Raw genomic sequence first — 72,089 nt, 5'->3', positions numbered from 1 at the left:
CCATGAAGAGTCAGATATATGGGGTCAGAGAGCATTGTCTCCCAACTGCTGTAACTGCTCTTTCTATCACTCGATGACCCCATAGCTGAGCTAGGATCTGGTGCCAACAATCATCCACCTAGGAAATGGTTATGATGACCCCAAGAAATACATCAATCCCCCTTAAGGCATATGCACATGCACACACATCCACAACTGGATTAGGGCCATCTACATTGTCTTAGTGGGAAAAACATTTTACAAGGGGCTACTTGGTACGTTTCCAACCACCAGTCTTCAGGAACTGCTCTTTAAGGTCCTGGGCAGAGAAATATAAAATTTAAGTGTTCAAAAAATTAATCTTAAAAGGTTAAGGAGAAAGCAGTGCAGGAGAGAGAGAAAGAAAAAGAGAGACAGAAAGTGGGGATGAATCGGAAGAAATAAGAGGAGGATGGAGAAGGTAAGAGGTAAGAGAGACTGAAGAGACAGAGACTTAGAGGAGCAAGACTGAGAGGGGAGACAGAAGATGGAAGGGAGGCAGGCTGGCAGGAGAGAGGGAGAGAGGGAAAAGCCCTTTCCACCCGAGCCCAGCAGAGGCAGCCAGCACTACTCCCCAGGAAGCCTGCATAGGTTTGGGGCCGAGGGCTACAACACCCCCCAGGCCGGCAGGCACTTTCCTTCCAATGGGACCATCTAGGGCAGGCTCACAGATAATTGCTCAAAGTGCTCATAACTTACCAGCCTGGAAGTCAGTGGGCTGCAGAATGATGGGACACAGCTCCTGAGGACCCGAGCTGAGGGGCCTGGTGTCCAGGTCCTGGGCACTCACAGGTTAGTGCTGTAAGACGACAGGTTTTCCATTCAGTCAGGCTCCCACCCAAAGGTAGGGAGAGCCAGACCAAAAGGCAAAGGAGAGGAGGGGAACCTGCTTGTGTTTTTGTATTTAAATTGTTTTTGAGCCCACGTAGTCCTGAGAGTCACATGCTGCCTACAACATCACCGGAGCCATCACATGATACAGGTCCCCCATCATGTGATGAGACAAATATGCCTAACTTCAGCCCCTCTCACCCCCACCTCCAGCTCCCAGACTGACAGATAAAGTGTTTCTGGAGGAATCCTCCTTCCCCACCTCCCCACCCCCCAAATCAGTGATAGAAGGAGGGATGCAGATGGAGAACCCTCAGAGCCCAGGCAATGCTCAGATCCTGATGAATAGTTAATTTGCATTTCTCCCTCCTCCCAAACCACTGCGATTTGGAGCAGTGCCAGCCTCATTTGAATTCCAGCCTTTGTGAATAACTCAAGTGTCGCCAGCAATTGCAGGCGTTTGAGCTCACACCATTCTGCTTCTGGAAAGCCCAACTTGGCTGCCTCCCCTCCCCACTGCTTCCAAGCTTCCTCACAGAACAGTGTGAGTAAGGTGGAGGGGGGGCAACTGTGTAGCGGCAAAGGGGACGCTGGTCCTGCTGAACCTTCTACTCTTTTTTTTCCAGCTGCAGTAAGAGTCAGGTGGGGCCCCGTCTGGCTCTCCAATTAGGTTGTCTGCTCTTCACCCAGTGATCGTGGCTCTGCTCCATCTGCAGTTCTCTCTCTCACACAATCTCTCTCTCCCTGTCTCTCTCCAAGTCTTTCTCTCTGACTCCGTCTGTCTCTCTGTCTGTCTGTCTGTCTCTCTCTCTCTCTCTCTGAATACAGTCAAATAGATTTGGTTTAAAAATGTTACGCTTGTTTCTTCCCAATGTAGTCACCTCCATTTCTCATTTATTCATTTACTAAAAGAAAAAAATCTTTAAACAAATGTTTTGGTACAGTACCTACTGTGTTGCATGTCCTGTGCTAGGCAGAGAGGAAGGAGAAAGGGAGGGATTCGATGTTAATGAAACACATACAAGATGTCTGACCTTGAGGTGCACATTGTCTGTTAGAAACATAAATGGATGTAGCAGATGCAAATTTGAGAAACTGAGGTAGGCAGACATGGAAATCCTCTATTTGTCTATACCCAGAGTTTCCATCTCCAGCCCTCCTGCCCCCATTCTGTCCAATGTAATCCAGTCACTTCCAAATAAACTAATCTGGATGATTTTTCTCTGCTTCAGATTTAAAGTCAAAGTAAAAATTATTCTCTTATCACTCTATAGCCTAGGTAGGGTTGATACTAAACTCTGATACTCAAACTAATAAACAAACTGCATGACCCACTTTCCTTAGGAGACAGTATGATCATTACTTTACAACCCACAGGTCTGTTGGAGCAAAGGCTGATTATGTTTTAAGACATCTGAGCAGCACTGTAAATTGCCTCTGTTCCAAAACAGAAGCCTTGTTCTATACTCTCCTCTACAACAAGAGCAGATACCTACAGAGATGTAGACACAGCTTGCCTACTCCTGGGTCTGGTGGGCACAGGTAACCAGGTTCTTGGTGATCGGGACAAAGAATTGAACCAAATACCCGGAGTCTATAGAAGAAAACATGGGAGCAGGCCAACTCCAAGCAGAGATTGACCTCATGGGCTGGAGGGATTCTATTCTTATAGGGCAGATCCTTCCTGGCTAGTTTTGATGGTTTTTTACTGCGCATGTACAAGTAGTTGTATTACTTTAAAGCTACTGCACATGTGGTCTTCCATGATCCTCCCCAATTGGCCACCAGGGAAGAGGGTCCCACAATGCTACCCAATTGACCCCTGTTTCTCCTGGGGTCCCCCTGTAGTAGGTTCACCTTTCCCTTCGCCAGAGAATTATAGCTCTCCATGTTAGAGATTGGTGAAAAGGAAAGGAGTTATTTATTCAAGTTATACAGACTTAAGAGTAATGACTTAATGCCTTCATCAAAATCCCAAAGTCCCTTAAAACACCCACAAACACACAGAGTCCTTCCTTCCCTCCTTTGCCCAGTCTGGGGTACCGTATCTCAGGAAAAGAAATAGAAGTCCATGGCTCAGGCAGCCCCCGGTTCTTCCCAGTAATCCGTGCTCGGCTGGTAGGCCTTCCTCGGTTCCCAGCACCATCAGCTGTGTTGCCGGGATCTCCAGCTAAAGCCGAGTGGGGATTCTTCTCATGGCTGCAGCCGGGGGGGTGGGCGTGTCCCCCCACCCTGGCCAAAGCCACATGGTTCTCCTCACTGCCACAGCCACATGTTCCTCTCCTTACATGGCTGCAGGAGTCTCCACTCAGACAAAACTGCATGGTTCTCTCTCCAATGGCCACCAAGTCTGGGTTTAAATATTCTTCCAGCTTTACTGGGCTCCATCATGAGTCTGCGCAGGGGTGGCCCCATGTAGTGGAGGCAATCATCTCCAAGCTCCCATGCAGGCGCTGTAACTAGGGGGAGTTGCCTCCCAGTTACATCTTGGGGGGAAGTTCCTTCCGTCCCCCTGGCTCAGAGCATGACCACAGCTATTTAACATATCTATGCAACCAGTTAAAGGTTATAGATATGTTAAATGACCACACTGAGAGGTTAGCTGCAAAGGTTAGTTGCTATGCAAAACAGCTCTCAATGGCCCTGCTCCATGTGTCCCTTCCCCCAACTCACACCTATGGTAGAGAGTGAGGACATCCTATATATATCTTTCTAATATTTCCTGGACACCTTGAGTTCTGAACCCCATTACAAATCCTTCTTTTGGGGACCCTCTGGCTGTACCCTCCTACAGGTCCACCTATCTCAGAAAACTGAAGCACCTTTATGGTTTAGGCCATGTGTAGTCAGGTATTTTATCGCTTGGGTTGCCTCCTTGTCATTGACAGCCTTTGGAACAGCATCAGTGAAGCTATAGAGGTGGAGGTCTTGTGATGGTGGATTGAGAAGTAAATTGGAAAGTTCTGATTCTGACAATATAGAGGAACCAAATAATCATGGATAAATTCTGAGTAAAATATGTCAGAATTCTTCAAGTGTATAGCTGAGTCCTCTAAAAGAAAGAGGAAACAGGAAACCAAAGAGCTGAGCACTTGAGTAAAGACAGTGTCAACCTTGAAGAACTGGTGCTTGTTGGGGACACAGGAGCTATAGGACTGTAACTTCAAGCAGGTATAGGAAACAAAGTCTTGTGCCTGGGGAGCTGAAATCGAAGTGTCTATATGAACTCAGGGCCCTTAAAGTATATCCCCAGTGCAAATGTGGAACAAAAAAAGTTTACCTTTACATGTAAGAAAACATAGTAGCTTGTGTGATTTGACTTAAATTCTGGGTCAAGGGAAAAATGACTTTCCTAATAATTAATAACCAAGGCCTGCCCTCATGGGCCTTTGATATTTGAATATATACTATAATCATTTAGGAATACCCAAAATAAGAAATAACATGTTAAGAGAACATTGGAAAGGCAACATAAAGCTGATCTACAGGCAAGTTCCCTAAATCCAGGCCTCATTGGATCCCCACAGATTAAGTTCCTGACTTTGAATACTTCTTGCCAGTCCCTTTTAGCCTGCAAAGTTTCTTTGGAGAAATCAGGTGAAAGTCTCATAGGAACTCCTTTGTAGGTAATTATCTGCTTTTCTATTGGTGCTTTTAAGATTCCCTCTTTATCTTTTACCTTTGGCATTCTAATTATGATGTGTCTTGGAGTGGGCCTCTTTGCATCCATCTTGTTTGGTACTCTCCGTGCTTCTTGGACTTGATGCCTATTTCCTTCACCAAGTTAGGCAAATTTTCTGTCATTATCTTTTCAAATAGATTTCCAGTTTCTTGCTATTTCTCTTTTCCTTCTGGTACTCCTATGATGTGGATGTTGGACTTCTTGAAATTGTCGCAGAGTCTGCTTACCCTATCCTCATTTTTTTAATCCTTTTTTCTTCTTGTTCTCATTGGTTGTTTGTTGCTTCTTATGTTCCAAATTATTGATTTGGTTCTCAATTTTATTTACTCTACTGTTGTTTCCCTCTAAACTGTTCTTTATTTCAATTAGTGTATCCTTCGTTTCTGACTGGATCTTTTTTATGCTGCTGAGGTCCTCACTAAGGTCCTTGAGAATCCTTATAACCACTGTTTTGAACTCTACCTCTGATAGATTGCTTATCTCTATTTTGTTTAGTTCTTTTTCTGGAGTTTTGATCTATTCTTTCATTTGGGCCATGTTTCTTTGTCTCGTTATTTTGGCAGCCTCCCTGTTTTTGTCTCTATGTATTAGGTAAGGCTGCTTTGACTTCCTGTCTTGATAGCATGGCCTAATGTAGTAGGTGTCCTGTAGGGTCCAGTGGTACATCCTTCCCTATCACCCAAGCTGGGTACTTCAGGTGTGTCCTTCATGTGAGCTGAGTATACCCTCCTTTTGTAGTTGAGCCTTTATTGCTGTTGGTAGGTCAATGGGAGAGATTTACCTAGGCCAGTCAGCTGCAAGGATTGGCTATGACCACTGACCACCAATATCCAGCCTCCACGGAGGATCAGCTGTGCAGGGGCAGGGCGAGGGTGCACTGACATGGTCTGTAGCTGTCTGCTGGAAGCACAGGTCCTGGGGTTTCCCAGGTGGTACAGGCCAAGGTCAGCCACCACCTGTGCTTTACCTGGGGACACCCTACCTGAGCTATAGAGCAATCTGAGATGGCTGCTACTTATGCTGGGCTTGGAGATTCCCAGGTGAAGCAAAGCTATGAATCTAGTCTAGCTGCTGCTAGTCCCAGGCCTGGGGCCACTTAACAAGAGGTATGGGGGCTGGGGGCTCACTGAGGCCAGCTGTTGCTTGTTTGAAAGGATCAGAAAGTTGTGAAGCTTGAGCCAAGACAATCCATTCATATGGAAAAGCTACTGTTAACGGGTGTAAGTGGGGTAGGATAGAATCTCAGGGGGTCTTCAGGGTGGGACAGTGTTAGATAGGTTGATGGAGTCTCAGATATAGCATCTACCTGCTGGTCTGTGGCTCTGCCTGCCTTTCTGTTTGGGAGAAAGCTGTCCCCCATCTCGCACCTTGATGCCAGCCATTTCAATTCTTCCCTATATGCCACTGGTGCCTTTCAGGCTGCTACCCCAGTGCTGGAGCTCAGAGGGAGTCTGAGTACGTTTGTGTATGGGTTCTTTAAGAGGAACTGCTTGGTACTCCAGAAGTTTCTTCCACCAACTCAATCCTTGCTGATTTTGCAGCTAGAAGTTATGGGGACTTACCTTTCTGGCACTGGAACCCTGGGCTGTGGGGCCTAGTACGGGACTGGGACTCCTCACTCCTAAGATATCCCTACAGAATTTTTATCTACTGCACATGTATGTGGGACCAGCCCATTCTGTGTCTCTACCCCTCCTACCAGTGTGGATGGATGTGGTTTCTTTAATTCCATAGTTGTCAGACTCCCATTCAACTCGATTTCTGCCAGTTCTGAGTGATAGTTGTTCTATAATTCAGTTGTAATTTTGATGTGGTTGTGTGAGGATGTGATCTGTATTTAACTATGCCACCATCTTTTTTTATGTATTTTTTATTGATTATGCTATTATAGTTTTTTTCAATTTTCCTCCCCTTTATTCCCCCTCCACCCTGCCCCACCAACCCTCCAGCATTCCCTGCCCCTTAGTTCATGTCTATGGGTTGTACATATTAGTTCTTTCAGTCCTCTGTTTCCTGTACCATTTTTTCTCTCCCCATATTTTATGTCTACTAATTATGCTTCTTCTTCCCTGTACATTTTGCCCCCTATTTCTCCTTTCCCCCTCCCCACTGAACTCCCTCCATGTGATGTCCATTTCTCTGATTCTGTTTCTGTTCTGGTTGTTTGATTAGTTTTTGTTTTCATTGTTTTTCTTTTCTTTTAGGTTCATTTGTTGATGGTTGTGAGTTTGTTGTCATTTTACTGTTCATATTTTTGATCTTCTTTTTCTTAGATAAGTCCCTTTAACTTTTCATAATGGCTTGGTGATGATAAACCCCTTTAACCTGACCTTATCTGGGAAGCACTTTATCTGTCCTTCCATTTAATTTTTTAATTTTTAATATATTTTATTGATTATGCTATTACAGTTGTCTCATTTCCCCCCCTTCACTCTCCTCTACCCTGCACACCCCCTCCCACCCACATTCCCCACTCCTTAGTTCATGTCCATGTGTCATACTTATGAGTTCTTTGGCTTCTACATTTCCCGTACTATTCTTGCCCTCCTCCTGTCTATTTTCTACCTACAATCTATGCTACTTATTCTCTGTACCTTTTCCCCCTCTCTCTTCCTCCCACTCCCCTGTTGATAACCCTCCATGTAATCTCCATTTCTGTGGTTCTGTTCCTGTTCTAGTTGTTTGCTTAGTTTGCTTTTGTTTTTGTTTTAGGTGTGGTTGTTAATAATTATGAGTTTGCTGTCATTTTAGTGTACATGTTTTTTATCTTCTTTTTCTTAGATAAGTCCCTTTAACATTTCATACAATAAGGGCTTGGTGATGATGAACTCTAAGTCTTTAACTTGACCTTATCTGAGAAGCACTTTATCTGCCCTTTCATTCTAAATGAAAGCTTTGCTGGATAGAGCAATCTTGGATGTAGGTCCTTGCCTTTCATGACTTGGAATACTTCTTTCCAGCCCCTTCTTGCCTGTAAGGTCTCTTTTGAGAAATCAGCTGACACTCTGATGGGAACTCCTTTGTAGGTTACTGTCTCCTTATTTCTTGCTGCTTCTAAGGTTCTCTCCTTCATTTTAATCTTCAGTAATATAATTATGATGTGCCTTGGTGTGTTCCTTCTTGGGTCCAAAATCTTTGGGACTCTCTGAGCTTCCTGGACTTTCTGGAAGTCTATTTCCTTTGCCAGAATGGGGAAGTTCTCCTTTATTATTTGTTCAAATAACTTTTCCACTTGTTATTTTTCCTCTTCTCCTTCTGGTACCCCTATAATTCAGATGTTGAAATGTTTAATGTCCTGGAGGTTCTTAAGTCTCTCCTCATTTTTTTTGAATTCTTGTTTCTTCATTCTTTTCTGATTGGATGTTTCTTTCTTCCTTCTGGTCCGTTCCATTGATTTGAATGCCAGTTTTCTTCCCATTACTATTGGTTTCCTGTACATTTCCCTTTATTTCACTTAGCGTACCCTTCATTTTTTCATCTAATTTGTGACCAAATTCAAGAAATTCTGTGAGCATCCTGATTACTGGTGTTTTGAACTGTGCATCTGATAGGTTGTCTACCTTTTCGTCCCTTAGTTGTATTTTTTCTAGAGCTTTGATCTGTTCTTTTGCTTGGGCCATTTTTTTTTGTCTTGACATGCCTGTTATGGTGTTCATAACATATGGTGTTCATAACATCCTCAGGTGTTCACCCAGGTGGAGCAACCCAGTAGCTGGGTTGTGATGCTGCATGTGGGGGCAGGGTCTGAGAGGGAACAATGGCACTTTCTCCACTCTGCCGGATTTCAGTCACTTCCCCCGCTTCCCACAAGCAAATTGGGCCCTTCTGGTGCTGATTCCCATGTGGGTGGGTTTGTGTACCTTCTAGGACCCTGTGGGTCTCTCCAACCAACTCTCCTGTGAGGCTGGGAGTTTCTTGCAGCACCTCAACCTCCACAGGTGTTTTCAATTGGTGTTTTGAGGCTTTATTTCCCCACCCTGGGAGTTTGGGTCACATGGTCTGTCTAGCTCCCCAGTTTCCCCTGGTTTATCTGTGCATGGGACTGGGACATCCTGGTCCACCAGCCACCTTGCACACCATGCCCCTCCATAATCCACGGTGGCCTTGCTGGGTCCGCCAGCCACCACTTTGCTGCAACTGCTCTCCCTCCTGGCTGCCTAACTCCACCCCTCCCACCAGTCTGAATGAATGTGTCTGCTTTAACTCTTTGGTTGTTGGACTTCCATACAGTTCAATTTTCTGTCAGTACTGGTTGTTTTTTGTTTTTAAGTTGTTGTTGTCCTTATTTTGGTTGTGCAAGTAGGCACAGTGTGTCTATCTATGCCTCCATCTTGGCCAGCAGTCCAAGGCTAGCCCTCTTAGAGAGGTTCACCCATAGTGGTTCCCAACCTTGGCTGCATACTTGAGTTACCTGGGCAGAGTCTAATGTTGAAGCCTGGTGTTCAGGTCACAACTAGATGTAGTAAATCAGAAACTTGGGGTGGCATCCACCCAGGTATCAGCACTTTAAAAAGCTTCCCAAGCAATTCAGAGAGAACTTCTGAAGAGAAAGTCTCTGGATATGGGGACATCTGGCATAGCTATAAGCTAGTGCTGTGCTGAAGATGGGGTGATGTAATCTATATACTGAATAAAGCCTACTTGGTCCCCCAAAAGTATTTGGTAGCTGGGTTTGTTATACTGCATCTTCTGTCTCATTCTAAACAGTGGAGGGCTCCTCTCTGGGGACACTAACCCAAGGAAAATCCCTAGAAGGTATCAGCAGCTAGGGATCCCCAATGAAATGAACCAGTCAGATCACCCTACAAGAGAACCCACTTGACAACAGTTAAGAAAATTGGAAGATGAGCCAAGAAAATCTAACATTTAAATAATAAGTTGCAGGGAAAAAATGAAATGGAAAATGTTATCCAACAATAAAAGAAAGCTTTCTAGAACTGAAAGAGATGAATTTCCAGATTGAAGGGGCTCATAGAGCACTTAGCAAAATAAATTTGAAAAGACTCATATCAATGCACATCGTTGGCTTTTTAAATACACTCAAGATAAAGGAAGTTCCCAAAAATTTCCTGGGAGAGAAAAATAAAATCACATACTGATGGATTACGAGTCAGAATGGTTTTGAACTCCTCATCAGCAATGCCAGAAGCTATATCACAAGAAATGTCTCTGGTGATTTCCAACCTGGAATTCCATGCCTAGCCACACCATAAGTCAAGTGTGGAGGGGGTGGAAATAAGAACACTTTTGATATTATAGGCTCTCAAAAACTTTTCCTTTTATATAGCTTTCTCAAGAATTTACTAGAGCATGCATCCTCCACCCAAAATGAGGAAACAAAACTAGAAGGAGAAACAAAGACATAGGATGGAAGTCACAAAGATCCAGTGCAGGAGAAAGAATGAGGAAAATCCCTAGGTGAAAGAAAAAGCAGTTTGTAAGATTGTACCTGTTCAGCAGGCTGAAGAAGACAAAAACTTTTTATAGAAATAGGTAGAGGGAGGAAGATGGCGGCCTTACTGTAGGCAGCGTTTTTCTCGGCTTCTGTGAAGAGGGGGGAAACTCGCGGATCGGTGGAGAGGCAGAGCAAGTGGGCTGGGTTGCCGAATCACTTTTGAAAGCAGGACATCAGAAATTATTGGAAAACCAGACGGTAAGAAGGCGGATACAGGACAAAAGGGGGCCCAAGAATCAGCGCGGGCTCTGGGGCGCGCAGACCCCAGGCCCGCCCGGTGCTCCGGGCTCTGCCCCAGGGATCCCGGGAGAGGGAAGTTGCTGCTCCCTCCCTCCCCCGAATACGGGGGGTGAGCAACTCCAGGGGAGAACGGGTTGCTAGAAGGAACAGATTGGCCAGTTGGACTGAGAAAAAATCGCCCAGGGAATATGAAATCCCGCCCAGAGGCCGAGAAGTGAGAGCCTCTAGCCAACAGGACCAGGGGCATCTTTAGCCCGGTGGAAGTGCAGAGCGGTAGTGAGCACAAGCCGGCTGCGCTCGGCTCGTGCCCCACAGGGAGGCAGGAATCGAGCTCTGCGATCCCAGGAGGGACGAGGGGCTGGGCGCATTCCTTCAGTGGTGGCTCAGAGATTTCCAGCCAGCCCGACCGGAGAGCCGGGAAAGGCGCCAACATTCCGTCAGAGAGCCGTTTGGCAGGGAACACTGAGCTGGAAATGGCTGGGCTCCCGCACCTTCATCGGGAAGACACCCTCTCGCACCAGTGTGTCTTGGAGCGCCCCGGGTACCTGACAGACTTGCTGAGTTCTGGTTGTGAGAGAGAGAAGCATTTCAAAGGCCCCTCAGCCAGCTGAAGCTAGCAAGATCAGAAAAACTGGTCTGGCCAGTTAGAAACCAACAAGAGGTTTTTTTGTTTGTTTGTTTGTTTGTTTTTTTGGTTTTGTTTGGTTTTTATTGGTTTCTCTGGCTGTTGTTGGTTGACTGATTTTATCTTGTGTTTTATGTGACTTTTTTTTCAATTCTCATTATTTTTATATCACAATCCTGGGAAAGAAATTACGTTTCTCTTCCATTCAACCTAATATTATTCTTTCCACTCCAAATTTATCTCTCCTGCACCACATCTTCTGCTTTTCTTTCCATTTTTTTAATCTTGCAAGTTTCTGTAAATTTGTATTATCTTTTTCTCACTTTTACGACATTTTTTATTTTAATAATATTTTGGTACTCTTTCTCTTTCTGTATAATCTTCTTTGCTTGGCTGGTTATACTGTCATTTGATAGGTTCCCCCCTGGTATCTCAGTCACAAGATATTGATAAGTTACTATCCTTCATCTGCGTTCCATTAATACACTTCTCAAGGTTCTATACTCTTTATTCTTGTTATCTAGACCTCATCGATTCTGCCACAAGACTGTCACTTTACTATTACTGCTAGTAAGACCTAGTCTATACAATTGTAAATGCTTCTCAATACCCCTACCTGATCTCAGCCCACTTTGCAATTTTCTGAACTATACTATTGTGGGGGTTGTCTCTATTCTGTTACTCACTACTCCTATATACTAATCTTTAGTCCAACCCTACCTTAGAAGCTGACCTCCCACAGCCTCACAGCTTTCTAGATCCAACTAACAATCCTCTCGTCCCCAGTAAGAGTCTTACCTTCTTTCCATCCTTTCTAAAACGTGGATAGGGGGGGTGGAGGATCACGGCTACACTATAAGGAGCCAAAGGATAACCCATCTCTTCTCTACTGGCTGCTAAAGTAAATATCATAGTATACTATCTTGCTGTTTTAAACCATTTTTCCTTACTCCTCCAACTGATCCCAAAAAAGAGTAGGGGGAAGCTGTGACCACCAGGATACACGAAGGAGATTACACCACTGAAACACACAAAAATTCTACCACAGAAGTTCACACCATAAATACAGGGAACCAGAACAGTTCAAATTAACAAACAAAAAAGAACAAAGAAGAAACCCACGAACAATGAGAAAACAAAGAAACAACCCCCCAACTGAAGGGAAACGAGGAAGCCTCAGGAAAAAATGCTAAATGAAATAGAGGCAAACCAACTATCAGATAGTGAGTTCAAAACAATGATTACCAGGAAGTTCAATGAACTCACAATGAGCTTTCAGAAATTAGAGGGAAACTACATCAATCTCACTGCAAACTATATAAACATGAAAAAGGAAATAGAAACTCTCAACAAAGGTCAAGAGGAAATGAAGAATACAATTTCTGAACTGAAGAACACAGTAGAAGGAATGAAAAGCAGGATCGATGAAGCAGAAGATCGGATTAGCGAGCTGGAGGACAAAGTAGAAAACAGCATCCAGAAAGAGCAAGAAAAGGAAAAGAGGCTCAGAAAGAATGAGGAGGGATTAAGAGAAATGCAAGACAATATGAAACGCAATAATATCCGTATAATAGGGATACCAGAAGGTGAAGAAGAAGAGCAAGGGATCAAAAACCTAGTTGAACAAGTAATGAAGGAGAACTTCCCTAATTTGACGAGAGAAAAAAGTCACACAAATCCAGGAAACACAGAGAGTCCCAATCAAGAGGAACCCAAAGAGACCCACCCCAAGGCACATCATAATTAAAATGACAAAATTTCAAGACAAAGAGAGAATCTTAAAGGCAGCAAGGGAGAAGAAGGAAATAACATGCAAGGGAGCCCCAATAAGGCTAACAGCTGACTTCTCAATGGAAACACTTAAAGCCAGAAGAGAATGGCAAGAAATACTTCAGGTAATGAGAACCAGAGGTCTGCAACCAAGGCTACTATATCCAGCAAGGCTCTCGATCAAGATTGAAGGCCAAATAAGAAGCTTCCCAGACAAAAAAAGTCTAAAAGAATGCACCTCGACCAAACCAGCTCTGCAAGAGATTCTAAAAGGACTGCTTTAAGGAGGAGAGAAGAAAGAGAGAGAGAGAGAGAGGAACACACATACATAAAAGACAATGAATAAGTACCTATCAATAATAACCTTAAACGTAAATGGATTAAATGCTCCAATCAAAAGACATAGAATAGCTGATTGGATAAGAAAAAATGACCCACATATCTGCTGTCTACAAGAGACCCACCTCAGGATAAAAGACCTACACAGGCTGAAAGTGAAGGGCTGGAAACAAATCTTCCAAGCAAATGGTCAAGAAAAAAAAGCTGGGGGTAGCAATACTCATATCAGACAAAATAGACTTCCAAAAAAGGTCCATAAAGAGAGACCCAGAAGGTCACTTCATAATACTCAAGGGAAGAATCCATCAAGAAGACATAAATACTGTAAATATATATGCACCCAACATAGGAGCACCGAAATACATAAAGAAAATCTTAGAGGACTTCAAGAAAGATATGGACAGCAACACAATTATAGTGGGAGATTTTAACACCCCACTATCAAAAATGGACAGATCTTCTAAACAAAATATCAACAAAGATATTGTGGCATTGAACAATACCCTTGATGAAATGGATTTTACTGATATATACCGAGCCCTCCATCCAAAAGAAGCTAAATATACATTCTTTTCAAATGTGCATGGAACATTCTCAAAGATAGACCACATGATAGGACACAAAACAAGCCTCAAGAATTTCAAGAAAATTGAAATCATACCAAGCATTTTCTCAGACCACAAGGGACTGAAGCTAGAAACCAACCCGAAGGAAAAAAAAACAAAAACACTCAAAATCATGGAGATTAAATAGCATGCTATTAAACAATGAATGGGTCAAGAATGATATTAGGGAAGAAATCAAAAGGTTTCGGGAAGCAAATGAAAACGAACTCACTACAACCCAAAACTTATGGGACACAGCCAAGGCAGTCCTGAGAGGGAAGTTCATAGCGATACAGGCCCACCTAAAAAGGTTAGAAACTTTCCAAACAAACAACCTAACCCTACGTCTACAAGAACTCGAGGAACAACAACAAAGACAGCCCAGAGCAAGCAGAAGGAAGGAAATAACCAAGATCAGAGCAGAATTAAATGATATAGAGACTAAAAGCACAATTCTAAGGATCAATGAATCCAAGAGCTGGTTCTTTGAAAAGATAAACAAAATAGACAAGCCTTTAAGCAGACTCATCAAGTAAAAAAGAGAGAAGATCCAAATAAACACAATCAGAAATGAAAGAGGAGAGATTACAACAAATACCACAGAAATACAAAGGATTGTAAGAAATTACTACGAAGAACTGTATGACAAAAAATTTGAAAACCTAGATGAAATGGACAACTTTCTAGAAAAATATAATCTTCCAAAACTCAATGAAAAAGAAGCAGAAAGTCTGAACAGACCAATAACAACAAAAGAAATTGAAGCAGTAATCAAAAAAACTCCCAACACACAAAAGCCCGGGACCAGATGGTTTCACAGGAGAATTCCACAAAGCATTTAAGGAAGAGCTAACCCCTATCCTTCACAGACTATTCCAAAAAAATCCAAAAAGATGGGAGTCTCCCAAACTCTTTTTATGAGGCCAACATCATCCTAATTCCAAAACCAAATAAAGACACAACAAAGAAAGAAAACTTCAGGCCAATATCACTGATGAACATTGACGCTAAAATCCTCAACAAAATACTGGCAAACCGCATCCAACAATACATTAAAAAGATTATACACCATGACCAAGTGCGATTCATTCCAGGGATGCAAGGATGGTTCAATATTCGCAAGTCAGTAAATGTAATACATCACATAAACAAAAGCAAAGACAAAAACCACATGATCATATCAATTGATGCAGAAAAAAGCATTTGATAAGGTACAGCACCCATTCATGATAAAAACACTCGGCAAAGTGGGAATAGAGGGAGCATTCCTCAACATAATAAAGGCCATATATGAGAGACCCTCAGCCAACATCATTCTCAATGGGCAAAAATTAAAACCTTTTCCATTAAGATCAGGAACAAGACAAGGCTGTCCACTTTCACCACTTCTATTCAATATAGTACTGGAAGTTTTAGCCACAGCAATCAGACAAGAAAAAGAAATAAAAGGCATCCAAATCGGAAAGGAGGAAACAAAACTATCACTGTTTGCAGACGACATGATAGTATACATAGAAAATCCTATTGACTCTACCCAAAACTGCTTGACCTAATAAATGAATTTGGCAAAACAGCGGGATACAAAGTCAATATCCAGAAATCAAAGGCATTTCTGTACACCAACAATGAAACAGCAGAAGCAGAGATCAAGGAAAAACATCCCATTTGAAATAGCAAAAAGAAAAAATAAAATATCTAGGAATAAACCTAACCAAAGAGGTAAAAGACCTGTATTCAGAAAACTATATAACACTCACGAAAGAAATGAAGGAAGACACAAACAAATGGAAACATATACCGTGTTCATGGATTGGAATAATTAATATCATCAAAATGTCCATACTACCCAAAGCAATTTACACATTCAATGCAATTCCTATTAAAGTACCATTGGCATATTTCACAGACATAGAACAAACACTTCAAAAATTTATATGGAATTATAAACGACCCCGAATAGCTGCTGCAATATTGAGAAAGAAGAGTAAAGTAGGAGGGATCACAATACCCGACACTAAACTATATTACAAGGCTACTGTAATCAAAACAGCCTGGTACTGGCATAAAAACAGGCACATAGACCAATGGAACAGAACAGAGAGCCCAGAAATAAGCCCAAGTCTCTATGGTCAATTAATATTTGACAAAGGAGGCAGCAATATAAAATGGAATAAAAATAGCCTCTTCAACAAATGGTGTTGGGAGAACTGGACAGCCACGTGCAAAAAAAATGAAACTTGAGCACCAACTTACACCATATACAAAAAATTAATTCAAGGTGGATAAAAGACTTAAATATAAAACATGACACCATTAAAGTCCTAGAGGAGAACGTAGGTAGGAAAATCTCAGATATTTCACGAAGAGACTTTTTTAATGACGTGTCCCCTAGAGCAAGGGACATAAAGGAAAGAATAAACAAATGGGGCCTCATCAAAATTAAAAGCTTCTGCACAGCTAAAGAAAACAGTATCAAAATTAAAAGAGAACCAACTGTATGGGAAAACATATTTGCCAATGACACCTCAGACAAGGGTCTAATCTCCAAAATATATAGAGAACTTACACGACTGTACTCTAAGAAGACAAGGAATCCAATTAAAAAAGTGGGCAAAGGACTTGAATAGACACTTCTCCAAGGAGGACATACAGAGGATCCAAAGACACATGAAACGATGTTCAATATCGCTAGCTGTGAGAGAGATGCAAATTAAAACCACAATGAGATACCACTTCACACCAGACAGAATGGCCATCATAAACAAAGCAACAAACAACAAGTGTTGGAGAGGTTGTGGAGAAAAGGGGTCCCTAGTGCACTGTTGGTGGGACTGCAGACTGGTGCAACCACTATGGAAAGCAGTATGGAACTTCCTCAGAAAACTAAAAATGGATCTGCCTTTTGACCCTGCGATTCCACTGCTGGGACTCTATCCTAAGAATACTAAAACACCAATTCAAAAGAACCTATGCATCCCAATGTTCATAGCAGCACAATTTACAATAGCTAGATGCTGGAAGCAACCTAGATGCCCATCAGTAAATGAATGGATCAAAAAACTATGGTACATTTACACGATGGAATTCTATGCAGCAGAAAGAAAGAAGGAGCTCCTACCCTATGCAACAGCGTGGATGGAGCTGGAAAACATTATGCTAAACGAAACAAGCCAGGCAGTGAAAGACAAATACCATATGATCTCACCTTTAACAGGAACCTAAATAACAAAACAAAGAAACAAGCAAAATGTAACCAAAGACACTGAAATAGAGGACAGGCTGATGGTGACCGGAGGGGAGAGAAGAGGGAATTTAAGGGGACAGTGGGAAGGGTTCACAGGAATAAACTTAAAGGACACATGGTCATAGACTAAGGGGAGGGTGGTAATGGGAGGGAAGGGGGGTGGGTGGGAGGGGGAACTGGATTGGGAGTAAAAAGGAGAAAACTGTATATGAACAATGATTAATAAAAAGAAAAAAGAAAAAAAAAAGAAATAGGTAGAAAAAAGATCCTAGGAGGATTATGGCAACAAAAAACAAAACAAAACTGAAGAAACACTGATTTATTTTAATATATTGAGAGGAGCTTTGCATTTTTAGTAATCTATAGGAATAAAACACTTTTTAAAAATAAGCCACTTATTAATTCCAGGAAAAACAAAGTTTTAAAAGAAATCCTAATATGTAAAATGACTTGATTCTGAACAATATATATTGACATAACAATGTGCACACCATTTCAATTTAGCCCAAATGATAAAACTTATTTGGAGGATGGGAAAGGATACATATGTATGTGGGGGCAGGGAGAAGGAGGTGCTAAAGTCAGTAATAACTAATACTTGAAGCTGAAAAATCAAGAAACAAGAGTATACTCTTTATATATAAGAAGTTTTTTAAAAGAAAGAACTAGCAGAGTTGAAATTGATTGTCTCCAAAGAATTGATGTCAAGGTATAATGGGTAGAGCAGGAGACTGAAGTTTTTTGTTGTCTTAAAGAAATTTATGAGTTTTTAAACTATGTACAGCTTTGTTAGAAATAAAAACAAAAAAATTTAAAGCTTGAATTTGAGACTTGGTATTATGATCTGGGCAAACTTAATAAAGAAACTATCATAGACAAATCCTGCTGGAGATGTCAAGGTGGTGGGAGGATGGAGAATTAGGTTGATGTTGAACTTACAGGTAATTTTAAATGCCTGAATGCAATGGGACTTTGTTTTATTGGCATTTTCATTACCAGTGGCATTTAACTTTCTGAAATGTTAGTTGGACATTTGTATTTCTGTGTAATAGTTGAGTTTGTAATTTTAAAAAACAAGGGAATAAAGTTGCTTTTTAAAAGAACTAACTGCAGTTTCTTCTGCCCTCTAATGGCATAATTCATCAAAGAGGAAGTGTCTCTTGGTTCAGAAAAACAACCTAATGATGAATTTCAATTTAAAGATAAAGAAGCTATGATATAAGACAGAAAAGAAGGGGTAATGTTGTATACAGAGAATGAGAGGATTATGTTATGTGCTCTCGGGAAAATGTCATAAAATTAAAAGAAGATTGAGACTCACTACTATAGTGAGATCTGAAGAGAAAAATCAGCACCAGGAGGAAACATCAGAAAACCAAAAAGGAACAAACCAAGATAAACCAGGTCTCCAGGTCTCACAATATCATCAGAAATATTAGGGAAGATCTTGGCTTCAAGTTTATTGGCCAGTTTGAAAACTAAAGACCTAAACTATTAAAGAGAAAGTGATCCTAGAACTTCAGCAAACTGATCAATACTTGGGCTATACAATAAAATAAAATTTTGAATTTGGTGACTATGACATCTAAAATACAAGCAACAAAATTAAAAATAAACAAGGAGACTACATCAAGCTAAAAGGCTTCCCTGCACAACAAAAGAAACTGTCAACAAAATGAAAAAGAAAACCTAAAAGTGGGAAAAATATTTGCACCATCTATTGGAGAAGGTGTTAATATCCAAAATATACCAAAAATTCATATGGTTCAATAGCAAACAAAAAAATAACTCAAAAATAGGCAAAATTTTAGAAATTTCTTTGATTATCCAGCTCTCTCAAAACTGCTAAAAAATTGTTTTCACATTTATTTCTGCTGAAACTGTTGTTGAATACTTTTATATTTGAGCCAATTTTGGGGGTGTTATTCAAGTCTACTGATTTGTCTGCCTAGTCCAGTACCAATACCATAATGATTCAAAAATTGTACACTGGAGATTTGATGGTGTAATGATGAGAACTCTGGACTCTGAAAACTCTGTTTCTCCCCACCTATGACATCCAGGGGACTGAGGCCAGTATGGCCCCTGGCCTCCTTCCTAGCAATGAGACCAGGTGTATCGAATCTATTTTTGAATAGTCTTCCCCTATCCCCAACAATGTTGTAGCCCATGCCTTAGGTTTCCTTCAGGCGATTTCCATCATATGAAAAGTGACCTTCAAGGGAATGATCCTATATTCCAAAACATCCTCTGTCCTTCTAGGTTGTGAGGTGCTCACAATGCTCAAGGCCTTCTTTTTATACTTTCCAGGAGGTATCTTCCTTCTCAAAAAAGACAATTCTGTGTATCTCTTTTAAAAACAAACTTTAAAGTGTGGTATTTTGGCAAAATTTCACATTTCTGGCTATGCCTGTCCTGCTGTTTCAGACAATTGTTCCTTTACTGAGCCTTCCTCTGTGGGTACAGGAAGGTGCCATATATAGGTATCCATCAACCTGGCTGACACTGTTCTGCTGATTTCCTGAGGTCTCTCCCCACCCAATTTGTGCACCTCACTCCAACTGCTTCCAGTAACTTTTCCATACAAATGGCCTGTATTGGTTTATATTGCAAACTTTCCTAAAATCTCTCTGAGACTTACAAATCCCAAACAAGCAGCATCTGAGCTAAGGGTGCCTCATACCTCTTGCTAAGTGATCCAAGGCCAGACATAGTAGCAGCCAACCTTGGTTTACAGCTTGGTCTCACCTGGGTACCTCCAAGCCTAGCACAAGTAGCAGTCATCTGCAAATTGCTTTGTAGCTCATACTGGGTGGCTTGGGCAGGGCTCCAGCAGTGGCTGACTTTGGTCTGCACCTTCCAGGGGGCCCCAGAGCCAACACACCCAGTGGACAGCTTCAGACTATGCCAGAGCACTGCACCACCCAACCACCTTCACAAGCAATACACTCAAGGGGCAAACTCATCAGGCAACAGAACTCACTGAAGCAAGTCCTGCTCAGTGGGGTTGGCCCCTGCACAGCTGATCCTTCTCTGTAGTTGTGGCCAGTCCTCACAGATGATCAGTCTGGGGGTCAGTCCCTCCCACTGATGTGCCAATAGCAATCAAGCCTCAACTATAACAGGAGGTTGCACACAGCCCACATGGGAGGCACACTTGGAACACCCAGCTCAAGTGAATGGGGAGGGTGTGCCACTGGGCCCTACAGGACACCTAGTATATAAGGCCACCCTACCAAGCCTGGGAGACATAGATCTATCTAATACATAGAAACAAATACAGAAAGGCAGCTAAAATGGGAAGACAAATGACTAAATGAAATGGAGGCATGCAAACTAATAGTTATAGAGTTAGAAACAATGATTACAAGGAAGTTCAAAAAACTTTGAAAGGTCTTCAATGGTATAAAATGACAAATCATAAAAAGGACAGAAATGAAGAATACAATAAATGAAAAAAGGAATACACTAGAAGGAATCAATAGGAGCTTAGATGAGGCAGAGAATCAAGTCAGTGATTTGGAAGAACAAAGTAGAATATCCAATCAGAGCAGCAAAAAGAAAAAAGGATAGTTTAAGGGAGCCCTGGGGCAATGTTAAACATAACATGAGCATCATAGGGGTACCAGAAGGAGAAGTGATTGAGAAACTATTTGAAGAAATACACCGGGTTCAGGAAGCATACAGAGTCGAAAACAAGATAAATCCAAAGAGGCCCACATCAAGACACATCATAATTAAAAGGCAAAAGATAAAAGACAGAGAGAGAGAGAGAGAATCTTAAAAACAGCAAGAGAAAAGCAGTTAGTTACCTACAAGGGCCTCCCATAACACTGTCAGATGATTTCTGAACAGAAACTTTGCAGGTCAGAAGGGACTGGCACAAAATATTCAAGATAATGTAAAGCAAGGACCTACAACCAAGATTACTCTACCCAGCAAAGCTATTGTATAGACTCAAAAGGCAGATAAAGAGCTTCCCAGACAACAAAAAGCTAAAGGAGTTCATTCACCAAACCAGTATTACAAGAAATGTTAAAGGATCTTCTTTAAGAACAAAAAAGATTAAAATATGAATAAAATGACAATACTTTATCCATCAATAATTACTTTAAATGCAAATGGATTAAATGCTCCAATAAAAAGATATAGGATGGCTGAATGAATAAGAAAACAAGACCCTTAAATACGCTGTCTACAGGAGACCCACTTCAGTTAGAAAGGCACACACAGATTGAAAGTAAAGGGATGGAAAAGATATTTCATGACAATGGAAACAAACAAACAAACAAACAAAAAGCTGGGATAGCAACACCAGATAAAATAGACTTTAAAACACAGGATATAAAAGGAGATAAAGAAAGACCCAGGAATTCCACTTCTGGGTATTTATTTGAAGAAACACTACACACTAACTTGAAAAGACATTTACATCCATATGTTCATTGCAGCATTATTTACATAGTCAAAATATAGAAGCAATTTAAGTACCCATCAGAAGAATGGATAAAGAAGTGGTACATATATACAGTGGAATATGACTCCACCATAAAAAAAGAATGAAGTTCTGCCATTTGTCAACAACATAGACAGACTTAGAGGGTATTGTGCTAAGTGAAATAAGTCAAACAGAAAAAGACATGACAGATGATTTCATTTATACATGAAATCTAGAAATAAGCAGAATGGAAACTGAATAGAGACCACTTTGATGGTTGCCAGATGGGAGGGGATTTAGGAGTGGGTGGAACAGAGAAAGGGATTAAGTACAAGTAGATAGTTACAAAATAGTCATGGGGATGTGAAGTATAGAATAAGGAATAGAGTCAATATTGTAATAACAATATATGGTGTCAGATGGGTACTATTAGATTTATTGGGCGTGATCACTTCATAAGTTAAGTGTCTAATCATTGGGTAGTATAGCTGAAACTAATGTAATCTTGTTCATCAACTGTAATTGAAAAATTAAAAAAAATGTAAGTTGTGCTAAGGTGCCAATGTTTCAACAAAAGTTTTATTTTGAATCCTAAATTCATGCCCATTATTTTTTAGTATCTTTAGTACTAAAAAAGGAAAACTAAATAGAAAAATATTTAGTGGCCAAGCCTACTTCACACCAAATTACCGATAGCCACATTTCCAAGTGGAAAAGCAAGATTCATGCTGGTGTTGGCTTCACTGTGAAATCACAGTTCACCTTTCACTAGGTTTTATTTTTTAAGTACATTAGGAAATTAGCAGTAACTTTTTAAGTCATTTTAACATGATCTTTATAATAATCTTGAGACTTAAAACAAAAAGAAGCCTCAATAAACTGTTTAGATGATATTACTGATTCACACAAAATCTGAATATTTCCCTAACTCCATCTCTTTTCCACATGGATGTGCCAAACTGTTATCCACATACAGTAGCCCCACAGTACCCTTTTATCAAGGGTTGAAGTGGCTTAGGTTATTCTCTACTTTTATGACCATTTGCAATTCTTAAAATTCAGTGTTTACACGAAAAGAAAAAGTAGGGTGCACTATATACATTAACTATTTACTAGTGAGTCTTGTTTAAATTGAGACCTGCTCAAGCCAGATTGGGTGAATGGCAGATGTACAAAAGGACTGAGAAAAGAGCATGTTCTCAATCAGGGCTCTTGTTCCACATAGTTTTGTACAATAATAGCATTCGTTAGGGTTAAAACCCTGGCTGGTATAGCTCAGTGGACTGAGTGCCTGCCTGCAAACCAAAGGGTCACTGGTTTGATTCTCAGTCAGGGCACATGCCCGGGTTGCTGGCCAGGTGCCTGGTAGGGGGTGTGTGGGAGGCAATCACACATTGATGTTTTTCTCCTCTCTCTCCCTTTCCCTCTCTAAAAATAAATTAAACCTTTAAAAAATGATTAACTTAAATGATGGGGACACTTGCACATATTGGGATCAATAAACCATTAACTAGCCTTCTACTTCTCTGAAATTCTGGCTTAACCATTTTGGAGGGGACTTACGTCCCTTCATTTGGCATGCAGAGACTAGCAAAGGAGTTTTTAGACCTGAGTGCAAGGCTTTACAACTCCCTTGGCACATTGAAGCAGCTGGGTATTGGGAGGATACTATTTTCCTAATTTACAGTAGCACACAAATTTTCCAGGATATTTGCAAACTAACTTAAAAGCTGAAAAATGTTTTCATTTTTATCAAACATTATAATGTGCAAGGTATATTTTGGCTTCTGGAATTAGATCAGACACATTCCTTTTGAGGAGCTCACACTTAAGTCAAATCAGGGAGATGACCAGGGAGAGCCCACAGAGAACAACTTGGAGCGTTACTACATCTGCAGCGAAGCTATTGTGTATGGGTGTAGGCAGGCAGGCACTGTAAGGGAGTAATTCAAAAAGGAAGGCTGACTCATGAACAGTGAATAGGAAACCATAAAACAGGTGAAGGATGGAGGAAATTCCAGTCAGAGAAACAGCTAAGATTAGAAGATATGGAGATAAAACGTGGCCTTTCAGTGGATCAGCAAAACTAGGTTGGTCTTATATGTTGTCCAGTCCCTCCACATGGCAAGAATGAGTGGGACTGGTTACGCACCAGGCAAAGTATCCAAGGCTGGACTGCACCTTCATAGGCAGTGTCCTGCTCAAAGTAGCATTAGACATCACGAACCACTACAATTTCTAAGGACCAAGTACAAGCACCTAGCACAGTGCCTGGCAAAGTTACTTCTTACATTTTCTTTCAAGTCTCTAATTTCATTAGGCAGTGCTCAGCACCCTTACCTAAACTAGGGTGTTGTTAAGCTGTTTAGGTACAGCAAGCTAAGGGGAAGCACGTTTGGGGGAGTGCTATGTTGACTGAAATGCTGTGGTACAGGCAAACATAGTAGAAGGAAGAGTAAGATGAATTGACACCTCAGGACTGAACAAGGCCAAGAGAAGACAAAGCTGAAGCACCAGGTTGTAGATGAAATGTTGAGTTTAAATTTAGGAGGAATGATCACAGGCAATGACTAACTCCAGAAAACTGTCACAGGAGTGGACTGTAGTTAGAGTGAAGGTCAAGGTGAGCTTAAAAATGAGAGGACAATGACACTAGGTAATGAAACTGACCCCACACAATGGAATTGAGCAAGTTCTGGGTGCTAAAATTCTCAGTAACTGTGGTATATATAATCTGGATTTGGGTCCAGATTACTAAGAATTAAGAGTGTAGTCTGGATGAAGTATTTAAAGTAGAAAGCTAGTGTTTTGGGGGTGGGGGGATACTGGGAGTGGGCAGGACAGACATCCCATCCCTAGTGACAGATGTCTGGGGGTAAACAAATGTGATTGAGAAATCATAACAAAAGCAGAGTCCTTTAAAGGAAAGTGGGTTTCATTGAAAGGCATTTCCTAAACTTAACTCAGTCCTGAACAGCTTTCATGATGTTAACAGCATTCATGTATTGCCTATTTCTTTAGATTACATAAGTTTTCTTTAAATATTAAATGTTGCATTAAAAAACATTTAACAAAATGTTTGTATCACAGAAATCAGGTTATCAACAGCTGTATACAGCACTGTAGTCATGCACACTCTGCAGAGCCTGAAAAAGGAAGGCGGTTAAGCCAACTGCTTTCCTCTCCCACCACCAGGCTAGAATCAGTCTCTTTACTGTCTTTTTTTTCTCCCTTAAAAAATAAATGTTTTCAAATTGATTCTAGAGAGGGAAAGGTAGAGAGGGAACCACTGATGTAAGAAACATCGACCAGTTACCTCTAGCACGTGCTGACTAGAGACCAAACCTACAACCCAGGCATGTGCCCTGACCAGGAATCAAAACCTGTAACCTGTTTGTGGGATGATGCTCAACTGACCCACACGGGCCAGGGCCTAGCCACTGTCTTCTTCATCCCTCTTTATATGTCCATATTTCCAAAATGGGCTGACTCCCAAATCTTAATATCTTCTCACTGCCTACCCTACACTTCCTGAACTGCAGCCATTAAGGAAATCCACCAGTTGTACCTAGTGCTTCTGGACCTACTGCTGCTTGCTTTTGTCAACTGGGCACAGATGCTCACTGGTTTGTCCTCTGGCTGAAATTTTATCAAGGAATTTAATACCCATTCATCCAGGTTTGAAAAGCACATGACCATAAACAACTCACAATTCATCTCTAAAATTCAAGTTCAAATATCTGACTATTCAAGACTCTTCTAGATTTATTCACCCAAATCTCCAATTAATCCTGGTTTATTATTTCAGGTCACCTACTACCAGTCCCAATAACGAGTGCCTATTATATTTATCTTAGAATTTTGCATATTCAGCCCACCTTAGCTCTTTGAATTTTATAGTAAAGCTCAAAGGATATTTTAAGTGGGAAAATGGAAGGACAGAGACATGACACTACTTTCTCTGAATAATATTCCACATTTGAAAAGTTTACTGAAAACTTTTATTGTAATCAAAGTGACATAACGGGGTTGTAATGAATTCAGCAAATCATTCTGCTGATATTTTAGAACTGATACCAGCTTTTGCCAGGCAATTAAAAAATTCAAATGTGAAAATTTCACAGTACAGTAAACTCCACCCCAACTAATTAATGGTGGTTAAAAATAATAGATCCTAGCAAAACCTCTCATGTTACATGGTCACAACTCACAATTCTGTACAAAAGTTCGTGTTATAAAGCTCTGATGTAAAAATCAAATAATCAAGCAGCAATATTTTAAGTGCAGCACAGGGTCTTCCATATCATTATTTACAAGGCTTGAATCTCTTTACATTATAACAAAATTTAATACAGATGACTTAGTAATTAAGTCAATTTTTAAAATCTGTCCTACACAGTGACAGATTTCACTTTTTGGTCATCTTTCTCCTTCTCCTTTTCTTTATCCTTGCTCTTCTTTGATTTCTTTTTCTTGTGTTTGTGTTTCTGGCTTTTTTCCAATTCTGCTTCAGGACCTGCATGTTTCTTATGCTTCTTATGCTTTTTATGTTTCTTGTGCTTTTTCTTTTCCTTCTTTTTCTTCTTCTTCTTGCTGTCCTGACTTTCTGCAGAGCTGGCACTGCTACTGTGGCTTCGAGTTTGGCTTCCAGAAGGGCTGTGACTTCTACTTGGACTAACACTAGGACTGCTCTGACTCTGGCTCCTGTTGATGCCTACCTGGTTGGCTGCGGCTGTGTCTGGGCTCTCTTTTACTTTCTCCATGACTTTATCTTTCAGTTCCTTAGAAACTTTTCCTGAGGATTCTTCCTCTTTTACTGATGCATTGCTTTCACTGTCACTTTCATTATAGTCTGGTTCAAAAGCAGCTTCATCAGTTTCTCTAGTTAAGTCGGAGGAAAGGCGAGAGGAGTGACTTAACTGGGTTTTTGGCTTGGTAGCATTCTTGTCAATTTGCCCAGTAACCTGCTCTTTTTCAATTGTTGGGTCTGGCGGGTTAAGTATATAAAGTAATTTACTACCACTTGACTCTTTATTGTTCCTCATTTCTAACACATGCTTCTCACGATCTTTACAAGGATTTTTATCTATGCATTTTGTCTCTTCGCTTAAGCGTTTAGCATCGTAAGGGGGTTTATGGTCATGAGGTTTTTTGTCTTTTGAGGGACTAGAATTACTTTTTTTTGAATCTCCTGTTCCTTTTTTAGGCAAATCTCTCTCCTCCCTTGGCTTAGTTTTCTGTCCAGATGCAGAATCTTTACTCCGAGGAGGAGAGTCTTTTCTTCTTGTTAATTCATTCCTTTCATCTCTACGTTTGGAACCTGAGTGTTCTCTACTCTCATAGTCCATTTTTTTGTCTCTATTAGGAGTGAAGTCTTTATTTGAGGAACCTCGAGTGGAATCATGCTTATCTGAAATTCTAGTCTCTTTGGAAGATTGAGGCAAACTTTTAAAATTTCCTTGTTCATTCAGACGGTCCAAATTACTATCTTTCTCTGGCTGAGTATTACTTTTCCTCTTTTCAGGGTTTTCCTTTTCCAATACTAAATGATCTCTATCTTTGGTTTTCCCCTTTTCACTAGATGCAGTGTTTTTTGAACTTTTGACTTCATGCTGTATAATTTCATGGCTCACTTCCTTGGTGACTTTCTGAACTTTCTCTGATGTCTCACTTTCTTTTTCAGTATATTTGACTGTATTTGATGGTTTAGTGCTAACATTTTTTATAACACTGGTAGGTTTTCCTACAGTTGATATAGGCTGTGTGGCTTTAACATCTTCTTCTTCAGATTCAAAGTCATCTTTATCCCATTTGGACTGAGGGACCTGAATCATAATAATAACATCTTCAGCAGGAGCTGTATTGTCATTATTATATTCTTCCATAGTTTTGATGACAGTTCTCTTTGTATCTGTTTTTTCTTCAGATTTTCTCACAGGACTGCCTCCAGTTGAACTTGTACTAAAAAGAAATTAAAATATTAAAAAATAACATTATTAAACACTAACATAAAAAAGCTAATTTACACATGATGTTTAACTTTCAAAAGCAATTATTTTGCTTTATTTAAGAGAGATAAATGATTTAAGTAAATGACTCCACAAAAACAATGTGACTCACCCTCAAAATCTACTTATATTAACAGTCCCTTTCTTAAAGGTAAGAGTACACCAGCCTAATTCCCAACATCAATGCACATTGTTAATGAACATACTCCACTTTAACAAAAGTACCAGCATGGATAAAACTGAAGAAAATTCTCTCCCCAAGCCACCACCCCCACCCTCCTACCACCCATATCAGATACCTTGTATAGTCCACAAGAGTGGAGCTGGATCCTTCAGTTCCAGTTACTTTTCGTTTGACCTTTCCTTTGACTTTTTCTTGTTTGACTTTGCCAGATGTTGACTCCAATTTTTCAGAGGGTTCTTTTGTATTAGATACACTTTCTGTACTTCCAATTTTTTTACCAGTTTCTCTGTTGAGCTTGATTTTTTTGGTTGGGGCTGTTGATAATGAAGCTTTGTCTTTTTCTGGGGTCCTGTCCAACTTTTCGATATCAAGTTCCATTTTGCGTTTTGGTGATGGTTTCACTACTTCAGTAGCCTCTAGTTTAGAGATTTTCATTGAAGATGACTCAAAATCTTTATCTACACCCCTTTCTTCAGTTTTTCTCTTTCTTTTTTCTCCCTTGCTGTCAAGTGACTTACTTTTCTCATTAGGCTTCTTGGTTTTGTCTTCCTTACTAGTTAGCTTTTCTGATTTGACATCTTTGGGGTAGTCCTTTTTCAGTTTTTCCTCTTTGATGGCTTTTGTTTCTTGGTGCTCTTTTGCTGACTTAGAGTGAGCTTTCCTGGGGGTACCAATGGTCTTTTCTTCTTTCTGAGAGGAAGATGATGACTTAGCACTGTCAGCCTTTGGAGTCTCCTCTTTGGCTTTTTTAAGTGGAGGCTCAGATCGAGGAGACTTTTCACGCTCCCCCTCAAGCTTTTCTTGGGGTCCCCTAGCAGGTCTTACAACAGTTTCTTTTTTGGATGCACCAGAGCCATCATTTTTTCGTTTGGTCTTATCACCTTTTGCTTTTGGTTTATCTTTTTCTCTTTTGTCTTTTTCCGACACTGACTTGAAAGTGATGGATTCTGCATCCATTGGTTCATCTCTAACTGGTGTAGCATCATCTCTACTCGGGAGAACAAATAATGAGTCTGTTTTATTCTCTTCACCACCTGTAGGTTCTCTGGATTTCCTAGAAGTTTCTAATAACTCTGGGTTTAAAAAGCCTTCACTCTCTTCCCCCTTTCTTCTCCTCCTATGTTTCTTATGTTTACTTCCTTTAGCATCTCCTGGAACATTGTCACTGTCCTTCTCTTTTGACTTTGTACTGTCCTTCTGATTATGACTATCCCTTGTTGAAAGCTTTTCTGGGTAGTTGCCACCTATCGTCCGACTTCTATGAGTCTGTCCACCAGAATAATCTTCTCTGCGGCCTCTTGTAAAGGGAGAATTCCTGATATTAAGTGGTAAAAATCTCTCTGGAGAAAAGTTCTCTCTATTTGCTGATGGTCTAGGCTGTGCTCCAGCAGCATAACCTTTGTAATATTTTTCATACCACTCTCTGTATTTTCTCTCCCATTCTCGGTAACGTTCTTTTTCAAATGGGTCTCTAAAGTCAACACTCCTTCCATAATAAGCTTTTATGTCATAAGGTGGTGGAACTTCTCTGTATCGATTAAAATATTCACGTTCTGTTTCCCCTTGAGGTACAGTACGTTTATTAGGAGACTGTCCCCTAAATGCTTGAGGAGATCTTGATCGTGAATGATATCGCCTATATGGGGGTGACCGCGACCTAGATCGATGATATCCATGAGATCTAGACCGTGAACGGTAATTTCGACTCTTGCCTCTGCCTCTTCTGGGGTATGGAGGTGATCGTGAATAGGAACGCGAGTGTGAGCGGCTAAATGATCGAGAATAAGAACGGGACCGTGTTGAACCAGATCTTGATTTAGAGTAAGTATAAGAACTTCTTGAATATGAGGAACCACTATACGGAGATTTAGACCTAAAAACAAAAACAAAACAATAGTTGATAGTTGAGAAATACATACAAAAGAAAATATAGACCTCAAATTCTAGCATGCTTCTCCTCACAGTTCCATTTTTCTTTATATTAAGTTTTATCTTGGATGATTGAAGAGGCACAGGGGCCTCTACTGAAATGCAATAAAGTACACAAAGGTCAGATCACTCATTACAAAACAAAACTGAAATCTTAACAATTAGAGTGAAGTGCATTAATGTGCCGTGAGTTATACGAGCTAATTAACTTTTTAAAAAAATGCCAATTAAATTAAAATTTTACTTCCTATCTGCTTATTTGAGTAATTTTCTTGGTCTTATCTTGGCTAATAGTCTAGCTTTGAAAGAAATCACATTTTAACTGTAGGCTTAAAAAAAGTATTTTAAACAAACTTTCAGGGAATTTTTTTAATTTACTTTTTCTATTAATGAAGGAACTTATATTCTACCACACATCATTATTACACAGGTTAATGTTCCAGCAAGAAGCTGTAGCCTTAAGTAACAGGTTCCTCAGAAATGTACTTTAGCTATACCCTTATTTCTTTCCTTCCACAAACATTTCCCAGTATCTTCACACTATAAATAACTTTGAGGGACAAGGGCACTTTAATCCCCATAACTGCTACTTCTACACAATAGAATTGACACTGAGACATTATTTAAAAAAAAAAAAGGATATTGGGAAATAAGCTGCATCTCCATCTCTATATATCTAGACCGAATCAGAAAAACTCCATTAAGTGCAGTATTATTTATATCCATAGCTAATCCCTGGATATGCAAAGTCCCATTTGTAATTCTGTTGTGAAGGCTTGCAAAACACTAACCTGGAAAATGAGCGCCTACGCTCCTTTTGAATCTTTTTGTATTCCATCAATTCCTTAGCAAAATCATTTGTAAACTCATCTAGCTTGGACTTTTTCTTTTCCCTAGTAAAATAAAGTTAAAGAGTGAAAGTTAACAAAAACCATTTAAGAAAACTAACAAGACAAATGTAATTAGATCATGAATGAAATGAATGAAATTGCCATTAGTCTTCCACTTTAAAACTGTAAGTAACTAGGAATCCCTGAGGAAGTTGCTTTTATGGCTTTGGTTCAATTTCTAGGTGATTTTTCTTGTACTAATTGGAAACACTGGAAAATGCTTCCAAAGATACCTGCATCAGAAAATGAAAGTATATAATAATTTCAAATTAAAACACTTACTCTTCTTTTAGCCGTCTTTGCTCTCTATAGAATTCTTCCCTGGACAGAGGTGGTGCTTGTGTTGTTGGGATGGTATTTGAATGAGCAGTCTGCACTCCTGATGATACCCAAGGTGTTGATAAATTGGCTGGCGCTGGAGGGAACCCTGGGGGAGGGACACTATATCCAGCAGGTGGTGGCTGGCCGGGAGGAAACTGAGGAGAAAACTGTGGTGGAGGAACACCTGGAGGGAGAGGCAGTGTATGTGGAGGAGGTGGATACAAAGGAGGGGGTGGCACAGGCACAAAAACTGGAGTTGCTGGTAGAGATGGGCCTTGAGTTCTCTGTGATCTTTCGCTGTGGTGTCGTCCACGGTTTATACTTCTGGAGAAATAAATTCCAAGATATTATTCCTTCAAACCACAATCATCTGAGACAAGTAAGCTTTTCTTTTCTATCCATACTTATGTACAAACTTACAAACAATGGGATAGAGTAAAAACTAGTATAAGAACACTGATATTATTTATACGTACCATAATTTATATGTAAAAATAATTATAAAGGCCACCCAGGGACTGAGATGATATGCTACAAGTTTACCGGCCTTTTCTATTTGGCAAGGCTATATTGAAAATTTATCTTTTGTGAAGTTCAGATTTATTATCACTCTGTAATAATCTCATTACTTCCTTATCTGTCATTTAAAGGAACTAACTAGCAGATAGGCTACTGTCTCTGTAAAGTAGTTCTCCCCAAAAATGCCTTCCAAGACCAAAAGTTTAAAAGGAGAAAAAACTTCCTGTAATCTTTTTGAGGTAAGAAATGGGTAAAGACCCTTCAAAGTAGAATAAATATTAGCTTTTTAAATGAACATTTTAATGAACATTTTTAATGAACAATTAAAAACTTCACTGTCTTCTTTCAAAAAGTGTTAGGTAAAAATAACAGCATGGACCAAAGTTTCTGATTTGTGCCTCATCAAAAAAACAGTGGTTTCCAACTCTTTTAAAGTGGGCTTTTTTCCTGTTAAACTGAAGATTTTTTAAATGATAGGTAACTGGTATATAGCAACAGCAGCAAGGCTGTTTAAGATTTTAAGTCTCTTTTCAGAGTGTGATTTAGTAAACATCATCTTTCATTAACATGATCTATAATGAAGTCTTAATTAACTTTCAAAGGTTAGTAATTCTCAATGGAATACTACAAAATACCTGTACTAATCCTGTTATAAAGTTAATTTGGAAGACTGTTTACCCTGGAGATGAGTATGACCAAAAGACTAAGACTTACAGCTTACTCTTTTTTTTTTTAAGTTCATACTGATATCTCCAATTTAAAAAAAAAAAAAAAATTTATTTATTTTTAGAGAGGGGAGGGAGGGAGAAAGACAGAGAGAGAAACATCAATGTGCGGTTGCTGGGGGCTGTGGCCTGCAACCCAGGCATGTGCCCTAACTGGGAATTGGTTCACAGTCCGCGCTCAATCCACTGAGCTATGCCAGCCAGGGGCTTACTCTTTAGATTAACATTGCTTGTGCCTGTGGAGCCCCTAACAATATCCTTGTCTCTTCTTTTAGAAAAGAAAAAGGAGAAGACTGGGACAATTGAGTCTGGATGGAAAAGAAATAAATGCAATTCTTTCTTCACACTTGGGAGCTGAGCTGGTTAACTTAAATATTATCTGGGCCTTAGTGACTTCCCCTGCCCTCAAAAAGAGTAAATGTAAGTCAATATTCTGCCATGTGCTGACAGAGAGAAAGTAGACATTGTGAAGGAGCCTTAAAAACCATCATTAAAATAGTAAGTGTAATCTATTTTTTTTCCTAGGGCTCTTAAGGGCAATTATTGAAGACTTAAGTGAAATACGAGGGGAGACCCCCTCAAAACCGGAATTTATAAAAAATTGTATTTCTTTTTACATGTTTAAACTTCAATCACCTTCCAAGTATTCTATTGAGGTGTTTTTTCCACTGATCAAAACAGTTTCTGAACTTTTCAATTTAGATGCCCTTTCGTGCTTGTTATTTTTTTGTTTCATCTCTTCAACATCAATAAAATGTTCCCCTATGAGGACTTTTTTCTTCCAGGGACAAAAAAATGTTGCCTGAGGTGAGATCAGATGAATAGGAAGGGTGGGGTATGGTGGTCATGCCATTTCTGGTCAAAAACTACTGAACACTTAGTGTGGTGTGAGCAGGTACACTTATATTTCATCCACTATGCAATGGGAAAATGTGTGTAAAGAGTCTAAAAAAAAAAAAAAATTCACTGAAGCCAAACTCAGGCTCTCATACCACCACCAGCTGGTATACTGATACAGATGGGTCCCTGGAACACTTACCTAGTAGAGGAGGCCTGTACTACAAGAGGCCAAATGTCCAGAAGATAATTTCGGTTTTTTATGGGTCCCCCCTTTACAAGTATAAACCATTATTGTGCTTTAATTTCTGCATGTTATATTTTTCATTGTGCATTAGATTAGTGTTTTTCAAGATTTTTAGCAAGCTTACCTGTAGCAGCTCCTCTCCCCTCTTCTAATTTGCTGTGGTGGAGAAACCAGATATCCAAGCTTGTTGGAACTGTGTGGAAAGAGAAAATAGGTTTGATTATAACACACTACTTTTTAGTGTGTATACTTACTTATTTTGACTACTCTAAAAACTTTTTCCTCTGATCCCAACTCTTAAAATGGTTCCAGATATCAGCAAATATTACATTTACTTAACTATTTTTTCTGATTAACAATAATTATACCTCAATATATTATTTTCTGCAATATTTTATATTAATTAGCATTCTATAAGTTACATTGTGGACTGATTGTTACAGAAAAGGAAGAAAGCCCTTTATCTGCTGGGCACTGTGTAGGCACTTTCCATGTTGAAGTGGGCAGTACCAGTCTAATTCTACAGATGAGGAAAGAGGCTGAGAGGTGAAACCACATGCCCACCCTCATGCTGTTAATAAATGGAGGGAGCTTGGATTCAAACCCAGGTTTACCTATTTCCAAATCTCACTCTTCCTACTGATATATTCTGCTAGTCTCTCATTTAACAAACATTTTCTATAAGAAATTTGCTTTATCTTTCAAACTAAAAAACCAAAGTTTTAGAATATATATACACAAATATATAAGCCAGTTTATATGGATAGCATAAGCAGAAATCATGGTATAAATAGATTTATTAAACAGATTTATTAATGTACTGAGATTTTTAATGCCATAGACAATCTTATAGGAAGATCAAAATTCTTTGTAGTTCAGGGCAAAAAACCGTATCACACAGATTTTAATGCAACAAAATTCCATGAACACATATCATTTAATATGAGAAATTTTGTGTTTGGTAGGCTTTAATCTTAATTTGTATTTACTAATTCAAATTTTGAACATCCAAATGAAGAACAGGAAAAAATTCAACGAATTAGGATGAGTCAGTATTTAAACTAGCCTTTCAAGTAATTCTCATTTATCCAATAACCACAACCCTGTCAAAAATCACCATTTGTTAAGACAAAAGTAAAAAAAATTTATGATACTATATTTTAGAAAATTACTCATTTTAAGAAAATAATTCTTCGTATAATTTTGAATGTGATATTTTACATAAAAACTATGTTAACAAGACATATAAAAAGAGTTTACAACAAAAGCCATTCAGAAATACACTACTCCTAGACTATAGCTTTTATTGTATTATCTAAGTCAAGGCAATCAGCTGAAAATTATTTTAAACATATACTTACTGTTCCCAACCTGGTCGACCACCACCTGGACGAGCAGTATTTATTCTTACTGGACCTTGGATGCAAAAAACCAAAAACAGTAAATAAATATGAAATTGTGTTTAAATAAAGTTAAGAAAAAAGACCAAACCAGAATGATTTTACTCACCAGTTGTAGGAATCAGTTGTCCATGCAATAATGACTGTCCGAGCAAAGATGGGGTTCCAAGTACAGGTACCTGGTAACCCTATAGGAAAAAATAAAAAAATAGTTAAAAAGAAAGGTTAAAAATGCTATTAAAAAAAAAGTCTCCAAGTTTCAAAGCCAGTAAAACTTACCTTCTCTTCCATTAGAGCAGTAATTGCAATTGAAGAGGTTCCCTTTGAATGCTCTGATGCAAGGGCTGCAGCTGGCAATAATTTATTATCAGAATCCCTGGAAAACGATGTAATTTACAATATGTTAAAGTCATCACAAACAGAGGACTAAAAATCACAATTGTTTATTCATCACCTGCATTAAGATGAGTTAAATCAAAGATGATGAAACCTTTTGAGGAAAGTGAGAGACTGGGCTGTTCAAAAGCCCTCCATATACAAGTGAACAGTAGAAAGAGGAAACCTCCTCCCTAAGTAGCACCATCTATAATTTGCAATAGATTATGTTAGAAATTAGTTCAGTTGTAATAATAAAGCTGGAAAAACAGAAGCTCAAAGTGTGGGACAAAAAAATACAGGGTTAAGATTAAATTCTACTTCCAGCTCTGTCATTTAATCAAAGGAGCAATTCTCATAAGCCAATGAACTCTGGGCCTTATTCCCACAGTTAAATCAAATAAAAAGCTAAACTATCTAGGTCAGTGGGATTTCTTAAGTATACATGCAAAGGTCTCAATGCCTGAAGACTTCGCTTCAGCATGTCTGGAATTGGCCCCTGGCATCTATTTTTAAAAAACTGGTTGATTTTTTAAGAATTTATGAGGCAGTGGACTACATGGTCAAAGGTCTCTTTCATTTTTCAAGTGGAAGGTTTTAAGTTTTCAATACTTTTCTACATAATTATGCTACAAAGCAATGATTATTTCTGACCTCTCTAGCTCTACCAATGTTTTATGCCTCCCTTCTCCACCTATTCAAAATTGCTCTCAGTTCTGCTCACAACTGTTCTGTTCTAATACCATCAATAAGACCACAAGTGAATTCTTTCTACTATGAACTGCAGAGTTATTATGGGATATGATTCAACATTTACTAGGGGGTGTTGGCAACCTGTATAGATTTTTGTCCTTGGGATGCTTAATCATTTGCCAATCATCTCCTTCATCTGCCTCTTCCTCCAGTAAGACTAAACCATTTCTTACAAGTCACCCACCTTACTGAGCACAGTGATCCACAAAGATGTATATACTGCATGTCACTAAAAACAACCATTAATGCAATATATAACCATGAAAACCACACTACCATTCTTACTTGTTTCCTAACACTAAGAAACCCTCAGACCTACCTGAAAGGTCCGTCTGATTTTTCTGAGTGGACCGATATGGAGACTGTTGCAGTTATATCAGGTACAGGCGCTGGGGTAGAAGATGAATTTCCAGGCACAGCAGGGGCCAAGGAAGGCTGATTAGCAGTTAATGAAGATATAGAGGGAGCTGGGTGAGCTGATGAAGATGTCACCGGAATCATCAGAGGGTCTTGTTGTCTTGATATTGGAGATCTCATCAGAGGCTGTAGGTTCCGCTGAATGAGTGGTCTTGGAGGTGGTATTGGTGGTGGTGGTGGGGGTAGCTGTTTTCGTAGTCTTTTTGTATAACCAGTTTCATTTTTGAAGTTATTAACAGCCTACAGACATCATATATAAAAATGGACAAAATGCAGTGCTTAGTCAAGTATAATTAAGTCAAATTTAAAAACACTTTTTCATAAAAGGGTTATTATAAAAGAAATAGAAAGGTAAGCTACCTGTCGTAAGAATTTATTGGCAATTAAAGCATCAGGGGAGACATCATTCTGATGACACGTTGGACATGTATGGTCATCTGATTCCAAGAGTGCTGTTCTTATACCTATGTATCAGATTTTAAATATTAATCATTTAAAAGCATAGTACTATTCAGTTACATTACTGTTTCCCAAGCATACATCACTAATCATTTCTATCCTTAGATTAGGAAACTTAAAAGTAAAACCCCTCACCTCATAACACTCTGCTCTAACTTCTACCTTAAAAATAGAAATCATGCAAATAATTTAAACAAACATTTAAACTGAGAGGAAAAAAAGGGCACTCTTTCCCAAATACTTTTTTCTTTGTTGAGCTAGAAATTGGAATATTACAGGAAAAAAGTAGCCTAGAAAAAGAAAAACTTTACATGGCTTACATTGGGTTTAAAAAAACATCAACAAGAAAGAGCATTATAAGAAACTGAAGCATTATTCAGTCAATGCAATCAGAGACATCTATACCATGCTTTAAGTAGAAATAACATTAAATTACAGATTCACTCATTATGTTCCAATGTAGTAAAAAATCTAGTAATAAGTGGTTGGTTAAATCCAAGAAACACTCTGAAAGAAGTCTTAAGTGACTTCCTCTCTTGACTTTGGTATTCAATAAAGAAGCCCTCAAAAAACAGACTTATATTTCACAATTATCTTTAGAACAGTAATATTTTCAGATGATACCATTTTCGCGTTGGTAAGGAATGAGCTTGGGATTAAGTGGCAGACAAAACGTGCTAACATAAGTGATCATAAAAAAAAGTCACAAGTAACCACATGGCAATTTTTTTGGTCTCTGTTTACAGAGAGCAGTTCTAAATTACACTTAGAAATGTTACAATATGATAGTCATTCTCATCGATGGTAGGGTGGGAAGGAATACATTCCAAGAATTCAAGTGGATAACTGAAACCTCACATAGTACTGAACCCTATATATATTATATATTTTTTCCTATACGTATATACCTTTTCACTTAAGTACTTTCTGGCTTCTCTTTGGCATATATGAATTGCCAACATCATTACTCCTGTGCTATGTCAACATTACTAAGTAAGATATGAACACTTGAATATGAACACTGCGACTCCATGACAGTAGATGTAATAACCAAGGTGACTATTAAGTGGCTAATGGGTAGGGAGTGTAAGTGGGGTAGAGACATTGAACAAAGGGATGATTCATTTGCTAGGTGGGGAAAAATTGCTCGGTGTGAGATTTCATCATGCTACACAGAATGGTGCACAATTTAAAGCTTATGAATTGTTTATTTCTGTAATTTTCCACTTAATATTTTCAGACTGTGGTTGACAGGGATTAGTTGAAACCACAGAAAGCAAAACCTCAGAGAAGAGTGGAGCTACAGTAAGATATTTTTCACAATCCAGGAAAAGGAATTAGTTAACATTTCAAAATATTTCCAGATTACCTAAAGTGCAAACGCCTTCAAAGTTCTGGATACCTTCTGAAATGTACAGGAAACAAAAATCTTACGTTGTATAAAACCTAAAGTACAGTCACCATAATGAAGGTATAGGAGATAGTTAATTCTATTATTAAAACAACAGAGAGGCTGTTGTTTAAAAAAAAGGAAGCGCCCGGCTGGTGTAGCTCAGTGGATTGAGTATAGGCCTGTGAACCAAAGGGTCACTGGTTTGATTCCCAGTTGAGGCACATGTCTGGGTTGTGGACCACATCCCCTGGTTGGGGGTGCGCGAGAGGCAACCACACATTAATGTTTCTCTCCCCCTTTCTCTCTCCCTTGCCCTGTCTCTAAAAACAAACAATAAAATCTTAAAATAAATAAAAATAAAATAAGTAGCAACAAAAATACAGTTCTCACTATTAAATGTTGTATCAATTATCAACATTTCATGTTATTAAAATATACAATGTTGCTAGGTGCCTTTCCAAGTAGAACAGCTGACACTTGAATATGAGTTTTAACTGCATGGATCCACTTACACAAGGATTTTTTCCCCAGTATGATTTTCTTAAGTCAAAAGTTATATTCTGATTTTTGTGTGTGCAGTGGGTCAGTCAGTGCCCCTAACCCCTGTGTTATTCAAGGGTCAACTGTATACATATTCTAAAGGACACATCTTCAAAGGCTCAGCATGTCTTACATTCATCACAGTAACTGTTTCCACAACAGGGAATGACAACGGCATCAGTCATAATATCTTTGCAGATAAGACACAGCAATTCATCTGGGATAGGATCGTCTTCCTCAGAAGAAGAAGATGGTTCCTCTGGTAAGAAAGGTGGTTTTTCCTTCTTCCCAATTGCATATGCTTCTCTGTAAAAGAAGGTTTTAGCATTTAAACAACATTAAGATGGCAAAGTATTTCAAGATAATTATATGTTCTACTATACTCTCATAGAAGCTTATCTTTCAGTACAATGCCTGATGAGTTGACACAAGTGTAACACCTTCCAAAACAAGGGAGCAATTATGAACATTCTACCTCTAAACAACAAAAAGACATGAAATGAAAATCTTCAACAAGTAGAAAAAGAAACAAAGAAATGCTATAAAATTGGCTAAACGGATCTCAGAATCCATAACTGAGGGCCAGAAAGGTCAAGTGACACATTCAGCGCCACAAATGGCACAGAAAGGATTTGAACTTTGACATGACAATACCCTGTCTATGGCCATACCACCCTGAATGTGCTGTGCCCAATCTCACCTGACAATACCCTAATCACATTTTCACCCCTACCCTATCATGTTTCCTAAAGAAGAAAAAAAGTTCCCCTCCATAGTCTAACAATCCTCAATACCTGTGAAGGTAGTGAAGAGTGAATGTCATAATATGGGAAACTAAAATTGGTACAATTAAGGGGAGATACTATGTCACCATACACAAATGATTAACAGCCAGTGGTTTACTTATAATAATCAGTATTTTAAAAGAGATTTATCTATTTATAGTCAATCTTTACTTAAATGATTAGAATATGTGTCACACAAATTTAAAGTAACACCTCATTAAAAATTTTGGGTCCACATTTTTGGTAGAAATGCATTATGCAGACATGCTAGATATGAAATATATTAAAAATAAATAAAATAAAATACACTAGTCTGACTCATCATGACTGCTTCCAACACCCCCATCTTTGTAATCAAGCTAATTTGTAAAACAGGAATTCTTAGAGAAATCCTTTCTATCTCACTTAGGAACAGAGTGTGTTTATCTCAGCTGGACAGAGGAGGTACCTTATGTGTGCTATTTGTGTTGCAGTTGCTCCATAGACATCACCACGATTCCAGAAATAAGTGTCAATTTGCTTATGCCCCATTGTTCCCAATTTTTGAAAGAGGAGTCTCCCACTGCCCAAGAGAGAAAAGAAAAGAAAAAAAAAAAAAAAAGAAGAGAGGACAGAAAAAGAAACAGAAGAGTCTGAGTTGCTTATTAGTGGTGTTAGTGGAGAAGGTGAAAGTTTCAATTAAAATATTTGGGCTCCCATTTTCCCCAGCATTTGCTGTGTGTTTGGCACAAATGGGCTTTCTGTATTTCAGCATTCAAAAGCAATGAAGTTAATTATTAGTTAGGGTTCACAGGTGATGCTAATTTTTCCAACACAAACTTCTATTTAAATACTTTTACTTCTATATATTATTAAGATGAAGCGGTCTGCTCTTAAACTGTGTCTGTAAAAACATCAATTTCAACCTAAAATTCTTTGGAAGCATGTATGAAATGTATGACTTAGAGTTGACAACAGAGTGCACTAGGATGAACTGCAAAAACACAAGATGGTAACTGATAAAAACAGATGGGAGTGAAGTTAAGAAAGTGAGCAGGGTTGGGAGTTTAGGAAAACACATCTGTGACCTAAAACAATGCATTTACTGAAGTACCTACTAAAAAACACTACCTTTTCAACATCGTCCCATGGCACAGCCACTTTCATGGTCTTCTCTTGCTAAACTATACTACATTTCAATATAGCAAGGAGCTGAGTAAAAACTGTGTTCTTACATATAATTTCTTTTACACCGAGAACAGGGACATCTATTGTCTAATGTGATGTCTGCCAAGGTAATTTCAATATCTCCGGGAGGACTTATTAAGAGTGCAACCAGAGTCCTAGCACACAGCCTCTGAATCACTTGGGGGTGGGGCGGCACACGGGTGCCTAGATCACTTAATCCCCCTTTTAAGAGATTCTTATGCAGTATAGTTAGAGAACAGTCCGAAGTAACACTTAATATTGTGTTGTGTGAGTACACAACTTTTGAGGGTAACAAAAAAGGTAATTAAAAGTATTAGTAAGAGTACATCACATAGTTGAATTATTTCCCTAGGTTTTTACGCCTACCCATCTACTCATTTCATAAAAATTGGTTAATAAAATAAAATATGCAAACATTAAATATAAGCATTCAGGTATAGCTTACAGTGCTAGAGATGACCTGAACTGACAGTTTACAAAATAAACCGTACTTTCACATTTTCAGACTCACACAGATACCCCAGTATTTCATCCCTTCTTTGCACTTACATTTGCCTTGGCATATTGTAGAACTTTTATTCTTAAACCTCTTATTTCTCAAAATGACTAAGATACTCATCTTGTTCACTTAAAAAGTGAAGTAACATGTAAAGTTATGTGGGAGTATGTATGTGAATGAGAAGAAAGCAGGGAATGACAGAAAAAGAAATTAGAAGACTACAAGGGAAGTGGCACTCACTGATAACAAAACCCCCCAAATCCATTTTAAATTTGCTTTTTAAATGGAGCAGACTGCAGCCTCTCATTCATAACACAGAAGTTGCCAAGTCCCAAGCCCAAGATTAAACAGAACACTACTATAACCTGGACTGACTACAGTCCCCACAGGCCACATCTAATTTGAATACTCACGCATCTATAGTTGGTATTGCATATTTTCCAGTGTTGGTGAGCATTGCACCTTTCATGTTAGGATCTTTCACTTCCATCATGAAACTTCTGGGAATTCCAGTGCTTTTTTTAATCCTAGGACCAGATTCAAAGTTCTTATCCTTTTCAGAGGGAAAAGGAGAGAGGGAGAGAAAAAAGTTACCTTTATTTAATAGCAGCTAACATGCAGTGTTTACCAACTACTTATATTATTTGTAGTGTCTTACACATGATTTCATTTAATCCTTACAATAGTCATGTGAGGTACTATTATTATCTTCATATCACAGGTAAAAAATAACATGCTTAGATAAATCAAGTCACCTGACCAAGCTCCCTCAGCTACTAACTGGCAGAGCCAAGATTTGAAACTGGCAATGTGGCTCCAGAGGCTGCTGTCATCTGCCATTGTACTACAGAAGGCAGTATTTACCAAGTAACTGTAATGACTAGTAATTGTAAGAAAGTAAGCTGTACCATATTTTGTACTCTAGACTTACCCCATTTGTTGGGCAATTCTTAATATAATGGCCAGGTTTACCACAACGGAAACAGGTATAAGATGGAGGTGGTGGACCTAGAGGTTTCTTCATGTAACTGAAAGGGAGAAAAAATTACATGTACACAAAGAACCAAAAAAATAATGCTTCTCACTGGGGGTGAAACCCACCCCAAAGTCCCTATTAGCATAAAGTACTTATGAACTTACTTGATTGGGTCGTATTCATGGCCAGATTGCGACATCATTGCTTTAATTTTATCTTCTTCAGAAGCATTGGCTTCAGCCAGATTGGCAGTCTGTTTAACAGGTAATTATTTGACACACACATTAGAAACACATTTAAGACCACACAGCCAAAGACAACACCACTCATCCTGTAAAGAGCAGTATCTAATCTTGCATAAAAACAGCTATTTACAAGTATAACCCAGGAGAGGCACTGGAAGTTCCTCAGGTGTTTGAGTGTCTGTGGGGCTGAACTCAGTCTTTCTGGGGGTACTCAAACCTTAGACCCTGTTTGTACCGTGTGTTGAGATTCGCACACTCCTCCTCTAAGAGTTAAAAACTGTGATTAAGTTAGAAAGAAACACTTGATGTTTTTCCAACCTTAAAAATAACTCAAGTGTCACAGCATTAAGACTATAGTTTATACTTACAACTGAGAGGTAAGGTTGGGGGTAGAATAACACCACATTATGCAGCTGACATTAAAAATCAGAAGCTCTTTAGAGAGTGGTGTCAGCTTCAAATCAAGTGCAAAACACATGCAATGAGCATTCAGTTTTAAATCCAACTCTCTGAAGTTTTATAAACGTCACCTTTAAGATATATACAATAGTCTAGATATAAGCAGGGTCTAAGGGAGTCCTAATAACTTCAATCTTCAAGCATCTAGCACTCATAACAGCCACTCATTGGGTTTTAATCTTTACATTCATCCACAAAACAAGCAACCAGTTTTAACGTTTTATTGTAATTTTATATACAAAGAATGCTTAACATTAACAGAGCTTAGAACAACAGCAACATTTACAGAAAAAATGGATTACAGAAGTTGAACAACTAATTTGTTTGAACCCAAACATTTACAAATAGTTAAAAAAAATCCCCCAAACCTCCAAAACTCCCCAACTGCTTCCCACGGAGAAACAATGGTAGGAATAAACCCAAACTCAAACGTGATCCTTAAAGTACATAAGAATTAAAACAGTAAACTTGAAGCTGGTAATGATATCAACTCTATGCTAAACCACTTTGTATTAGAAAATTGTTAGAGGATGGTTTTAGCCCACTTTAATGTTTAGTTTTCCTAGAACAGGAACTTAAAAACTGTATTTGTAACTAGAGCATTTTGGGAGATACAGTCTAGGGGAAAAGGATACAACCTATAACAAAGCCAAGGAAAAGATAGGACAGCACCCATGGAAAGCCCATCAACTCATTAATCTTGGTTGCTAAATTTGGTTTTACATTTCTGACAGTAGAGGGAAAAAAGATTTTTGGAAAATTTTCTTGGCTCTCAAAAATCTGCCTATCCATAGTATTTGCCTTTTTCTTTAAGGCATGATTTACAAGCTAAATCTATTGTTTAAAAAAGTAATCCATCACTAGTTCTTTCCCAAACAAAAGCACACATTGTTGAGCAGAAAATGTAAGCAATTTTATAGCAAAACATGGCATATACAACGATTTCAGGAGGACACAATTTGCCCCCCTGCCAAACAAACACATCGGTGTATGACTGCAAACAGCTTTACACATTTACATAATTCATGTAGTCTGTGTTCAAACAAATTAGGTTGTTTAATATTTTTTCTAATGCAGACAGACTGCAAGTCTATTGCATAAAGAAGCAATTATATCACATTTAAAATGCTGACCTTCATAGGTTCAATTCAAATATTCAAGTAAGAACCACGCAATCGTCCGTGTAAAGGAAAGCTTCTATTTGGCTGCTTAAAGGAAGTCCACATAATTTGCAGCCAAAACCAGGGAATTCCTCCAGAACTTTGTTAGTTTCCAATGTATAATTAAACAAAATGTATGAGGGAAAAAAAAGTGTAGCTTCATGTGTTTCTTCTGTCTTGAAGATGAAAATACTCCAACATTACGGTAAGGCTGACAAAATATTCCCCCTATCTTCTCAAAAACCGCAACTACTCTTTACAGGATAGTAATAGTAGGTACAGTGTTTTTACAAAGTATTGCCTCCCCCAACCCCTCCAAAACAATTGCTCCACATAAAAATACGATGTTAGAAAGAGATTTATATTTTCAAGAATATATGTATATATACCTTTGTAAGCTGGGCCAGAGAAATAGACGCAGAAGAGTCATCAATCTGTTCACAAAAAATTAAACACACATTCAAGTTCCACACTGAAAACATCTGAAAGTGATCAATTTAGTCCCTACTGCCACCTAATGTTTAAATATTGGGCATTTTATTAGAAATTGTCCAAAGAATGTTACTGTCTAAAAAAATGTTTTAAAGCTGGAAGTGTAACTTACCCCATTTAACTCTCCCTACATATTTCACACACAGTAGTAAGGGCTAACCGTTAAGAGAGGGTCAATCACAATGAGAAAATGGGGTAAAGTATATCACATAGGCACTCTGTTCAGACTGGTGACCAAATGTTAAATAAGAGTCCAATGTCTCCCAATGGTCTCTAAATGTGATGATGCTTAAGACAATGAACACTAGAAGAGAGAATATGAAACCTATCTTTCTGGAATGCCATTACACAAATTGTAAAACAAGCAGCTCTTTAAAGGCTCAGATAATCTTTAATGAAACAACTGCCACATAATTACTTTTCCCCCAGCATATACTGCTCAATTTGGGTAAATTTATTCTCCCACAGAGAGAGTAACAATAACTTCTTGACAAAGAAACTACAGCTTTATCAAAGCAAAGATAAGCCAAACAAAAAGGGGAAACAAAAGGTACCCTGGGGCAAGGGCGAGCAGCTGGTACATATAAGGATAACTTGAATATGTGGAGAAAATAAAGTTAATCAAAGGGAGCAAGTATTATATAGGCTGGATATAATAGGAGCTTTAAAAAATGTGTTTTCGAATGTGACATTCTTAAATTTTTCATTATTTGGTCCCCTGACATGACTTTAGTATCAGTTTTAAAAAGTGTACATGTATGTGCATATACTTTCACACACATACATGCATGTATCTTTCGCATGTAACTGTGAAGATGTTATTTCCATACAGGTGTACCCAAATGAAAACATTAGCTTCCTATGCACTAAGGAGCATGTTATAATTCTCTCATTTTTGGTTATAACTCTAGTTTAAAATAGAGAGAATGTAACAAGATGTCTGAATCAAAGGAAAAACAACAAAAGTGAGTCTTCATCAGGTATTTTTCAAGTATTCCCAAGTATTAAAAGCAGCATGATGTTAAGAGTCCCAAACAGAAATATAACAAGTTTCAATATGAAGTTCTTACCAGAATGACCACCACAGTAAGAATTCAATAAATGCAAATAAAAAAAATGTTGGCTAAATTTAAAATACATTTTATAAATATTTTAGAATTTTAAAAGTTAGTTTGATGGATATTATTACTGGGATGCTTACACAAAAGGTTCTTAGCTCTATATTGAGGAACTCTACAGAATTCATAATGCACTTTTTGAAAGAAATCTTTTTAGCCAGAATAAAATGACCTAGTCAGTCTATTCTAGAGGGTTACGTTTTACATCAACCAGGAATTCTTTGAATTTAAATAACAAGAACTGAATAAACTGCTGTCGTCCATCATCTATACTTTATGTCTAACCAATGAAACAAATGGCCTTTAAAAACAGTCCATTACTACCTACAATATGATGCTGATCATTTCCTTAGAAAGTAGTCAGTTATATTAACTTTCTTACCGTTGAAACTAAAAAATCAGCATTTTTGTTCTTCCCACTCCTAACATTTAAAATACAGCTGACTTTTTGTTCTTATGCCAAGCTTTCTTGTCCTTTCTACTTTCTGTCAACCTGTTATTAGTATTGTATATTTACTGGGTTGAAAATGGTTTCAGATATTCAAAGGCATCTAAATCACTTTTTTCCCCACCAAATAATCACCATAGCCCCTAAATACCTTATAATCCACAAGGAAGTCAAATGTACCACAAATTTAGAAGGGCATCCAATTGTTTTCTACATATAGCCAGGTATGAATAAGTGAAAACTGCTGACAAGGAACTGTTTAAAAATGACTAGAAATTTACATGTACTAAACCAAATAAATACAGTAACTCCCAGACACTACTGATAAAAATCTTGCAGTCTTTAAAACAACTGATCAATGCACACTGTAGACATCACTAAAATTTAAGATACCTCCCCACATCCAATTTGTGGTCTTGCTTCCAGGAACAAGAATCTTAAAATCTTCTATGTCAAACATACTTGCTTGAAATTCAAGGACCCTACACAATGTAATTCTGATAGCACCCAGCTCTGCAGTCTCACAATGGAAGGATGACTAAGTAAACAAAGCTGAGGAGTGGAGACAGAAATAAATAGCCATCCTTGATTAGAGATGGCTAAGCTACCAAAATGTACATACATTCACCTTTACTAATCAGAATCTAAAACCTAGATTAGTGACTTTATAGTACTTGGATTTTGTGAATGTGTACAATACACGGGATTCTTAAGTCTCCTAAGATGGGCACAAATCATGCTTGATGAATCCAATTTCTTTTCCCATCCTAAATGTCAGCAAATGTACCCCCAAGCAAATAAATGATGGAGATGTTTATCAACTTATCTAATGCCTCCATTTCAGATCATTCTAACCTAAAGATTAAAGCCACTTTTAAAGTACTAAAAAAAAAAAAGAAAGAAAGAAAGAAAGAAAGAAAAAATAAAGAAGAAACCTAAATAAGTAAAATAAACTGCTTCTTGTAAGTGTAATACAGACATGCCAGGGAACACACAAGGCTAAAAGAATGTTAACTTTATTTATGAACATGTGATTTGTGTTTATACACATGCTAATAAACAAAAAGGAAATAACTGTTTTCAAGAAATAAAACTTTATCTGAATTAGTTTAAATACTCTATAAAATGTACTTTATACAAAATGTGTTACATTAACTACTACAGTCACCGAAATGTCTTCTATTTTGTGCTAGCATTTGGATACATAAAAATCAGTTTTAAACCAATCACCAGCAAAACAGAAACTTGGACAGTTTTTACAGCATTATGCTTAAAAAAAAAAAACCAAAAACCAAAAACCCACATACCCCAAAAGAGGGGGGGGGGGAACCCAAGCACTATAAGTTTGGAATCACTGTATTTAGTTCCATGGGAACTAAGGCCACATATACTTTAGAGAACAAGTCCAAAGTTCAGATTTACTATGTTATCATGTTTAAGATCCAATGATCCAAGGTTAGTGAAATGCCTGATACACAATTCAAGATCAGTATTTAAAAAGAATAAAGTGAAACAGCAAGCAATACCCTTGAATTCTAAATGAAGACTTCAAGATATCTTGTATCGTGTACAAATCAGCCTAAGCAGTCAAATGTTTTTAGAACCATCCAGTTTACAAAACCCAATTACTGCAGACCTGTGTTCAGAAACAGATGCTTCACCCCACAACTGAGGAATGCTACTAATTGTTAGCTCGAAGTCAAAACAGTGTCATACTTCAGATTAATCTGTGATAAAATCAAGATGCTACCCTGGTTAAGGGCAGTTACCTTTGATAAACTACAGCTGTCAATTAGCTTACAATTAACGCAGCATTTTAATATCTTATGAAAAAGGGAAGTATTTTAATTTGGACAACTGAGCAGACTAGAACTGAAAGACCCTGAATTAAAATTTGAAAACAATGTACTCAATTGTTTAAAATCATCAAAAAGACACTGATAATACTCATGGGGGCCCCAATTTCAGGTTTTACTTTATAGTATGGATAGAAACAAAGAATAGGAGCTCAAACTTGCCAAATAAAGCAAAACTAAATAATAAAGCTGCATTAACGGTCTCTGGAAAGCTTCTTCTATGAGGTGTCTGAACTTGGTGACAACATCAAACTTTAATATGAGCTTCGCATGTTGCTAATGCACTTTTCAAAGCCATCCATCAGGCAGGGGGAAAAAAAAATCTAACAAAACTAAGTGATACAACGTGAAAATGGCAAAATATACACTCCAAACATTTTTTATTGCAAGAAACAAAAAGCACACAACAGCCTGTACATACATACAAAATACTAACTATAGACAGACAGATGTAGAACATGTTGTCATGTTCATTAGTATAAAAACTACATGATCTAAAAAGGATCATACATTAACTATACAACACAGTGTCATAGAGGGTTGCTGTCATAGTTAATATGAAACTGTTTTGGGGGCACAAAAAACCCATTTCTACATAATAAGTGTGCAAATTATGCCATATATATCCAGATTCAACTGAGCTGTAATCAAAATACATTTTATTTACAATATATACTATGATCAGTTGGATATTAAGTTCTAAAATGCTTTACTTCACTGCTACATTATAAAGGTAAAAGCAATGTGTAGAAAAAGTGTGAGATTGTGTTTTTACATACTGCTTTTGAAGTTCCCATCACTGGTTCAGTTCGACTTCTACAAAACAAAAACAAAAGTAACATTAGCTCTGGGGGGCAGCTATTTAGGATTTTTTTGTGCTAAAAAAAATCTTAATACGTATCTCTAATCACACATTTACAGGTCAATTTTCCCTTGGGACAAAGACTGAAAAGCAGCCAATCTCCAAAATAATTAATACACTACTTTGATTAATGGTCACCACCTTTGAACACGCAGTTTAAGGTATTATCTGTGGTTAAAAAAAATACTGGGGAATTCTAGAGTAGGTGTGTCTTGTCACTTACAATGTTTTCTAAAAAGCAGTATGAGGACTTTTGTTAAGAAACTTTGTGGTTATTTCTCCATAAACTGCAAATTAAATTAGCCCCTAGTTTTTAATAGGTACAAATATAAATTTTTATACATCAGATATTCTTAAAACAAGCCCACTGTTAACATCCGTAATTTGGATTCCTGAGAAATTGTGCTCCAAACACTGATTTCAAATCCCGAAAGACAGGCTGATACTACTTTATTTCAAATTTGAAAAACATTTTATGTGTACTGAGTTGCTTTTAAATTTATGTACCACTGGATTTAAAAAGTTTCAAAATAATGGTGAAAGATTAAACAAGAATTCTAACTTTCAGAAAATACAACATAGTTTGACAGACTATTCTAGTAAAAAAGAGTAAGTTAAGCAGTTATGGAGAATTAGATAAATTGATTTTTGAAAGAACATAAAAATAAGCCTTAAAGAAACTCCTTTAAAAGTCCACACAGGACACAGGCCAGAGGTTGAATTGCTAAATATAGCTTTTAAATGGTTAGTTTTAGTTTTAAGCTTATGCTATCCTAAGTTATAGAGAACTGTTAGAAGCTGAAATGAGTTTCTACGTCTGTGCGTGATTTGAAGTCCCGAGATAAAAATGAAGTTCTCATTTTTTAAATATTTGCTCAACAAACTCAGAAGCATTTTGAGGCAGATACATTAAAGGAAATCACACCCATAGTGAATTAACATGCAGTCCTGTAAAAGCCAGCTTATATCCCCAAGTACTTCAAATAATTCTCCAACAGTTTCTGAATATCAAAAACCAAATAAATCAAAAAAACCCCTGAAACTGAATGTTTTTATTTTTATTTGCTGTCTCTTTATTCTATTAGGCAAAGTGCCCAAGAGAATGAAACTCAGTATTTTTAAAAGGCACTTGGTAAATTAAAGTGTAATTTCACACTAGATTTTAGAATTAATGTCTTCCTTATAATTTCTTAAAATTACATTGTTAAAGGCACATAATTCACTTGGTATTTATAGCAAAAAAAGTATTCAGCTTTTAAAACTGTTACTATGGAGAAGTTATTATACAAAGTATTAACCTGCAGATGTTATATGGAATATACTTTTACAGCAACCAATAAAAATAATCCCCCTTTAGTGAATTTCTTAACCTCTAGACTAGTCCTAAGATATTGATGTTTTCTTACTCCAATCATGGTGATTTACCATGTGCCAGGCACCATTTGTTCTTATCTCTATTCATTTGGAGGACCTTTGAGGTAGACTTTAGGAGACATAACCAAAGTCACACAATTAGTGTGAAACAGTAAGTGAAGTCAAAGCTAAGTCTGATTCCAGTGTCTGCTCATAAATTCTATAGCCTCCCAACAAAACCTCTTATGGATGAATAGCAAATGTTAACAATACTGAATATTTTTGATGCTGTCAAAATATTTAGGACAGATCTTGTAAGAAACTTACATACTTTTTTTAATAGTAAGGGAAAAATGAAAGCACAGAGGCAAATAAAAACAAATAAGGGTACAAAAATATTTGTTCACTATTCCATCATTTTCTTGCCTATATTTTTTGCCTAATTAGAACATCTTTCTAATCACCTATATAGGGCAAAAATTCTTCCTAATAGTGCTTACTCTGAACTACATACAGATTAAGTTAACCTAACTGAAGAAGGGCGAGGAGGAGAAATCAGGAAAAAGAACAAACCCATCCTCACAGTTTTAAGAATTGAGGAAATATATTCATTAGGGTAAAATAATGAGTTTTATTCTAAAATATACCTGGTTACTTCTTAAATAAGTCTATTATTTTGAGATTTAAATACATGAAATTTGATAAATACTTACATGACATATGTCTTGCTTGTAGATTTAACACCTCCAATAGGAATTCTTCTAACAATTACAGATGAGTTCTTAGGAATTAGAGCATTATCATCAGTATATTCTGGAAATAAAACAACAGAATTAAGTTCCTATTTGGAGGTTTGGGTAGTCATAGTCCTGAAGAAACAGAGAACTCGAACCAAACATGAACTTTATGGGAAATGAATAGAAAAGACCATTAATAACTACATGTTCCTTGCATCTAGATTACCAACACTGTCATAATATCCAAAGCCATTAAGGGACTTCCCTCCAAATGACACCAAACAGTGTCAGCTGGTTCTTGGCCTTGCCACCTCTACTTATGTGGAACCTCAAATTTCAGTGAGACTGAATCATTCTCTAGTTTACTTAGCTAGTAATTCTGATCATCTGAACTATGAAAAAAGCTGTTATATATAATGAAGAGACTGTCTCTCCTAACCTCTAAACATGAGTATTACTGAGGAAAACAGACTAAAAAATTAAATTGATGTGTCTGAATACAGAAAAAAGGATTTTATAATAAAAAATTAAGTAGGATGCAACTCTGAATAGAATGTTGATTCAAGGAACTGGTATTTGAGACTTAAAAACTGAGCAGTCAGATGTGCAAAAATGCTGGACAGTTTCAGATAGAGAATAACAAGTGGAAAAAAGACACAAAAAGACCAAGTAGCTGAAGAAAATGAAAAAAGAAAAGACATAAAATACAGTCAGAAAAGTACCATATATTGATTTATATTTTGTTTCTAAGTACAACAGAAAGTCACTGAAGAATTTTTTTTAATGGCAATTTGATTTATGTTTAATCATGAACCCATAGGGGAATAAAAGCAGAAACAGGGTGACTAATATGGCAGCTACTGCAAATTCCAGGTAGGAGATAAAGATGTTCTGTGCTAGGATATGAGAGAGAAATGGAGAATCAGAATGTTTGAGGCAAAATTGCCAAGGCTCATGCATGAACTGAATTGGGGTGAAGGAGAAACATGAATTTCTGGGTTGTGGTTTAAGCACCTGGATGAACAGTGATGTCACTTCCTGAGAAGACAAATGGAGATGAATGGATCAGATTTTTCCACTCTTTGACCTATTATTGCAATATTTTTGTAAGCATGGAATTTAAAAAGTAACTGGACCAATGGATTTAACTATGGCAAAGAGATGCTAAGGGAGGAACTTATAAATTACCAAAAAGAAAAATAATCCACTATAGGGAAATAGATGTAAAAATCTATACTCCTCCTTAATCACACAATCAGACAGACATTAGGGTTTACTGTTAAAGTTATTGAGTTTACTTGCTTCAGTTAAGTTACTCAGCACCAAGTGACTGACTTCACTTTACACACACACACCAGTTTTATTATTTTTAATCATAATACTGTATTTCCTGTTATGAACCACTGTGCAGGAAAAGGCTCTTTTCAGGATATTTCAAGCAATAGGTTATATCTCACAGGCATTGAGTTAGAGTGATGCAATTTCCTAAATTCAGGAATACCAATGTAAGCCTGTCATTTTGTGTAGTTCATGACAGTCCCAGATGCCAAGCAAGCTCTGAGTAAGCAAAGTTGGGAACAGAGGAGATGGGAATTAAAATGCAAATTCTAGAATCAAAACGTGGTGTCAAACATCTGACAGTTTCTGAATATTTAACAACTCTCAAAAGTGTTTACGGTGGGGGTGGGAAGCAATTGAGTACAATTCAATTCAATTGAGTACAGTGCTGTGTCAAATTAAAAGGTGCCCCAACACCAGATGCTGTAACTGATGTTTTAATTTGTATATTCCTGAACTACACTGATGATTTCCTAACCTTAAATACCTCTTTAGTAACCTGTGAGCTTCAAAAGACTCTTTTTATGCACCAGTGTAATTTTTAATTCAAAAACATCAAGACCATGGATGAAAAGAAAAACAAGATGAATGTGAGAAATGAGGAAAGATGGTATGAGTATTTTAAAAATACTTCACCCTCAGCTTTAAATCTTTCACACTAAGTTCAAAATGAAGGCTTTTTTTTTGGAGGGGAGATACTGCACAAACATTGGAAAACAAGTTTATATAGTTGTTACATTAAGAAAAACATAAAAAGATCATTGGAATTTCACTTTGAAATACAGTCTAGAAATAAAACAGGATTCTTAGGTCTAAAACATGACACTCTGAGTCAAGCATTTTAATCTAACAAAGAACTGAGTGCCCTAAGCATAAACAGATTAGGCAATTTAAACATTAATTCCAGTCAACTAGTGATAATCCACTTCAGTATTCCCTCCTAGGCAATCTTTTAATTATGAAGCTATAAACATTTACCTTATTTATACTCTTTTTAGTTCATTGGATGGTGCTAAAACCAAGTGGCACTCTTAACTCAGCTGTTTTGTGACACTGGAATACTATTTCCAACAAAACTCATTAAGTAACTATCCTCTGCACTACAGTATTTCTCCCCTAATTTGAGGATTACAAACAATGCACATTTTCTCCCCCAAAGCTCCTTCTCTTAACCAATCTAGTATCACAGCTTTCTCCAATAAGGGCAGTTCACACAGATATATAAAATAAATATGCTGCAGTGCAAAGCAGTTCCCTGTTTTCAGGGTTTATCAAAATAATGTATCACAATTTCTTGGCTTAGAAAAGAGTAACACATAGCAAAACTCTTATATTTTGGGTAAGAATTCCATCGATCTTACTCTATCAAATTTACTCTGGTTTAACAAAGTTGTATTCCATTAGTTGAAAAAGATGGACAAAGTCTAGCCCCAATTGATTAAATTATGTAATATTTCAGTAAAATATGAAACTTGCATAGTTTCTAATGATTAAAACTGCCTTAACATTCTCTAATTCCATTTATATTGACTTTCCTAAGTATCATTCTCTGTCCAGATGGCCTGAAATTCTTATAAATTCACCTGTTTTATTAAGTGTGACTATAACACTTAAGAATACTTTTGCTGGCCTTAAAGAAAATACTTCCTTAAATGATATTTTGAAAAGCTGTTTCTCAAACATTCACGACCACTAATTTTCCTCTCCTTAAGTAGAGAGATGCTATACATAATTATAATTACCACAGCCTCAAATGAAGTGTCCCTTAGGTATGAAACTTTTTTAAAGAGGGGGAAGTGAGGAATGTTCTTTCATATATTATCAAATGAGAAAAATTCTTCCTTAAAGAATATTTTTGAATTATGATTGCCAGTACTGCTATTCCTTAACACTATGCAATCATACTTATGTCTGAATGTAAATAGAAAACAGCTTTTACAAGATTTATTCTACCTACCAAACAACAGGCTAAAAGTGGGGCATTCCCTCAAATGCAAATAAAAAAGAACCTGTGTCACCATAAACCAAAGTTAGTAATCAAGAAAACCCTAACCTAATTAGGACTTCACTTTATTTCTGTTCTTGGCATGGATCAAACTGAAAAGACTGACCAACTGAAAACTACAGATCAGCATTACAATACTGAGAAAAGAAACCAAAACAAGTTGAGTCAGAACTTGAAAAGGTCATTTGTTACATTTTCGTATGTACTGTTAAATTCTCATTATAAAGTGCCTTTAAAAATAAGAGTACAGTTAGTGAGTACAGTACAGTACTCACGGTAGCAGCCTATTGTTTTTCAGTACCCTAGTATCAACATTATGTAAAAAGTCTGGAAATCATCACTGTAAAAAGTCTCTACTTTTGATATTCAATAAACATGAACAAAGAGTTCAACTGCTTAATTATTGTATTCTAATTCTGAAATTTACACATAAGATACTAAGTTCCAAGAGCAAGTCCAACACTGAAGACTGGCTGGATTAAATCCTCAAAAATACTGAAGTATTTCTCCACAATACAGGCAACTACAAAATGAAAAGACAGCAAGAGGGAGAAAAGGACATAAAATTTGCCATTAAGCCCCAAAACGTTGCTGGTTGAAGAGAAGCAGTTCTATTGCTGCTTTTACAAATGTGAAGCCTTGCGTATATATGTTCTCCCCTCCTCCTGCACATAAGTTAGAAAATGCCACTAGGCAAGCACCCAGAACCCATACCCTACCCCACCAAAACCCTCATTTTCAAACATTTGAGAGGAATAATCAGACTCCCATGTTTGTGGATTAGCATGTTACAGATGATTCACATATGACGAAATCAAATAAAGCCAGTTAAACTCCAAGGCCAAATGCTGCAACCCTTGGCTGTTGATTAAAGTTGTATCAAAGCATTAGAAACAGTCCCACAAGAGCCACAACGGCGGTTAGTCTTCTGCCAGGAACCTCAACTAGTGTGTCTTCAACCGGCACAGATCTGGACTCCATGTGACTCTTACCTTCCTTCGTCTGCGCGTTGGTGATCTGCAGGTCGCAGTCAGCAGCTTTCAGCTTCTCTCTCCCCATAATCTGCTTCTTTAGGTCGCAGAGGGAGATGTGGAGCCCATCAAAGGTGACGGTATCATAGTTGAGTTTAGAAGAAAATTTATAGTGCACACAGGACATGGTGCCAAAGGATTCCTATGGTTCAGCGAGGAGACGTGGACACGCTCAATATATGTATATTTATAAACTTAAGAGCAGAATATGTACACACACAAAACACTCAAAGACACGGAAGGACCCTAAGGCCTCGGATTAAATACCCCCCAACCACAAGCAGGGGTTCGTAAAAACAATACCCCCGATACTCAGAATCACTTCAAGTGCAAGAAGGAGGACGAGGACGGGGAAGGGGAATGGACAATCCGCCAACGGGCACAATGTCACCCGGCTGGATCCCCCTCGCTCATGCTAAGGGCCAGCAGGAGACGGGGGGGGAGGGGGGGGCGGTGCAGTCAATAGCGGTCAGTCCACACGTTAAAGTCCGAGTGACCCCGCGGGGTCAGGGGTCCATAGTGCGGCCGCACCTCCCGGTGGGTCTCTCTCCGTGGTTTGGGATGACCCGGACCCCGGGAGAAGGCTGAGGGGAGAGGGCCTAGGCCCTGAGTCCACCAGCGGCCTCTCGCCTCCTCCTGGCTTCCGGACGACCGACGTCAGCTTCCCCAGGCCCAGGCCCCCCACACACACAAGCCCTGGCGCCTGCTCCCCGGAGGCCACAAGCGGTGCCGCGGCCTAGGCTCAAACGCGCGGTCGGCGGCGGAGAGGCCTTCCACAGGCCGGCGCTGCCTCTACCCCCGCCGCCGCCAACAACGCCGCCGCCGCCGCCGCCGCCACAAAGCCGGCACCAGGCCTCCACCTGGCCTCGAAGCGCTGCCTCACCACCCCGGGCCCCGCCGGCGGCCGGGGGTCTTCGGCGGACCCTGGCGCCGCCGCCGAGGCTCCCTGACGCTTCCTCCCGCCGAGTGCTCCGGCTTCTCTCGCCTGCCGCTCCCGTCGCCTCTAGGCCCAGAACATCGAGAACACGCCCGGAAACCGCCGGGCGACGACAAGGGCTTCCTTTTTGTTCTGCCCCCCTGCCGCTCTCAGGCGCTCACCAGGAGCCGGCAACACCTCCGAGCCAGGCACTATGGCGGCCGCGGCCTGGCTCCAAGCGGGCGCCCACTCCGGGGTCTCTTAAGCAGGGATTGCACGGGCGGCGCTTGCGGGCGGGGCCGGCGTGCGCGCGTCGGCGGCCCGAGGGGCGGGGCCCATAGCGTCACAAAGCGCACTCTGCTCACGTGATCACGCGCTTTGTGACGCCTGAGCGCGGAACCGGAACCAGCCGGGAGAGCGGAAGAGACCATGTGCCTTCAAAGGGTGGGGGAGACTACAAACAAGGTCAGCTCTTAGGGCGGTCCTGGGAGAAGAACTCAGGTTTTCGGCAGGTACCACCGTGCTAGTTTACACTGCGAAGCGGGTTGCCGGGCTAACTCTCCTTGCCAACAACTCTCAATTCTTCCAAGCCCCCCAATTTAAGTAAACATCGCGGTTGCTATGCAAGCACCCCTAGCTTCCCCTTTCAACAAACTCGCTACCCCAAGACCTTCTAAGAGGAAAGTATGGAGAAGCCACAGGATAGAACTGATAACAACTACTGGAAAGGTTTACTGAGCTCTCACTAGGGGCTAGGCCCAGCGCTCGGCGTTTTATAGCACTGCCAGGCTCTGGAGCCACGTTGTCTGGGTTGGAACACTACCTCTGGGACTCCCAGATTTAACTCTGTGCCTCTGTTTCATTGGCTGGAAAATGCTGTTAAAGTCTAGTCTCCTTGCATCTCCATATATTTTGGGTGGTGAGCACACAATGCAAGATACCTATGTTGTGTTATGGATTTGTACACTTGAAACTAATATAATGTTATTAACTACTGTCCCTTCAGTATATTTAATTTTTAAAAGATTTCATTAGAAATAGTACTTGGTTCACTGGGCTGTTATGTATTAAATAAATACATTTTCATTGTTTAGGACCATGCCTTGCACATGGTTCAGTGTGTCTCAATGTGGTTCAATCAATGTCAGTTTAACAATGGCAATAACAACAAAAAAAACCCTCGATGGTCAGCACTACCATTATTTCCAAGTTATAGGTGAGGGAAGTAAAGCTAATAATTATGAACTTTCTGAATTCACACAATCAGGGCAATACCTGTTCAGTGGCGGTCCAAAATCTCATTCCTAATTATAAAAGCAGAGAACTGTGCCAAGAATCCCCTCAGTGAACTGGAATATTTTTTCCTTGGGGCATGGGGAAGTAGTTATTGTTAAAGGTGGTTGGTGACATGGGCTGTGAAAGAATTCACAAAGAGAAGAAAGTGTAAAGAATAAAGTTTTTATTTACTCTCCAAGAAAGGAGAAGGGCACGGTGTGGGGAGATACACCAGCACTGAGGGGTGGGGGCTTCACACTTTCATTGGATTATAATTAGATAAAAAAAAAAAAAAAGGAAAAAAGGGTACCTGGGTTGCTGTTGTGTGGCCCCTGGGCTGTTGTAATGAAGCTGCAGTTTGTTCCAATGATATCTTCTGCCTGTGGCTTTAGGAAGCAGTCAGTCATGTTCTGTTCTTACTTTCCAGTAATTTCCTGTCTTGGGGACAGAAACTCAGAAGAGTTAAATGGCAGTCAAGTTTAACAAGGTCATAGGCCTGCTAGGCAAATGGTGCCACAACAGCAAATAAGGCTGGCTTTGTCCTTTCGTTCCCTTAAGAAAAATGGGTTTATTCTTAATGACCTGGTCTGGTTCCGGGGAGTAGGGATGAAGTTCTCTTCTTCTGTAACTACTTCCTGTAGATTATGGACATAAAGTTGTCCCTGCCTGTGGATCTGGGTATGGGCCATTAAGAGGGAGAGGGTTGAACTAGGCAGCCCAAACAGAGCTGAAGCCAGGAGTTGTTTGCGAAAGGAGTCTCCTAGAGTTTGGATGCTTTGTTGAAACATAGACATAAGATATCTTAGGAGACATGGCCCAATAGCGACAATAAAGAGGAGAGCTGTGATAGGAGGTAGGAAGAACCAGGACCGATGTTGGTTTTAAAATCCCACCAGTCAGATCCTCCTGTGGCCCCTTTTATGTAGAATTTGTTTGCTTTTTCAATGATATTTCTTATATTATTTTGTATTTTTCCAGATTGATTAACAAAAAAACAACAATCCTCATTAAACATAGCACAGTACAGGTCTATAACCTCCCTGGTTAGTTGTTAGTAAGTCTAGGGCTCACTTTTTCTGTAGGACGATTTCTGCTAGGGAAGTGATTTGTTCTTGTAGGGTATTAATTTGGTTGGCTATGTTAATTATCTGCTGAGTTATTTCTAAGGATAGTTGCTGGGCCATAAAAATGGAGTTTAAAAGATCTGTTTTGAGAAACTTGGTAATGAGGGGTTTGAGTCCCTTGAGGGCCTCTAGCTTAATTGGATTTTGCGAGCGGCAAGGAAACTGTATGGGGTCTTTCATGCGGATAGTGATGGGCTGTACGTGATGTGCCCTCCCAGGAGTGTCAGTGTTTGAGACCTCAGGTGGGACTCTATTTACAACCTTAGAGGGAATGGAGTTTGGGAGGGAAAATGGGGTTAAGGAAGTCCCCAATAGTCCTAAGAAAGAGGCCTGAGGATGTAGAAGGATCTGAGTACCTAGTTCAGTCACTAAATCTCTTCTGAGAAGAGCAGTGGGATAATTAGGAATTACTAAGAATGAATGAGTGAAGACCTAATATACCAGAGCGTGGAGGAGGATGGGGGTCTGTAGGGTGGCCTGAGGCCTTCCCTGGGCCCCTTCCCTAGGAGAGGGAGACAAAGGGACTGAAAACTCTGGAAGAGCAGAGTAAGTGGCTGGGGTATCAACTAAGAAATCAATTAGCATACCTGCAACAGAGTTACCCGAGGCTTAGCCAATTCGGTGGTGTGAAGTGGAGCCTGGTCCGATGCCAGGCCTGTCAGTCCGATGTATGGAGGAGGCCCAGGAGGTCCATGGATATGGAGGGAACCCCTCTAGGAGTACCAGAAGGTGAGGTTTGGTTCCAGAAGGGGAGTTTGATCTCCCTTGAGGAGAGGGCAGCCCTTCTTCCAGTGCCCCGAGTTTTTGCAACATGGGCACAGTCCAGCAGCTCCCGCTTTTTCTTAGGGCACTCTTTATTCCAGTGACCCTTTTGTTTGCATTTGAAGCAGGTTCAGGGCCCCTATGCCACTGATGGCTGTCCTTGCTGTGGTGTCCGGTTCCTCAGCAAAGTCCCTCCCCATAGATAGAGCCCCCTCAATTGCTGAAGCCACGGTCTGGAAAACCTCTTTTTGTTCCCAGGATCATTGTTGATCTCACTCCCTTTTCTCCTCTTGTCTAGCCTCATCATAATTGTTAAAGACTTTGAAAGCCAGATCAACTACCTCTGATTGTGGGGTCTGAGGGCCCTTTTCTAGCTTTTGGAGTTTTCACCAAATGTCTGGGGCTGACTGGAAGATGATGTACATGGCTAGGATAGACTGGCCCTCCCCAGAATTGGAGTCTAGGTTAGTGTAGAGGTGAAAAGCCTCAGAAAGCCTAGAGAGGAAAATAGCAGGATTCTCATCTGGCTCTTGAGTGGTTTCCTTAACTTTGTCTTAGTTTATAGGCTTAGTAGTGGCCCACTTCATTCCCTCTATGAGTCAAGAGAGCATGTGATCCCATTTACTGTGGTCAGGGGGGTAGTATGGTACTCTGTATTGGGGTCCTAGTCAGGGATAGCCGTGGCGCTGGGGCTGTGAGTATTAGACTGCCTCCAATTTAGGTCATCCCTATACTCCTGTGCCTTGGCCCAAATATGACCTCTCTCTCCCAAATTGGTACACATAGAAAAGACAGTATGAATATCTCTCCAGAAGAGGTCTCCACAGGAGAGAGATATTCAAACTCCTTTGTAAACTTTGCTGCATTTACCAAAAAAACTGCCAAGTCTGACCTCAGTTTGGGAGAGGTTTGACATGGAAAAGGGAGCCTGGACCTAAATAATGCTCTCTGATCCAGCAACGTCTTGGAGAGGGAACTGGGTCACAGGCTTAGGAGATTTCTGAAAGAGACAGACTGAACGAGTATGTCTGGGAGAAACCCAATCTGAAGGTGGGGCAGGGGGAGAGACCTGAGGAGTAGGGAGAGGAGATGGAAGGGGTGTTGAAGAGTCCTGTGATGGGGAATATGGAGGAGGAGGTGCAGAAAGGAGGAGATTGTCAGAATCTTGGGACAATGGAGGAGGAAGGGAAGTAGTTGTAAGTAAGAACATGCGACAGGAAGTGTGGTGATCAGGATGGCAAAAGAATTTGAAAAAGGGCTGAATATAAGGAACCTCAGACCATTTCTCAGAGTGACAACAGTACAGGTCAAGTTGGAGGATAGTACTATGGTTAAGAGACTCGTTCATGGGCCAGGCTTCCTGGTTACCCAGTTTGTATTGAGGCCTGTGCTGCAATAGAAAATCAAGGGCTTGGGCTTGAGGTTGGTAAGTCCTAGAGCATTCAAATTCTTAAGTAGACAACCCGATGGGGAGTTCTTGGGCAGGGTCAATTGAGTATTGCTCATGGTGAGAACTATGAAAAAGAAAAAGGAAGAATATCTCAGAGATGAGAACAACCAAATGGGGGGGGGGCAGGTTTGAGGAGGGTGTTCCCAACTCAAATGAACTAGAGGTCTGCAGCCAGAGCTGAGTGTCCTCCAGCCTGAGGGCAGACTGAACACAAGGTTCTGCCTCAGAGACAGGCATCCCTGATTCTCTTCAAACTTGTTTTAAATCAATCATCATCTTGTCAGAAAAGTCTTCCTAAGGCGACCTGATCTAAATAGGAAGGCCATCATTCTGTATCTTTTTACTTCTTTTTTCCCCCCAAGCACTCATCACTACTTGGCATGGTATGTTTGCTTTTTAGTTTTTTGTCTCCCTAACACCTCAGAACAGGGATTTGTCTCCTTTGTTTATGTTGTATCCCCAGCTCTCAGAACACTGTCTAAACATAGTAGGCAGTCAATAAATAAGTGTTAAATTTGTGGTCTATAGACATATTATGGCAATACGATTTTGGTTAAGTCAAGGGCAGCCTCAGAGATGAAAATACAACTCACTCAACCACATCATCAACATCAATACTTTTTATTTTACATTTGAAATAAAGATATAACTTTTATTGACAAGCTTGGGATACAATGGACTTCACAGAACAAAAGAAATAAGACACTTAAGGGCAGACAGGTTAATACTCTTCACCCTCATCCTTTCCGTCAGCACTATCTGCTCCAACTTCCTTATAATCTTTTCCAAGAGCAGCCATGCTCTCATAGGTCACAGAAAACATACCAGTAGACAAAGGCACACCTGGCAAACATCAGGTCAAACTTGTAGTTCAGGCACTCCCAGATCTCAGCAACAGCTATCATCAAAATAAAACAGCTTGCTGTAATTTGGCCAGGTCTCCACTGAGTACCACAGTGGGAGGCTGGTAATTAATGCCAACGTTAAAGCCAGTAGGGCCCAGTCCACAAATTAGATGGTGTGCTTGGTTTTGATGGTGGCAATGGCAACAACGACATCTTTGGGAAACATGTCACCATAGTACAATAGGCAGCAAGCCATGAGTCTACTGTGGTGAGAGTCAACATTTCACCATCTGGTTGGCTGGCTTAAAGTATGCATTGGTGATCTCTGCTACAGTAAGCTGTTAATGGTAGGCTTCCTCAGCAGAGATGACAGGGGCATATATGGCAGAAAGAAGTAGATGCAGGGATAAGGTACCAGGTAGGTCTGGAATTCGGTCAAATCAACATTCAGGGCTCCATCAAACCTAAGAAAGTGGTGATGGAGGGCACAACCTGGCTAATAAGCTTAGTGTAGGTTGGGTGCTCAATATTGATGTTTTAGACGGACTCATTGTCATTTATGAAGGCACAACAAGAGAGCTCCAGGGTGCTGTGGGCAGTAATCATGGAGTTGTGGGGCTCAGCTACAGCTGTGGAAACCTGGGGGTACTGGGTAAATGGAGAACTTCAGCCCGGACTTCTTGCTGTTATCGATCAAGAGATGTTCCATCAGCAGGGAGATGAACCCAGAACAAGTTCCCCCACCAAAGCTGTGGAAAACAAAGAAGCCTGAACACTTGGAACCCACAGTCATTAATGAAGTTTGTACTGGTACCTACCACCAGCTCTTCCACCCTGAATAGCTCATCCCAGGCAGGGAAGATGCTGCCAATTACAATACCTGTGGGTACTACACCATTGACAAGGAGATCATGGACCTTGTCTTGGACAGAATACAGAAACTGGCCTACCAGTACACAGGTAATCCTGCCAAGTGCCCAATAGCATGACATAACCAGATTCTGAGTCTGGTCTCAGCCAAGATTCACAACAAATATGTCCCTTATGTCACCAATGCATCTTCCCCAAATGGATGATTGTCTTCATATTTTATTTATTTAATATGGCAGACTACAGAAAGTTTTGCATTTTTATGTAATAAAATCCCTGCATTTTTTTCCTTCATGGTTTTTACCTTTACTTATAAACTTAAAAAAATAACTTTCTAGCCACTCAGCACCCATACTAGATATTTATTTGCTTATGCTTCCTTCTAGTTTATGTATGAACTTCATAGTTTTAAATTAAACTCTATTCTGTTTTGAGTTTTTTCATATATAAGGTATGATATAGAGTAAAGATGATTTTTATGCCTTATAAAACAACTATATTGTTAATAAAAAGCATAAACTGTATACTTTGATGCAAGTTATACACATATTTTACAGCTATTAAAGATTATTTAACTACATTTTAAACTATATTTTATACAGATGGGATGATTCTTTAGTTTATAGAAGAATTTGCAACATTACATTTGACTCCTCTGTTTTGTCTTCATGGTAGCATTTTAAGGCTTATTCAATTTGATGAAAGCTAAAGGTCATGAATTAAGTCATCATATGAACTGAGTTTTTGAAAATTGATGTGAGCAACTTATTGTTTATCCATTTGTAACTCATTTATCCATCCAGTACACATTCAAATGGCAAAACAAAAATGTCTAAAAATCCCATGTGTGGGAGATGGGATCAGTGGGATCCCCTATGATCATTGGTGGGGTATATACATTGAAGCAGTATTTGAGGAAACAATTTGGCATTCTCTTGCAAATTTAAGTATTCCTATACCCTATGAATCAATAATTCCACTCCTGGTTTTGACTGTTATGTACTTGCACAAGAATTTCACAGAAGCTCTTTTTAAGCAAAAACTTGAAACAATCCAAATGCCCATGATTGGAGAAGAGATAAATGCATTATAATCTATCCATACAGTGGAATATTACACAGCAGTCAAAATAAATAAAATACAGCTATATACAACAACATGGTGATAGGATTTTTTTTAGCTGTTCTTTAATCAAAAAAGCAAGTCTCAGAAGATGACACATTGTATAATACCATTTCTATAAATTTTAATAACAAGTAAAACTTGTGAAGTAAAACGTGTATAGGAAAAGACATTATTCAGCTTGGTATACAAATTTAACACTGTTGAAAGAAAATGATCAGAAAACACAAAATTCAGCATTGTGAATGCCTCTGAGATGGAATATGAGTCATTGGTAATTATTTTCTCCTTGGGTGGGTTCACAGATATTCATTATTTTACTAAAAATAAACAAATAAAGACAACAATTAAACTAAAGGGGAGCCATGCACAGAACAATGTTGACAAGAGGTCCTGAGATCAGAATTATGACTAATCCACTGATGGGCCACTGAGGTTGCATCTCTCCCTTCTTCCCACTGCGAGCAAATAGTGTCACAAACACTCATACAGAAAAATGAAGTCCCGTAAAGAAACAAAAATCAAGCTAGCTCCCTAAACTCTGTTGCAGCGCTTAATGCCATAAGTATAAATAAAACTCATTTTTACTTGTACTTTAATAATGCAGTTCTAGTTTTTTTGTGTTGAGATCAGAGAAGGGACTTGCCCATCAGACTCCTGAGGACCTGGAGCCAGAAAATGCCACCCATCAATGATCTTAAATCATCCAGTGTCTTCTAACTTCATTCTATCCTATGCAAGTGGGACTCAAAACTAGGAACATCTTAATTAATTAATTAATTAGTTTATTTTTGGAACAAAGTTTTAATTAATTTACTTATTTTTATTTAAATTATTTTATTGTTGTTCAATTACAGTTGTATTTTCTCTGCACCCCTCCCTCCAGATTTTTAAGTGGTAAGGCCTTATAAAAGTGCCAGGGGGTATTTTTTACTAAAGGTTTTATTTATTTATTTTTAGACAGAGGGGCAGGGAGGGAGAAAGAGAAGGAAATATCAATGTATGGTTGCCTCTTGCGTGCTCCCTATTGGGGACCTGGCCCGCAACCCAGGCATGTGCTCTGATGGGGAATTGAACCAGTACCTTTTGGTTCCCAGGCCAGTGCTCAGTCCAATAAGCCACACCAGCCAGGGCCCAGGGGATGTTATATATAGGCAAATATATACCATTCTGGCTTCTAGGAATTCAAGGATTCTAGGTAAATACAAAGGAGGAGCAGCAATCGGAATGTTATTGTGCCAGAGCTGAGGCAAAGCAAAGAACCTCAGAGAAGGTTCTTTGAGAAGCCTCTTCTCTTTCAAGTGAATGCAAGTTATTCATTCATTCCCCAGACATGCACTATGTCATGAGTGCCAATGTGTGCCAGGCATGGGGCTGGGTACCCGGCTGTCAGCAGTGAACAAATCAAAGCCCCTGTCTGAGGGAGTTACTATAAGGGGCGTTATCTACTTTTAGAGGCTCCAAAATTTGCCACATGACTTTGGGTAACTTAACTCCTCTGGCCCCTGGTTTCCTGGGGTAAGGCCTATTTAATGGACCCTGTGTGACTTCACTTAGAAGGGCCCAGTGCTTGGTGTAATACTCTGCTGATGCTGCCTTGGCATTCCTCATAATTTTCATTTTGTCCTGAGCCCTGCAAATTATGTAGCTGGTTGTAGTTTCTTGATTTGTGAAACAGTTAAAATAGTGCCTTCCTAGAAACAGAAAATAGGGGTTGGGGGAGGGGAAATGGGAAATGATATTCAGTTGGCAAAGAGTTTCAGTTTTACCAGATGAAAAAGTTTTAGAGCTCTGTTGTACCAAAATGTGAATATATTTAAAGCTACTGAGCTGTACACTTAAAAATGATTAAGATGGTGAATTTTACATCATGTGTTTTTTAAAAAAGGACAAAAACTAGTACCTTCCTGATAGGGTTATTAACACAATTCTGTGACAGTGCCTGGAGCAGAAGCACCATTTAAGTGTTGTTTGGGAAGTGAATTCAAATGGCAAATGCTAGAGATGTCTCTCTGAAGTGCCTCCAACTTGGATAAACATAACACCTCCAAAAACGATGGCTAGCATTTATCACATGTTTCTTCTTCACCACTCCCTGTGCCAAGTAGTTTTTATGTAATCCTCTTTCAATCCTCCCAAGAACACTGTGGATAGGTCCCAATATTGCCCCCATTTTATAAATTTGGCATCAAGTTCAGAGAGGTGAGGTCACATGCTTGAGGTCACACAGGAACCACGATTTCAAAAGGGAGTGTGCCTGGCTGGGAAGGGCAGTCTCCTCACTACTATTTCATGGGCAAGATGTCAGTCCTGTCCAGGGGCCTGAAGAAAGGGGCTGCCTCTGTATGGATATCAGGCGCAAAGCTGGTCCACTGCCAGCAGACTGTCTTACAGCTGCTGTCCTCTGCTTCTCTCCCGTGTATCTTCGGGTATCTCTGGTCTAGTGTTTTTATCTCATCTCTGCTCCTAGATTAAGTTCCAGGAGGGCACAGACTTCATCTGCTTCATCTGCATCTTCCCTGGGGCCCCTGACAGGTGCTGGGAAATGGTCTGTGGACCCCCATATGACTCTTGATAAGTGGTTCTGCTGGCTTCTTCAACAACAACAAGCTTGATAGATTAAAGCAGGGCAGTGGCCCAGAAGATCCCTGGAGGAAGTGCAAATGGGGACACCTACACTTACACAGGCTTCGTGTGTGCCCCTCACCCACTCACGCCTGTGATTGTTGGGCCCATATTCTAGGCACTGGGCTCTGTGCTGTCCCCTGTGTCATGTACTGTCTTCTTTATCCTTACCTGTGAGGTAGGTGTGGTTCTTCTCCCAGTTTTACACAGGAGGAAAACTAAGTCTTGGGGAGGTGAACCCAAGGTCACAGCTAGTAGTGATGGAGCCAGTATTCAAACCCCGTGGTGAGTTTACTTTCCCTGTCAGGCAGGTGTTCCTGGTGGAGTCTGTCACACTTGTGCCTGTTTCAGGTCTGCATTGCCTTTGCTTTGATGGCTTTTTCTCCTGGAGATCACTGGTTGAGAGGAGGGGAATGAGAGAAAAACATTCATTCATGTCATAGAACTCTGAGTGATAGCTTGTTCCTGGCACAGTTCTAGGCACTCAGAAAACAGCAGTGAACATGACAGACAAAGCTATTCCCAACCTGGAGTCACCATTCTAATGAGGGAGAGACACAAGAAGCAGTGAGACAAACAAAGACAAGACATGATTGAAGAATGTGCTAAATGTTAAGAAGAAAATAAAACAGCGAGATGAAGTGTGATGGGTGGTGGGTAAGGGTGATTGGATGGTCAGGAAAGGCCTCTGAGAGGAGGTGGCATTTGAGCTAGCATTTGAATGACAAATGAGGTGAGGTTCTAGGGGAAGAAGTTTCTAGGTGGAGTGAATGACAAATGTGGGTCATCCAGGGACAGTCAATAGGCCAGAGTGGCTGAAGTGTGTAGATAATGAGGGGATGACAGAGCTCATGCCAGAGAGAAAAGCAGGGGCCAGGTCATGTAGGGTTATAGAAGCCATCTGAACAACTTTTGATTTGAGAGAGGACTGTTCTAAAAAGGTATGAGAACTCAGGACTGCCTTATGTTAATGTTCAGGACAATTTGAGTATGGAGAGGTACCATGGGGTCCTAAGACTCAAGTTACAGCTGAACTGTAATTAACCTTATCAACACCCTGGGAAGTTCCAGGACCTGGAAGAGGCTAGGAGAGTATGGGTTTTCAGGTGTGGTTCATGGAAAAGGCAGTGGCTGGGTGTCACAAGCACCACACATGGCTCATAGCATCTTTCCCAGGGGTCACATGACCAGGACTGTGGCTTCAGACAGGTGTGGAGGGATTGATCCCAAGACAGATCCTGCAGCTCTTAGAGCTTGTTCCACCCGTCATGCAGGGTGGTTGAAATAGATCTGTCAGGAATGGGTCAAAAGTAACCCTGATAAATCTAGGCCTGTGACTTGTTAGAAGGCCTGCAAGGGGCTTGAGGTAGAAGTCCTTAGTGAGATAGGAAAAGGGAGACATGAGGGGGAAAGGAATGCCCATATGACTCTGTGACAAGGCCTCTATCTATCTATCTATCTTGGTGGCTTGTGGTTTAGTGCACAGATGCAGGCACCACACACAACCTTGCTTCAAATCCCAGTTGTGCTGCATACTACATTAAGGGCACTGAGCAAGTCACGTATGCTCACTGTGCCCTGTTTCCTCACGGCCCAATGGAGCTGGTAACTATAGCACCTCAATCATAGCCACATTTCACCTTTAGGCTTGTGCCACCCAGCCACTGCCTTTTCAATAAACCACACCTGACAACCCTTGCTCTCCTGGCCTCTTCCAGTCCCTGGAACTTCCCAGGGCATTGGTAAACAGTACCCACACCAAGTGAACACTGGCCATCATTATGCTATTCTATTGACCTTCCGGACTACCCTGTAAAGAAAGCATCATTGTTATTCAGGTTTACAAAGAAGAAATGAAGTGCAATGAACTTTCCAAGGTCATACTAAAAGTATTTTATTTGCAAAACAAAAAGACACATTCCATCCCAAAATGCTCATGTGATCTGAGGTTCAATGAGCAGATCACTGCCACTGCTTGCAGATGGGAGGTAATAATAATAATACCTTTCTTGCAGGGTTGTCCTCAAGGTGAAATGTGGCAAAATTTCAGTCACAGTCACAGATCCATTTTGCACAAAAACAACTATAAACTCTGGAGAAAATGTAGCTACCTGAAAACACTGTGGAGCAATCAAACACGGGCAAGTGCTGGAAGGGTGTCTTCACTTGGAAGAAAGGGACAGCACTGGGTGAGTGTACTGTTTTCAAAGGCAGGACAAGTCTGTGCCAAGGGAGGTAGCTTAAACTCTGCTAGAATACTACCTAGTTTTACTGGCCAGAAGAAGCAGAGGACAAGCATACATAAACATAGCCTCTGGAAATTGCGGGAGATTCTGGAAAGAAAGATCCAGAGGAGAAAGCCCCGCATTCTATATGTGAACTCTGCCTTAATCTCTTGCAGAATACATGTATGCAGGGAAACTGGCTACAGCTCTAAACAAAGTGAATTGGTATTTCAACTGACACTCACCTCTGGGAGGCAGACCTGCAGTGTGAGTTCAGCCAAGTTAACTATTGGCTTAAAAGAAGGAATGAAACTGCTTGCTACATAGTGATACAAAATGGTATTCAAATATATAGTTAAGTGCATGGCACCATAAAAACCATTTTATAATGTGCTTCCAAATTATAATACCTACATATTTGCATATGTACACATGCACATATACATATTACATGCATAAGTACATACACACTTGTATCTATCTAGAATATTTCTGAAAAGCTGAAAGGATACACATGCTGGCAAGAGTGAGTGCTTTCTGGGAAGGGGAAATGGAATTGGGTGTTGGGCTGACCAATATAGGAAGCAGAACCACTTTGGTCCCACTGTTTTGTTTTTTTTTTAAGTCACAACCACTGAAGTATTCAATAGCTTTCATGCAGAAAAATTTACCCTTTTTGGTTTACAGTTTTTTTGACTTTTGGCCAATAGATACCATCGAGTAACAACCACCACAGTCAGGACACAGAGTATTTTCATCACCCTCCAAAATTTGTGGTCAACACCCTCTACCCCCAATTCCTGACAACTGTTTTCTACTCCTGCCATCTTGCCTTTTCCAGCTCATTGTATAAATGGAATCATGCAGTCTGTCACCCTTTGAGGTTGACTTCTTTCACTTAACATGTTGCATTTGAATTTCACATCATATCAGTGTTTCATTCTTTTTGTTGTTGACTAATCCTCATTGTTTGGATGCACCACAGCTGGTGTAGTCTTCAGGTGAATATGCGGGTTGTTTCTTCTTCTGGCAATTACAAATAACACTGCCTTAAATTTCATGTGCAGGTTTTCATTTCTCCTTGGTCAGTACTGAGGAATACGTTATTGGGCCACAAGGTAGTGTCTGCTTAACTTGACAAAAAACCTGTCCAATTATTTCCCAAAGTGATTCCATTTTGCATTGCCACCAGTGATACACGAGGGTTCCAGTGGGTCCACAGCCTTGGCAGCACATGATATCGTCAGTATTTTTTCTTTGTTTCAGACATTCTAATGAGTATGTAGGAGTATCTCACTGTGGTTCTCATATAAATGTCTCTAATAGTTGATAAGTTAGAGTATCTTTCCATGTGCTTATTTTCCACCATATATCTTTATAACAACATCATTGATATATGATTCACATACCATAACATTTACCTTTTAAGGTACAGGGAAGAAGAAGCATAATTCATAGGCATTAAATAGACAGGGAGAAGTAAAAAATGGTATAGGAAACAGAGAACTCAAGGAACTTATATGCACAACCCATGGATATGAACTAATGGGGGTATCCTGGAGGGCTGTGGGATGCAGGGTGGAGGGGGGATAAAGGAGGAAAATGGGAAAACTGTAATAGCATAATCAATAAAATATATTTAAAAATAAATAAATAACTTATTTCCTATGTGAAGAAAAATGAAGTACTAATACATGCTATAGCGTGGATAAAACTTGAGAATATTATGCTAAGTGAAAGATGCCAGATACAAAAGATCATTTATTCCATATAATGATTCCATATAATGATTCCATTATATGGAATCATACTATCCATATAATGGATAGTATGATTCCATTTATATCAGTGGTCCCCACCTTTTTGGCACCAGGGACTGGTTTTGTAGAAGACAATTTTTCCACAGAATGGGGGTCAAAGGGAGGGATGGTTTCAGCATGATTCAAGCACATTACATTCAAGCTCACCTCCTGCTGTGCGGCTTGGTTCCTAACAGGTTCAGACCAGTACTGGTCCGCAGTCCAGAGGTTGGGGACCCCCGATTTATATGAATTGTCCAGAATAAACAAATCCACAGAGACAGGAAGTAAATTATTGATTGCCAAGTGCTGGGTGGTGGGGTGGGAAAAGGAGTGGAAATGACTGCTAATGGGTACGGGGCAGTAAACATGTTTCAGAATTAGGTATTAGTGATGGCTGCACACCTCTGTGAGTATACTTAAAGCCACTGAATTGTGTATGTTTAAAAGGTATTTTTTTTCTTTTTTCATGGTGGCTTTTATTTATTTTTAATTATATTAAATTGTCCCATTTCTCCCCTTCACTCCCCTCCACCCTGTACACCCTCTCCTACCCACTTCCCCCCCTTTAGTTCATGTCCATGTGTCATACTTACAAGTTCTTTAGCTTCTACATTTGTCATACTATTCTTACCCTCCCCCTGTCTATTTTCTACCTACAATCTATGCTACTTATTCTCTGTAACTTTTCCCCCTCTCTCCTCCTCCCACTCCCCTGTTGATAACCCTCCATGTAATCTCCATTTCTGTGGTTCTGTTCCTGTTCTAGATGTTTGCTTAGTTTGTTTTTGTTTTAGGTGTGGTTATTAGTAATTGTGAACTTGCTGTCATTTTAGTGTACATGTTTTTTATCTTCTTTTTCTTAGATAAGTCCCTTTAACATTTCATACAATAAGGGCTTGGTGATGATGAAATCCTTTAACTTGACCTTATCTGAGAAGCACTTTATCTGCCCTTTCATTCTAAATGAAAGCTTTGCTGGATAGAGTAATCTGGTATATAGGTCCTTGTCTTTCATGACTTGGAATACTTCTTTCCAGCCCCTTCTTGCCTGTAAGGTCTCTTTGGAGAAATCAGCTGACAGTCTGATGGGAACTCCTTTGTAGGTTACTGTCCCCTTATCTCTTGCTGCTTCTAGGATTCTCTCCTTCATTTTTACCTTGGGAAATGTAATTATGATGTGCCTTGGTGTGTTTCTTCTTGGGTCCAACTTCTTTGGGACTCTCTGAGCTTCCTGGACTTCCTGGAAGTCTATTTCCTTTGCCAGAATGGGGAAGTTCTCCTTTATTATTTGTTCAAATACATTTTCAATATGTTGCTCTACCTCTTCCCCTTCTGGTACCCTTATAATTTGGATGTTGGAACATTTAAAGATGCCCTGGAGGTTCCTAAGCTTCTCCTCGTTTTTTTGAATTCTTATTTCTCCATTCTTTCCTGTTTGGTTGTTTCTTTCTTCCTTCTGGTCCACTCTATTGTTTTGAGTCCCAGTTTCGTCCCCGTTTCCTTCCCATCACTATTGGTTCCCTATGCATTTTCCTTCATTTCTTTTATGGTAACCTGCATTTGTTCTTCTAATTTGCGACCAAAATCAACCAATTCTGTGAGCTTCCTGATCACCAGTGTTTTGAACTGTGCATCTGATAGGTTAGCTATCTCTTGGTTGCTCAAAAGGATGAGTTCTGGGGGCACTGATTTGTTCTTCTGTTTGAGCCATCTCTCGTTCTTTTTGTCTGGTTGCTCCTGTTAAGGTGAGGGGTGGAGTCTTAGGTGTTCACCAGGGTTGGGCACCCTAGTCGCTGGATTGTGATGTTGTATGTGAGGGTGGGGTTGAGAGGGAACAATCATGATAGCTCCATTCTCCGTGGGACCTCAGTCCCTTCCCTGAGATCCTGGGTTGTGTGCTCTGCCCTGCTCCACAATTGCCGTCTCACTGGGTCTGCCAGCTGCCGCTTGTGTACTCAGGTCCACCCACTGCAGAGGCCTTACACACTCCCGGTTGCCTTACGCGCCTAACTCTCCCTGCTCTCCATTCCTTGACCGGTGCCTGGCTGCTTGTCTCCACTCCTCCTACCGGTCTGGATAAATGGGTCTATTTCAACTTCTTGGCTGTCCAACTTCCATTCAGATAAATTTTCTATCAGTTCTGGGTGTTATTCTGCCTCTAAATTGTTGTTGTTCCAATCTTGGTTGTGCATGGAGGTATGGCGCATTCACCTTTGCCTCCATCTTGGCCAGAAGTCCCAGTAATTCATTTAAAAAATTTTTAATTATTGTATTATA

General features: G+C 39.4%; 1 protein-coding gene across 2 annotated transcripts; it reads right to left on the bottom strand.

Moving 5' to 3' along the window:
* Positions 1-25,225: 25,225 nt before the first annotated feature.
* RBBP6 (RB binding protein 6, ubiquitin ligase) lies at positions 25,226-56,012 on the bottom strand. Of its 2 annotated transcripts, XM_045849280.1 has the most exons (18): positions 54,758-56,012; positions 50,399-50,498; positions 48,250-48,286; positions 43,946-43,990; positions 41,857-41,945; positions 41,648-41,744; positions 41,130-41,269; positions 38,378-38,550; positions 36,213-36,316; positions 35,755-36,092; positions 34,587-34,683; positions 34,417-34,495; positions 34,269-34,323; positions 33,032-33,100; positions 30,541-30,903; positions 30,160-30,261; positions 27,555-29,312; positions 25,226-27,208 (listed from the first exon to the last, which is right to left on the bottom strand). In XM_045849280.1, the coding sequence occupies exons 1-18, from the start codon at positions 54,921-54,923 to the stop codon at positions 25,639-25,641; spliced, it is 5,382 nt and encodes a 1,793-aa protein (XP_045705236.1). In that variant the 5' UTR covers positions 54,924-56,012; the 3' UTR covers positions 25,226-25,638. The 2 variants fall into 2 exon arrangements, with proteins under 2 accessions (XP_045705236.1, XP_045705237.1); XM_045849281.1 differs by lacking the exon at positions 30,160-30,261.
* Between the last annotated feature and the right edge of the window lie 16,077 nt (positions 56,013-72,089).

This window comes from Phyllostomus hastatus, unplaced genomic scaffold (genome assembly GCF_019186645.2).
Source record: "Phyllostomus hastatus isolate PE091 unplaced genomic scaffold, TTU_PhHast_1.1 phas_contig_64, whole genome shotgun sequence".
NCBI lineage: Eukaryota > Metazoa > Chordata > Mammalia > Chiroptera > Phyllostomidae > Phyllostomus > Phyllostomus hastatus.
The sequence above is the reverse complement of the archived record's forward strand: the minus strand, read 5'-3'. Positions and strand labels throughout refer to the sequence as shown.

Excerpts from the sequence above, each read along its gene's own strand:
- RBBP6 (XM_045849280.1), bottom strand. The coding sequence starts at position 54,923 with ATGTCCTGTGTGCACTATAAATTTTCTTCTAAACTCAACTATGATACC. Across the intron at positions 34,324-34,416 it reads ACAACTGATTCCTACAACTG|GTCCAGTAAGAATAAATACT; the intron begins GTGAGTAAAATC and ends TTTGCATCCAAG. Across the intron at positions 33,101-34,268 it reads GGTCGACCAGGTTGGGAACA|TTCCAACAAGCTTGGATATC; the intron begins GTAAGTATATGT and ends CTTTCCACACAG.